This window comes from Ambystoma mexicanum, chromosome 4p (assembly GCF_040938575.1).
Source record: "Ambystoma mexicanum isolate Mex_15411 chromosome 4p, UKY_AmexF1_1, whole genome shotgun sequence".
NCBI lineage: Eukaryota > Metazoa > Chordata > Amphibia > Caudata > Ambystomatidae > Ambystoma > Ambystoma mexicanum.
In genome coordinates, this window is record NC_090927.1 from 1,076,200,957 (window position 1) to 1,076,273,045 (window position 72,089).

The following is a 72,089-nucleotide window of genomic DNA, read 5'->3' on the forward strand; positions in this document are numbered from 1 at the left end:
AGAGCCCCCCCTCAAAGGCCCACGACCCCGTGGGCAGGAAGGATGTTCCCTATGAAACCGGGAGACCAATCGAGGGGCATGGACATCCGAGGCGGGGACCCAGGTGCGTTCCTCCGGACCATAACCCAACCAGTCAACAAGGTACTGCAGGCGACCCCGAAGGAAACGGGACCCCAATATGCCCGAGACCTCGAAAACATCTGGTGCATCCAGGGACACGGGGGCAGGAGAAGGGCGAAGACGCGTCGAGGATGGGCAGGGCTTGAGGAGGGAGGTGTGAAACACAGGATGAACCCGCCAAGAGGAGGGGAGTACCAGGCGATAGGCCACCGGGTTGATGACATGGGAAACAACATAAGGACCCACAAAACGGGGCATGAGTTTGCGGCAGCCCTTCAATTGGAGATGTCGGGAGGACAGCCAAACCCGGGACCCAACGGGATACAACGGGGCCAGGGTACGCCTAGCGTCTGCGGAGGCCTTCATGGATGCCTGGGCCTCCTGCAGATGAACGAGGACCTGGGTATGGAGGGCTGACATGTCTCGAACGCAGGCTACTGCTGCAGGGTTCTCGGTGGGAGAAATGTCGGGGATAGGGAGGACCCTGGGATGCTGGCCATACATGGCGTAAAATGGAGAGAGACCCGTGGAGGAGTGAGTAGCGTTGTTGTAGGCGAACTCAGCGTAATGTATGTTCTGTAACCAGGTTGATTGTTGTTGTAGCATCAAACAACGCAGATATTGTTCCATGGACTGATTTGTCCTCTCGGTCTGGCCATCGGTTTCCGGGTGATAAGCGGAGGAGAACCGGGCATCGATACCCAGAAGAGCGGTCAATGCACGCCAAAAACGGGACGTGAACTGAGAGCCTCGATCGGACACCAGGACAGAGGGAAGGCCGTAGCGGCAGAAAACGTTGTCAAAGAATAACTTGGCCAAGGCAGGGGCAGACGGGATACTATGACAAGGGATGAATTGAGCCATCTTGGTGAAGACATCGACCACTATCCATATGGTGTCGTAACCCTGGATCTTGGGTAAATCGGTTACGAAATCCATGCTCAGGGTGTGCCAGGGTTTTGGTGGCACGGGTAAGGGTCGCAGTAGCCCCAATGGACGACCCCTACGATGTTTGCCCTGAGCACAGACTGAGCATGTGTTGACGTAACAGCCCACGTCGTGCCTCATGGACGGCCACCAACACCATCGTTTCAAGAGATCCAAGGTGCGGGCCTGGCCCGGGTGACCATTGATCGGGGCGTCATGGGACCACTCTAGGGCTAGGTTTCTGGTGTCAGTGGTAGGGAGTACTAGACGATCCTGTACATATGGCAAACCGTTGTGATAGGTGGGATCCCATTCTGACAGCTGATCGGGGTGCCTTTGCACCCAGGAACGAATGTCTTCTAGTAGTGCCAGGGGGGGTGTGCATGTACAGACAACATGTCCCCGGGGTAAGAGTGTGTCGGGAAACACCGGTAACGAAACCCCCCCAGGGGAGCGAGACAAAGCGTCCGCCTTGCTATGTTCTGTACCAGAGCGGTGTTTAATCTGAAAGTCGAAAGCGGCGAAGAACAGATGCCACCTGACCGGTCTACTGTTTACACATTTCAAGGCTGCCAGGTCTTGCAGGTTCCTGTGATCTGTGTATACCGTAACCTTATGTTTGGCCCCCAACAGGTGGTGACGCCAAGTTCGGAAGGCGTCCATTACCGCCAGTAGCTCTTTTTCGGTTACGGTATAGTGGGATTCTGCGGGGCTGAACTTACGCGAATGGAAGGCCACAGGATGCAACCGCCCTGTAGTGGGACAAACCTGTGACAGAATCGCCCCCAACACAAAGGAAGAGGCATCGGCCTCAACGACGTATGGTTGGTCGGGATCGGGGTGTTGGAGCACCGGGGCAGTGGTAAAAGCGTTCTTCAACGCCTCGAAGGCCTGCTGGTGTATCTCCTGCCATTCAAAAGGAACAAGAGGACTGGTAAGGGACGTAAGAGGCGACACGAGAGAAGAGAACCCAGAGATAAAGCGCCGATAGAAATTGGCGAAACCCAGGAAAGATTGCAAAGTCTTTAGGGTCTTTGGTGTTGGCCAATCGAGGATAGCTCGAACCTTGACATGATTCATGGCCAGACCACCAGGCGTGATGTTAAACCCCAGAAACTCCACGTTAGACACATGGAACAGACATTTTTCGGGTTTGATAAACAATGAATGTTCTTGCAGTCGGGACAATACTTCTCGTACGTGTTGTATGTGTTCTTCCAGGGTGTGAGAGAAGACGAGAATATCATCAAGATACACCACCACAAACGTGTCTAATATGTCCGAGAAGATGTCGTTCATGAAATGTTGGAAGGTGGCAGGGGCGTTGCACAGGCCGAAGGGCATGACCGTATACTCAAAAAGGCCATATCGCGTACAGAAGGCGGTCTTCCATTCGTCACCCTTTCGGATGCGGACGAGGTTATATGCCCCCCGCAAATCCAGCTTGGTATAAATGGAGGCGTGGGTTAACCGGTCCAGGAGGGGAGAGATGAGTGGAATCGGATAACGGTTCTTCACCGTGACGGCGTTAAGCCGACGGTAATCCACACAGGGACGAAGGTCGCCTTCTTTTTTGGGCACGAAGAATATGGGACTGGCTGCAGCCGACTTGGAAGGACGTATGTGACCCAAACGCAGCGCCTTATCAATGTACTCCTTAAGAGTCAGGTCTTCCGATAGGGACAAAGAATAGATGCGGCCTGAAGGTACCAAGGCCCCAGGCACAAGGTCGATTGGACAGTCATAGGAGCGGTGAGGAGGGAGTACTTCAGAGGAGCCCTGATCGAATAGCAAAGTGTAATCCTGATAAGCCACAGGGATGGGAGCGGTGACTAAACCCACTATGTGTGAGGCAGGGGGAATGTCGTCGCCCAGTATCGTGAGTTGGGCGACAGCACCGAGTGCTAATGCTGGTGTGTCTGTTTCACTGTCCACGGGGAGGCAGTAGTTCTGACAGAGTTCAGACTCGAAATGGACGTGTCCCGTTCCCCAATCTATATGCGGGTTATGTTCTCGTAACCAGGGTATGCCTACTATGACGCCGAACTGAGGCGTGGATATCAGATCGAAATGGAGGATTTCCCTATGGACTGACAGGATAGTGAGGACGAGGGGGGTGGTCTGTTGCTTAATGGGACCAGAAGCGAGTTCCGTCCCATCAACTGCTTGAACCGGTTCGGGTCGGGGTTTATTGATCAGGGGTAGGTTCAATGTCCGAGCCAGAGCGATATCAATATAGTTCCCGGAGGCCCCGGAATCGATAATGATCCGCACGGGGTGGATAATCCCAGGGGCAGGCTGTATGGTGGCATCTACCTGAATGGGCCTGATCTGACCAAATGATGGAACGATCTTCGGGGAATGGCATGGAGAACTCGATCCTACCCCCGTATCTAGGATCGAGCTGGATGAAAAACCTGCTTCTTGGGTCTGGGTCTCCGGGGACACTCCTTCACAAAATGCCCCCCTAAGCCGCAATAAAAGCAGGCATTCTCAGCCCTTCTGCGCTCCCTCTCTCTCTCGAGGTGATGGGACTCCTAACACCTCCTATTTGCATCGGCTCACCGGTGGCTTCAGAGGACGACGACGGAATAGCAGAGCTGGCCGATTGGGAAAACCCGGCCTCAGCCCTGCGTTCGGAGCGTCGTGCGTCTACATGGAGAGCCAGGTCCACCAGGGCCGGGAACTGGACTGGCAGAGACGGTACCATAGCCAAGGCGTCTTTCATAGGGCTGCTAAGTCCTCTATAGAATACCACCGATCTCTTACTTTCAGGCCAGGAGGTCTCTGCTGCCAGTTGGTTAAATCTTGTGATGTATTCAATAAGAGAGCCCTTCCCCTGGGACAGGTCCAGTAGTTCTAGATCATGGGATTGTGCTTTATACCTGGTGTCGAACACTCGGGACATTTCCAATACTAGCTGATCGAAATCATAGAGGGCAGGATGGTTGGTTTCTAACAGCGGGTTTGCCCAAGCAGCAGCCGTGCCGGCTAGGTGAGAGAGAGTGAATGCCGCCTTGGTGGTAGGATCCGGAAAAACAAGGGGTCGACACAAGAAGTGCAACTTACACTGGTTAAGGAAAGTCCTAAACCTTCTTGGGTCCCCATGGAACTTTTCTGGGGCAGCCAAAGGGAAGGGAGAAGGCAAAACCACCGGAACAGGAGCCGAGGGAGTCGGGATTGGGTGTACAAGGGGTATCGATGCTGGAGGGGCGTCTCCGAGCTCCGGGTCCAAGGGTAAGGGGTGTTGGGTGCTTTGTAACAGGTCAAGACGCTGATGGACCGCGGTATTAGCCGCCACCATATCGGCTCGTAGTAACGTGATTGCTTGGATGACAGCAGCCAGGGGGTCTTCGGCGGCACCCTCCATATCTTGCACGACAAGGCTTCACAGTCTGTCTTGTGTTGAGAGTCGTGAAGATATAGAAGACCTCTGTCCCCAAGTGCCACACAGGGAGAATCACTAAATCACTCCCTGTGCAACCTTTGCGGCCACAGGTGGAGATAATCCGAAGCCGGAACCGAAGTACTAGGAACCCCAAGGCAGCTGTGGAAAAAGGCAATGATTAGATACCAAGCAGTCAGGACACTACATACAATAATCCGAATACAGTCAGTCTTACCGGGGATCTGATGAAAGGGATGGAAAACCTGAACGGGGGGATGGTTCCGGGACTCACGTAGGCAAAAGACCCACCCTGCGGGATAGGTCTAGATGTACCTCGCCAGTCTCCACCTGGAGAGTATATTGAAGAGGGCCCCAGGTAATCAGGTGGAAGCCACCAACTGAAGAGTGGGATTCCCCGTGTAGAGGTGCAATCAGGGAGGCCCAACAGAGATCCGTTGCAGACGAAGGTCTGAAGCCAGGAAGAGCAGTCTACACCAAAGGGATAAACAAGAACGAGATCCAGAGGAAGTCCGTAGTTCAGTCCGGGGTCAGGAGCCGTGATGAGCAGAAAAGCCAATGTAGCCAAATCCAAAACGTGATCCACAAGAAGTCCAGTAAACATAAGCCAAGTCCAAGGAAGCCAGGTAAGCAATACAGGTAAGAAAGTCAAACAGAGTACTCCTGGTAAACCAGTTGTGAAGCGTAGGATACCGGCACTGCACTGCTTAAATATCGTCCACTTCCTGGTCACATGATGTCAACCGGAGTCACGTGACCGCGAAACCGGGGCACGTGACCGTTTCCTCGGGTCACGTGATCGGGCCACAACAGCACGAGCGAGTGTGTTACTGCTCGAGCGGTGGCCTAATCTCCAAGGCAACTGCCAATGGAGGAACGGCCGCAATCGTGACTGCAGGGTGTATGGCGATTGCTTGGCCAGCGCGCGAGCCAAACAGGGTTGCCTACGTGAGCCCCGGGAGACAGGTGAATGGGAGGGGTAGGACACTGGACTGGGTGTCGGGACAAGGTCGTAGGAACTACCCGAGGACATGACAGTTAAATCATATTAAGACCAAGAACACAGCCGAAATATGGTCTATTATAAATGCTCTGGACGCTCCACAGGACGCCCTCCTGTATAACCCTATTGCGGCAAAGATCTGGCAACTACGTACGCTATCAGAAAATGCAAATTGCCAATGACCAGGATATACCTCAATCTCCAGCTTCCGGAACAAAACCGGATATGATAGAGACAGACGACGACTACTCACTGGACATAGCAACCAAAACAATTGAAGCCATTATTAAGAATTTAAAAAGTTCAAGAGCCCCGAGCCCGGACGGACTAACCAACGTCCTGATGAAAAGAAATCCGGAGCTGTGGGGGAACTTTCTCCATCATCTCTTCAAGGCCATAACACAGGTAGCAAAGGTCCCGGAGTCATGGAAATCGGCAGTGGTTGTACCAATCTTCAAAAAAGGGCTTAGATCAGACCCAGACAACTACTGTCTGATCACGCTCCTGGATATACCGAGGCAAAATCTTCGTATCCCTAATTCTAAAGGAGTTAACTAGGTGGAGTGGTGATCATGAACAACGGGATCTCTGGCAATCAGGGTTCGTAAAAGGCATCGGAACTGGCAGTAACATCTTTATAATCAACTTACTGAAAGCTAAAGCAGCGACTAAGGCTTTTATTGACCTCTCGAAAGCTTTCGACTCTATACGTAGGGAGAAACTTTGGGCTAAGTTGCAGAACTGACGCTGCCTGAGCTCCTTACTGGAACACCCCAAAGATTTACACCAGGGAACATCTGTCTGAGTGAAACTAGACCAAGAGGGCATCTTTCAGAGGCCATAAATACTAATGTAGGATTAAAACAAGGATGCCCACTTGTCCCGGGGCTCTTCATTTTATTTCTATCTGACATTGAAGATGCATTCAAGGAGGTTAGCTTCTTTCCACCCAAAATAGTTAACACTGATGTGGGCAGACTCCTATACGCGGATGACATCGTGATAATCGACCAAATACCTATTGGGTTACAACGTCAAATCCTTGCGTTGGAAAAATACCTAACACAAATGACCGAATAATAAACCCAGCAAAATCTAGGGTGATGGTGTTCGGCGAAGATGAAGGACTAAGAAGAGCCAAAAACGTATGGTTCTCAAAGAAAGAACCCATTAAAGTGGTAAAGGAGTTCATATACTTGGGAGTAAACATCAACACTAGTAGAGGTGAACAACCCCGTATAGCTGCACTGCGCAAGAAAGCTTTAAACCTTGCAGCGCAATTGCAACGCAAGGAAAAATCCTACTAAAAATGTTCTGCAACTTTTCGCTACTGCCACCAATTTCTTTTCTTTTCTTTCTACAGAGCCAAGGTGGTTCCCATCTTGACCTATGGAGCTGAAACCTCGCTCATGCTGACCGAAGATATTTGGCCACTTCTGGAGGGTATCTTTTGGAAAGGGGTACTGGGTTTTCCAAAAAGCATTCCAATTCAGATCGTCAGACAGGAACTGGCACTGACATCTTTAAAAGCAATTGCCAGATGGAATTCAATCTGCTTCTACAGGAAATGCCTGGAAGATGAGCCCAAGGGAGGCTTTAAAATCCTAAAAAAGGCTGTGTTAGATCCAAAAGAACTGATCCTCAAGGAATAGAGGCATATCTGGCAGAGAATAATTGAAGACCTAAATGAATCAGAGAGTTCACTGCTTCAAAACCCCGACCATTTCAAGAGGAAGCTCTACCGAAAAGATTGGATTGACACCTTAGAAGACCTACTCAGATATTAAAAATCAAGAGGAATTCTGGGCTACACCAAGAAAACTTAATGATCCACTTAATGATCCACCACGGTATCTCCAAATCTTTCCTAACTGGTTCCCGCGTCAGCAATACTTGCGATTTCACTTAAACATATGTGTCCCAAGATTTGTCAGATCCTCCTCACAGGACGCGGAATCAAACTTCATCTGCAACTGTTCGACATTGGAAACAGAAAGACTGATCACCATGTGAGACATCATCATCGAATATGGGGATGTGTCAGAAAAGCTTTGGTGGATCACTTTGATTGAAGGAAAGAAATCAAGCATCATAATTGCCCTGACGAAATGTTTGTTATTGATCTGTACAAAACTAGCAATGGCAGTTAACACGACCGAAGGCTATGGCTAGTGGGATACGACCTGATTAATTTGTCCCAAGTGTACATGGAAAGTAAATGAGAATAATAATGATAGGAAGTGAAAGTTTTGTAATAAAAGTTTGTAATAAACTATATGTTACAATAAAAAAATAAAAATAAAAAAAGAAACCTATTGGTGCAACATGTACAGTGGACTGGCCAAAGGCCATAGTTATTGGGTCCCAAAGAAACTGTCGCATAACAAAACCCTTGAAATTTCATGAAAAAACATTTGTTACAAGAGAGATAAGGTGATCAGATTTAATGGGAAAAAACATAGCAAGAAATCCTTTGAAATGCAGTAAAAAAAAACTTGTTTGAGAGAGTTATGATTAGATTTAAAGCAACAAAACCCTTGAAATACAGCAATCGCATTTCATGCAAGTCAATGTTAACTTTACACCTCTGTTGTGCAGCATATGACCACAATGATGAAATCACTAATTACATCATACAGAACATCCACTTATGACATCATACACAACATCATTGATGAGATCAATAATTACATCATATATAACATTACTGATTATATATGTTAGAATATTTTTGTTGCCAACTTTTTTTTGTTCAACCAAATCTTTATTAGCAGAGGAGTAAAGAAGTTTCAGCAATATAACATCTGCATAGTTGCCCTCCGGTAAGCTCTCAAATAACCAGTGTTTCCAACAGTAACAGTATCAACCCACCCCCATAACAAGCCCCCTCTGACCAACAACCCCCTGGGCTAGTCTAGGTGTTCCAGTATCTATATACCCGCCTCCCCATAGCTTAGTCTTCTTCCTCCGTTAGTATGCCAAGTATCTTTGATCTCTTCGGGATATACAAGCGAGTATAGTCTTTAAGCGCAAAACTAAGAAAGGATGACCAAACTTTGCCAAACCTCATCGTACCCCGTATTATTGCCGTTATTTTTTCCACACTAATAGTATCCCAAATTGCATAGTACCATTGTATAATGGATGGTGGTTCCTTTTGCTTACATTGCTTCACTATGCAACGTCTAGCACTCATTAACAGATTTGCACACCATGTTCCCGCACACCCCACCAGCTGGCGATCCCCATCTGTTGTAATGTTCAGGAGCGCCAAGGCTCCATCCAGCTCCAAGTCAAATCCCAGCATCTCGACAACCTTCGACTTCACCTCTTGTCAGAAATGCTTGAGCTTCAGGCATCCCCACCCGATATGCTCAGTTGTGCCCCCCCACACTGGCGCCAGCATAGTGAAGAGTGAGAGATGCACATTTTGTAAAGCTTCTCCAGTGTGTAATGCCACCTATGTAGCATCTTCTGTTGCAGCTCTCGATGCTGTGCTGAGGTGTATGGAACAAGTTACCTACCTGTAACTGTTGTTCTCCAGCATGAGTCTGGCATGGATTCACATGCTCATGAATATTCCCCGTCGTCAGACTGGGAATCCTCGGTAAAGAAAAAAATCAGTTTCAGTTTCGTTTCTGGACGGTCTTTTTACTAATAACCAATCACTGGTCTCTGGGTCATACTGCCCCAGCCAATGACTGCCCCTCTACCTAAGCCCCTCCTCTGGCAGCCATCTTCAGATTTGGTAGCACGTAAAGTGGCAGTAGGACCAAGAGAAGGTTGGAGGGAGGGTTTGCATGTGAATCCATGCCAGACCCATGCTGGAGAACAACAGTTACAGGTAAGTAACTTGTTCCTTCTCCAGCATGGGGTCTGGCATGGATTCACATGCTCATGAATACAAGAATACATAGCAGTACACACATGCACAACCACGGGAGGTGGCAAGGCTCAACATTAAGCATTTCAACAACTCAACATTAAGCATCTCTTACCTCCTCACCAGGCTCACCTTCAAGCGAACAGGTAGCGCAGCAGTACCTAGCTGACTCTGGACTCCTCCCTGGAATCCCGATCGACGCAGTAGAATCTCATGAAGATGTGTGTCGACCCCCACGTAGCAGCCCTGCAGATGTCCAGCAGGGGCACACCAGACAGGAACGCCGTAGTAGCAGGGATCGCTCTGGTCGAATGGGCTCTCAGACGGCCGGGCAACTGTTGGTTTGCCAGCGGGTGACAGTACATGATGCAGCCGGAGAGCCATTTGGAAATGGAAGCCTTGGAGAGGGCCTTCCCCTGGTGCACAGGTCCAAAATTAACAAACAGCTGTGATGTCTTCCGAAAACTCTTTGGGTGGTCCAAGTAGAACTTCAGCGCTGTAGCCACATCCAGCGAGTGCAAAGTCCTCTCAGCCAGCAACAAAGGCGACGGGAAGAAAACGGGCAACACCAAAGGCTTGTTGAGATGGAAGTCTGACGGCACCTTGGGCACGAAGGAGGGGTGCGTCCTCAGCACTACCCTCGTCTCGTGGAATGTCAGGTATGGAGGTTTACAGGGCAGGGCCTGGATCTCTCCGACTTGTCGTGCAGAGGTGATGGTCACAAGAAACGCTGTTTTCCACGATAGGAATTTCAACGGTGCCGAATGCAGAGGCTCGAATGGCGGGCCCATGAGTCTGGTCAGCACCACGTTGAGCTCCCACACCGGGGCCTTCCCCACAGGAACGAGCGGAACAGTCCTTTCATGAACTCCTTCACTAGGCGGTGAGACCCCAGCGACGACCGCCCCAGAGTTCTGGTGTAGCGGGAGATAGCCGCCAGATGGATCTTGATGGAGGCATGTGCCAGACCCGCCTTGGCCAGCGATAGCAAGTACGGCAGTACTTGAGGGGCTGTAATCCACAGAGGGTTGATCTTCTGTGCACGGCCGGCAACAGACAGTGAACCTCTTCCATTTATGCCTGTAGCACTTACGAGTCGAGGACGACCTGGCCTTTGCAAGGACCTCCTTGCAGACCGCCGGGATATCGTAGCCTCCAAACTCTAGTGCTGAAGGAGCCAGGCCTGCAGGTTCAGCGATCCGGGTCATGATGTAGGATGGCGCCACCTTCCCTGGCGAGAAGATCTGCATCCGTCGGCAGTTTGACTGGAGGGTGACGCTGACAAGTCCAGAAGGTCCAGGAACCATATCTGCCTCGGCCACGCCGGTGCGACGAGGATCATCCTGCACCGGGATCGTCTGAGTTGACTGATGAGTCGCAGAACCAATGGCAATGGTGGGAACTCATACAGGAACAGGCTGTCCCAGGGGAAGGAGAATGTATCGCCCATGCTCCCCGGCTGGGGAAACCTGCTGGCGAACCTCTGGCACGTGGTGTTCGTTGCCACTGCAAACAGATCTATCTGGGGATTGTCCCATCGTCGGAACAGCAGATCCTCTTGATGCTGCCGGAGTTCCCACTCGTGGCACGAGCGCAGCTGCCTGCTGAGCGAGTCAGCAACGGTGTTCTTTACTCCTGCCAGGTGGAAGGGTACCAGGAACATCCCATGGGCAACGGCCCATTGCCACAGATCCTGCACTTCTTTGGATAGGGCTGGGAATCTGGTGCCCCTTTGCTTCCGGATGTAGAACATTGTGGTGGTGTTTTCGGTGAAGACCCTCACCACCTTGCCCCTTGGGGACGGGAGGAACGACCTGAGGGTCCAGAACACGGCTCGGAGCTCTAGGACGTTGATGTGTAGTGACCTCTCCTCCGGGAGCCAAATGCCTCTTGCGTGGAGATCTCCGGTGTGTGCTCCCCATCCTTCCAGGGAGGCGTCCGTCGTCACCGTCTCCTGATGTGTAGGGGTCTGGAAGTCCATACCCGCCACTAGATGCGCGCGGTTGCCCCACCACCCGATTGCTTGGCGGAAGGTCTCGTTGAGGGAGGTCTCATCTTCGAAACTGCCCGCTGCTTGCATCCAACAGGCGTTGAGGAACTCCTGCAGTGGTCGCATCCACAACCTGCATAGGTGCACGAGGTAGATGCACAATGACATCATGCCAAGTAGGGACTTGATGGACCTCACCCAGGGCATGTCCATGGTCAACAACCGTTATACCTTGCCCAGGATGGCCTTCGTCCTTTCCTTCGACTGGCAAAGCCAATCGCGCCAGAGTGTCGAGTCTGGCTCCCAGGAACAGGGCGTCTTGCAACGGTACCAAGTGGGATTTCGTGAAGTTGATCGAGAATCCCAGATCCGTGAGCAGTTGGACTGTCTCCGCTGTGTGATCGACGGCGAGTTCCCTTGACTTTGCTCGGATGAGCCAATCGTCCAGGTAGGGGTATACGTGGATCCCCTGCAGGCGCAGATGTGCTGCCAGCGGTGCCAGCCACTTGGTGAAGACCCTGGGTGCCGACTTCAATCCGAAGGTCATTGATGGAGAGAACCCAAGGCCCGTGCTGTCTCGGTGTCCGCCTTGATGGCCTGCAGTGACTCGTCCACTGCCTTGCTGAACAGGTTGTTCCCGTCGAAGGGCATGTCTAGTACCCTGGTCTGAACGTCCTGACGGAAGTCGGTGGCCTTGAGCCAGTCACAACGGTGAAGGCAAACGCTGTTGCCCATCTGTCGAAACCCAGTGTCGGCGGTGTCCATGGCCACCGTGATCCAACGCCACGTCGCCTTACTGTAGGATTTCAAGGGCCTCCACCCTCTTGTCGTCTGGCAGGAAATCCAGGAGGGGAGCGATCTTGAACCACAGCTCCCTGTCGTAGCGCGCCACGATCGCGAGGGCGTTGGCCGCTTTGATGGTCGTCGCCGCCGCCGAGATGACTCGTCATCCCATGGCGTCCAGCTTCTTCCTCTCGCCATCCGGTGGGGAAGTGCAAGTTGATCCCGTCGCCCCTGCCGATTTCTTCTTGGCCGCTGGGGAGACCACTGAATCCGTGGACGGCTGATCTCTAAGGCACATCGGTTGGAATCTGGGACCCAGTATTTCTTCTCATACTGGTCCCTCTTCGCAGGAACCGTGGACGGGTTCTTGAGCAGCGACAGTCCTTCGTCCCAGATGTCATCCAGTAACGGTACTGAGAGGACGGTCTTCCTCTTGGCCTCCCGTCGTTGGTAGAGGAAACCCTGCTTCTTCTGCTCTTCCGGACAAAGCTGGAAAAGCTCCGATGCCCGGATAATCATGGTGTGAAAGGAGCCAATTTCGTCGGGAGGGGAGGACCGGGCAGGGGGTGATGGGAGTTCCATCCCGTTGTCACCACCGTCGTCGTCGTCCATCCCCGTCGTCGCCATCTGTTCCCTTCTCATCCCTCGGTGGAGGGGAAGGAGGTGAAGGCTGGAAAGGAGGCGAAGGATGGAATCGCCTCCGCTTGTTCGGTGGGCTTCCCGACAGTCCAGGCGCCGCTGGATCGTCCACTGGGGGTAAGGGGAACCTTGTCCTTATCTCCGTACACAGGGTCTGGATAGCCATCAAGATTGCTCCTGAGGTCTCCTGTGGCAAAGGCATCGGTTGCGACGGGAGCAACGGCTGCAGAGTGGGGTCCTCCGTCTCCCCACGGCCCGCGGCTCCTCATCGGCTCCACCGTTGCTCTATACGTCCGCCTCGTTGGGATCCCTCTGGTAGGACCGGACTTCCTTGAACATCTTGTCCAGGATCTTTGCGACGCCAGCCAGCTCATCTTCGGAGGTGGTTTCTGTGTATGTTATGGCTACCGTGCCCCCACCCTTTCTCCTCCCAGGGTTTCACGGGGGTCTTCTCGATAGGCCGAAAAGATGATTCCCTCCGGGGTGGCAGGGAAACTCTAGGCCCGGCAGTCGTCTTGACTGGGCTAGCCTCCACAGGCTTCGCCAGGGCCACCACGATTCCTTCGATCGAGGCCTTCGCTGGGTGAATCAGGGCCTCTGCGACCTTGGGTGCGCCGGAGGCCTTCACCTTAGGGGGAGGGTCGCTGCCTTGGCTGTCGCCGTCAGGATCGACCGGGGCTTCTCCCGAAGCTTACCCGGGTTCTCCGACTTCCTCTTCACCGAGCCGAGTGCTTTGGCTCATGGATGATGGCGTCGGTGACAACGCGCCCTGCCTGGCAGCCAAGGAGCCCGAACCATCGGCGCTCCCGGTGCCCGCAGACTCACGGTGCTTTGTTTTTTGTTGGGCCCCCGTCGCCGGAGTGCCCTCAAAGGCCTTCGAAGACCGCTCTGACCTTTTTCTCACCTGCTGCTGGGCTCTTCCCCTCCAGCCAGTTGGTGAGTCGAACGCGATGATCCTTCATTGTCCGGGCGGACATGTTCTTACAAAACGCACAGTCCTTCTCCATGTGCGATTTGTCGTTATGAAGGCAATAGAGGCACCTGGAGTACTCATCTTCCTTGAAGACATTCTGTAATCCGCATCCAGGGCAGCTCCTGAACAGCTTGGATTCAACAGGCATCGTGTTTCCTTTGTCCTGGGCCATGACCACGCGGGGTAAGCCTCAAAGATCTTCCGGAAGCCTCCAAGAAGTGAAAACTCGACGATAATTCGCCCTTGAGGGGTGTAGAAAAATTCCGAAACGGGTCCCTGTTAATCGGAAGTAGAATCGGTGGAGCTTGAGACTCGATTGACCGGAAATATAAGAGTAAGCTCTTCGAAAAAACACAAAACGCAGTAAAAGCTCGAGAGCTATAGCACGAGGACTCCCAACACTTGAACGTGCGGTAAAAATCTGAGTGTTTGGCTGCCAGAGGAGGGGCTTAGGTAGAGGGCAGTCATTGGCTGGGGGCAGTATGACCCAGAGACCAGTGATTGGTTATTAGTAGAAAGACAGTTCAGAAACGAAACTGATTTTTTTCTTTACCAAGGATTCCCAGCCTGACGACGGGGAATATTCATGAGCATGTGAATACATGCCAGACCCTATGCTGGAGAAGGGCTGTACCACTCTTTCAGGGCCTGCTCCTGTCCCCCTTGGTCTGAAAGGATACGATAGATGGTCAAGATTATGCCCCGGTTATTCGCACTGAATGATAGCAGCCTTTCCCACACTGTCAAACTTCTCGTGTCCACTTCCATTATCATTGGTGTGCTCAGCCAGTGCTTTATCTGCTGGTAGGAATAGCAGTCCTCCTTTCCTAGATCACATTCCTAGAGAATTTAAGTCGAACAGCTTCGTCGAGATCCCAGATTTCCATTCCGCCTCCCGCAATCCACCTTTTAAACCTATTGTATCACATCCCTGCAGGATTTCTAAAGATGGGGGTCAGTGGCGCCGGTCATGGCGCCAACCGGAGCTTCTTATTCAGCTGATCCCAAATCTCTAGGGCGTTTTTCATGATCAGAGTCTCCCCAAGCCCTCCCGGTCTATCTTCCTTTCTCATCTCTGCCTTTTCCAGAGATAGGCTCCATCCGCAGCCTGCTCCATGGCCAACCAGTGTTTCTTGTTGTCTTCCCTGACACACTGCGCGAGGGCTCTCAGCTGTGCCGCCTGGTAGTATTTTGCCATGTCAGGGCATGCCACCCCCAACCTTTTACTTCTGAATGGGATTTTCCTCCCTATACAGGGTTTCTTACCATTCCAAATGTAGCCCATTACATTCTCCTGCATTCACTTCATTATCTTCCCTGGTATCGGTAGCAGAATCACTTAAAACAGATAACGCAAACGGGGAAGGATGTTCATCTTCACTATAGCTATCCTTCCTAGCCACGATACATATAAGCCCTTCCATCGTGCAAGATCCGCCTTGATTTTCTGTGCCAAAGGCGGATAGTCTGCACAGACTATCTGGCTAATGGTTGACGTCACATCGACTCCCAGATACCTAAATCGGGCGTTCCGCCCATCTAAATGGGGTATTGGTTGCTAATCGCTCACGTTCTTCCTTCCCCACTGACAAATTTAGTATCTCGGACTTTCAATAATTCACCTTGAAACCAGATACCTCGGAGAAGGCCTGCATCTCAAACATTATCGCCGGCAATGATCTTTCCGGCTTGGTAATCATAAGTACCACATTATCAGTAACAGGCCTATTTTATGATGCCCGTTTGCCCACCTGACCCTCTCTACATCTTAATTTTCCCTTATTGGATGCACAAATGGCTCCATCACTAATGCAAAGAGTAGGGGCGAGAGCGGACAGTCTTGTCTTAGTTCCCCAGCTAATTGGGAACAGATTTGCCAACCCCCAGTCACTTTAACCCTTGCCTTAGGAGCCTGGTAGTTCGCCTGGACCATCCTCAAAAAGTTAGTCCCCACTCCCACCTTGCTCAGTGCTTGGTTCATAAAGCACCAGTTGACGCGATGAAACACCTTTTTGGTGTCAAGCATTAACAAAAATGTAGGTGTAGCACTCCCCCCACCCCCTCACGGCTTTATGTTATCAAACATGTTCCAGCCCTGGATAAACCCAGCATGGTCTTGTGCAATTGAGGATGGTAGCACTCCCTCCAGCCTAGCCGCTAGCACCCTTGTGTATAGTTTGGCATCTATATTTTGAAGTGCTATCGGTCTGTACGAGGAACTCAGCTGTGGGTTTTTCCCCGGTTTCGGGATCAGAGTGATAACACGCCATTTCCATACAGGGTGATATCTTTGTTAAATACCTCTGCTAGCCCTTTGGACACATGCTGGCTGAACGTTGTGTAAAACACTGCTGTCAATCTGTCTTCCCCCAGGCTTCTATGCGGTTTTAACGGTGCTATCGCCCTTTGCACCTCCTCTCATGCTATTGGCAGCAGTCAGCCGCTGTCAGGTATGCCAGCTGCCCCTCGGTGTCACAGGATTCTTCCCTATAGAGATTAGCAAATAACTCCTGCATGAACCTTCTTTCACCCCCCGTCCCCATTAGCCTTCCCCCTTTATTATTTTTGTTAGGTGCATCACGCCAGAAGGCCTTAGTGTGCACACAAAGAGAAAAAGAATCATAAAAAAATAATCAGAAGTCAAAACCCAAAGCACATTCAGGACAGAGGACCAGATCATTTAATCTTTGGAATTAAAAAGGAAGGTTTTAATAGCCATCTTATCCCCCAAAATGTGCTAGGAACACTCTGTTTGTTGGCTCTGAGCTGTCTCACTAGCACCATCCCAACCTTATTCCCGTGCTCATAGAATGTCTGTCTACACTTCAGTAGAGTACTCTCTACCAACCTACCGATGAGTTGCTTAAGCTATCCCCTCGCATGGGCCAGCTCCAGAGCCACCCTGTTGAATCCCTTCACCCTCTGTTTTTCCTTTTCTAGGTCCTTTTCTTCCTCCCTCGTAGCCTCCCTTAGTCACTTGGATGCTTCTAATAAGAGGTTCTTGATTCTGTTCTTAAATTCATCCCATTTCTCACCAATGGTCTCTTTCTGCTCATTATCCGCTGCGATGTACCTGCTTATTTTAGCTTCCATCTGTGCCCGTGTTCGGTGTCCCCGAGGAGATACTCTTCAAGCCTCCACCCCTTATGCCCTCTCCACTAGTCTCCTTCTTCCCATTCCAAGGTAACAGGCACATGGTCCGATACGTCATGTTACCTTTATGTACCCTTCTGGTGGCCTGCACTACACCATAATATAATCTATCCAGGAATATGTTTTATGGACATGCGAGTAGAAGGAGTAATACCTGTCCCTTGCATGGCGTATCTGCCAGGTGTCCCTGATACTCGCTTCCTCAATCCTCTCTCGTAGTTGCTTGGACATTGTTTCAATTCCGTCCGCGTCCCCCCTCACCCCGCCTGATCGATCCATACTCTGATCCATAGCCAGGTTGTAATCCCCTGCCATCACCAGTTCACCATCCCCAAACCTGCCCAGTTCGGCCAGGCACCTCTCCAGAAATCTTTTCTGCCCCTGATTAGGTGCGTACACTAATACCCATGTATACATTTGGTCTCCCAACATCGCCTTCAACATCACAAAACTGCCGTCAGGATCCCTCTTCACTGTGACCCCTTCCAGCTTTACTGACTTGTGAACGAGGATGGCAACCCCCACCCTCTCACACCCAGCAACAGCATGATATTGAAGTGGGTACTCCCTATTATTCAAGCGCGCCACATCTCCCTTCATCAGATGGGTTTCCTGCAGGAAGACTATCACTGCTCCCCTTGCTAATGTCCTGCAGCACCGTCATTCTCTTGTTCGGGCTGTTCAGTCCCCTTACATTCCATGACTCTACAATACACATAGCTCTTTGGTTGTGTGTTCTGTAAGGAACTCATGGTGGCAACAGTAAAGACAGACACAAGTGATCACAGTTCAAGGGTGTTTATGAAACTATAAATGCAGGGTGGAAAAACGCCTAACCTAAATCTAAGATGGGAGCAAGTGTCAACCATCAAATGAAAAATAAGGTTGTCCTTGTGGCGTTGTGTCAAAATAAAAGGGCCTATACTACAGAAAAGCCTATTGCCAATTCCTTACAACTAATTACAGAAAGAGTGTGGGATAGCGTTTCGAATAAAGAAAGAAGTGTAAATGTCCTTTTCTGGGCGTAAACCCTTCACACATCGGTTTCAAAAAATCAACTAAACAGTTCTTTTCCAATGAACTTTGGTTAATAACTTTTCCCCCCTGGAATTCCCACTAACGGGCTTGGACTCAAATGACAAGGAGGACAGTTCACTTCCCCTTGTCTTCCAATACTTCTTGCATTTCACAAATCTTAATGTCGTTATGATACGTTATTTATAATGCATTTAATACCCAGAGGTTTCTAAGCGCAGACCAGGGGATCGAACCTGTGTTGCTCCATGTCGTCTTGCTTCCATTGCGAGCACGTTGCCACTGAGCTATCCTCCCGAGAGTAAATGTTTCTTTAGGGTTTGCCCCTTTCTGTCGGCTTCCCTCTGCCGTGTTCACTCTCGCCAACTTTTACATACAGTTCACTGTGAACACCCCTTGCTTGGGTTCACTTCGGTCAAAACATCATTCATAGGGACTTCGGGCCTTATCCTTTTTGTTAGCATCCCTCTGCCGGGTTCACTCTTGCCAACCTACTCTAAGGGTCTTTAGACTTCACCCTTTCTCGTTAACATCCCTCCACCGGTTTCACTCTTGGCAACCTTTATAAAAAAGTTCATGCGTTAATTTCACCAAGCGGGATTCATTCCCTTCGCTTCACATTCATCTGTTGGTCAAAGACTTTCGACTGTACAGAGGATTTTACAGGACCCCCGTTTGACCACTTTGACCCCTCGTCTCGCCTTTCCCAAGGCCTTCTGGTTCTGGTAGCTTCAATGATCGGGCGATTGCCCAGAGTTCCATGCGTGAACACCCACGTGGTGTCAGACTCGTATGTTGCTTGTTTTCACCTTTAACAGCATTAGTTCTTTGAGCTTTTCACAGTTCAATTATCCGTTTGCTACTTTTCGTTCAACACACTTTGGTTTTCTTATCAGGGCTCTTTTTGACTCACCGATTGATGAACTGCTTGTCTTTCTTTCCTTCGAATCAAGGTTGGTACAACAGAGATCTGCGTTTCTCCCCGGCTTGGTCATCAGCGGAGGAAAGTCTTCTGTACCGTAGACATCTACTGCAACACACGCTGACTTTTGTTTGTGGTTTTATGATTCCTTCTGTGGAGGATTGACAGACCTTGGGCAGAGAGGGCAAGGTCGCTTCTGTCCTAGTCACCCCCTCGATATTTGCAGACTTTCTACTCCCCTTGAAATGCCTTGCTGCGTTAGCCCTTACTTCGTGCTGCCTTGCTCGTCATGTACTCTTGTCCTCCACCTTGTATCACTGTGGGGAGGAGAAAGGGCCATCAGGTGTGTGTGATTCTGGTTAAATGCCTGACCTTTGTGTCGGGACATGTCAGGTAAACAGTTTTAACATTAGCCCCTTGTCGGTTACCGTGCACGTAAGTGTTTCTGTTGGAAAAAGAGGGTGGTAGGATTTTTGGACTATCCTACGGGATAGGATGGAAAAAAGAGGTTTTCAGAAGGGTGAGATTGATGGGGTTTGTGAAACAAATGGGAATGGCCAGAGTTCTTATTGTTACCTGAATAGGGGGAATTGTGGGAATGGTAGTGTGTTGTCAAGGCAAACTGGGAGTTCGGAAAAGAATGAATCAGAGGGACGCGCAGAAGAAGGATGGGGAGTATTTGGGTGGAAAACAGGAAAACAAGAATTCTGGGAGTTGTGGTTTTTGAGTGTGTCAGGGTTTGAGCTCCTAGCTGGTTTACCAGAGGTGTAGGGGTGGTTGGATTTTAATAAGGGAGCTTCTTTGGATGGAAGGGAGGTAGATGTGGAATATCCAAAAAAGTCTTAGGGACTTCGTCCCTGGTAGAATACTATGTCTCACCTGGGGCATTCCCCCCCAGGACAATCAGGGCTCCCATACCCAGGTGATAATACGCTCGCTCATCCACCCCGAGGTTTGGGATCTAAGAGCGATGGCCCTTCCCTGGCCACCTGAGTCAGGGATCGCCGGGAATAGCCTGGGAGAAATGCCTTAGGTTTCTCACAATTCTCCCATCTCCCCGTATACACTTCCTTCCCAGACCAAGCCGCTTTTCCCAATCTTCGAAAGCTGCCCCCTAGACTAGCACTGTATACCCGAACTACAACTGTCCCTGGATCCACCGTCCAGGTTCTCGATGTGACCCCCCATTCATGATCATGCAGTACCCGCCCCCTGCTTACCTTTGTTCCTCCCCACCCCATCAATCCCTAGTGGTGAGATTTGTAAGTGGATCCAATCTTGACCTTGCCTGGATCCGTTTGCCCAGAATGATTTCCTCCCTTTCTTTGAGTTCCACCATTTGAGGTTGTTGTGCTCCGACCCAGAAGCCCCACCCTGCTGTCCTTCCGCCCCTCCTTTTGAGATTTGCGGGAGGCTCTTGCCCAGCGCCCTCAGTCCATCCTCCACCTGGGAGACAATCTTTTCTTCATTACCCATTCGGAATTGAAGTCTTGAAAAGCCACAGATATCTCAACTTCCTCCGGTTAAGCTCCTCTGCAAGTGGTTTGAACAGTCTCCTCCTCGCTAGTGTTGCTTAAGGTATGTCATCTTTACAATTTAAAATCACTCCCCCTCAGCTGGAATTTCCCTTTTCCCCTGGCCGCTGTATCTTCACCAGGACATCCCACGGTAGAGCCCCTGGTTCTGCTCTCTGACTTCCCACTCTATGTGCTCTTTCAATTTTCATTTCTCTGCCTTTCCTCCCCTCCACAAGGCCAACAAAAATCTCAGATGCAACCCTCCAGTTCAGAGCCTTCCACCCCTTTTATCAGGTCTTTTATCTGGATATTGTCCCTCTGTGATCTGTTTTACAGATCTTTGCACTTCTCCTCCAGGGCTTCTATGTTCTCATCCGCACCTTGCGCCTATTGCGCCAACTCAGGTATTTTTACAGCCAGCCCTGTGATGGCACCTTCTACTTCCATCACTCGGTCTCCCAGCGTGTCAATGTCTCTTTGATTCGCTGTGATCGCCTGCGAATGTTCTTCCTTAATACTGGCTGCTTCTATTTTGACCATCTCCGTGATCTCCCCTTTAAAATGTGGCCAGGGCCACATGCAAGTCCTCCTTGGTGAACACCATCTCCTCTCTGGCTCATACTTCCTGATTCCCGAAGTGGAGCGCGGTTTGAGTGTACCCTCACTGGTGTTTCTCGGTTACATGTCTTTCCATCAGAACATTTTCGTCGAGGTGATGTTCCATCAAATTCTTTTAATTGAAAGAGGTTTCATCGTATTTCCATACATAAAGTGGAAAGAGTTTACACATCGCAACCCTTGCATCGAATAGAGTTTCGTTAGATAAACACTTCCTTTTATGTATGGAAATTTGATGAAACATGCATAACTTTACAGGGACCTGTGCAGCACTGAAGTACATTTCAACTGTACGGGATCTATTACAGCACTCGACAGCTCCCTCTAACTCGTTTAGTGTCAGCAAGTCAATTGGAGACATATTTAATTTTTAATGGGGGGACCCCTTGTAGCCCCCAATAAAATAAAAGTCTCCAATTCTAAAATTACTCACTAATACTACACAATGCAGTGGGAGCTGTCCAGTGCTGAAATAGATCCCATACAGTTAAAATGTACTTCAGCACTGGACAGCTCCCTGTAACTTGTGTAGTGTAGCGAGTAATTTCCAGAACTGGAGTTCCCCCCCAAATCCACCTGTTCAAAATGTAACCCTTTCCCCCACTCTAAAATAAATTTGAATAATTTCAAGAAAGAAAAACGTTCATTGAAAGATCTGTTCACTAATACTACACAAGTCAGAGGGAGCAGTCCAGTGCTGAAATAGCTTCAATACAGTAACAATGTATTTCAGCACTAGACAGATCCCTCTAACTTGTGTGGTGTTTATTTTTTAAATTAACCCCCGCAAACCCATGTTTTGTTTATTGTTTATTTATTGAAATGCTTTTCCATCAAAATTCAATGAAAATAAATTCAATGAATATTCATTTCGATGGAAAGGTATTTCAATCAATAAATTTCGATGGAATAGGAGCCTATGGATGTTTTTTCATTGGAAACACTGTATACCGTGTTTTTCCTGCCCCCGAGCTTAAGAGGTGGTGACCATCTACCTTGGTCCCATCTACATCTTTCGTGCAGCCTCTGAAAGTAGGTTCCCCTCCTGCCTCTCCCTGCTGAGACCCCCACTCGTTCCTAGGAGCCTGCAGTGCACAGTGCCTTCGGCTTCCTTGACACTTTGCCCTCTCTTCACCCGCCGATGGTCCACTCCTCTTCTGCCTCTCCGGTGGACAAACCGGGGGGGGGGGGACATTGCTCCCCCTGGAACCTCGGGTCATCCATCTCCATATCAGAAGGGACCCTCTATTTCTTCTCCAGTCCTTTTTGCTACTCCTGTACCATCCACCACTGCACCTCACATCCTTCCCAATGGGTGGGTGGGCCTTGCAGATGACCCCCCTCCTCTGGTGCTGAAGACGTGCCCTGTGCCTGTGTTCACATGTTTGCTTCTGGCAGCCAGTTTCTGCGCTATGGATAATTGAAAGTCCCAATTCATATAACCCTAGTGGATGCTCCCTTCTGGTTTTTAGGTGTCACGGCCTTCCCATTGAGGTTCCAGCCAAGGACTCCTTGCTTCTATTCCTTCTCAGCCAGTGCTGTGTCCCTCCTCTCCAGTCTCCCTGCTAGGCTGCGCTGCCTTCAGTGCCTTTTCTTGTCTGAACTCACTGCCTCATTCTCTGCCTTTCAAGCGTCCCTCCCTCTTAGTATGCCTGGGCTGGTCCTATATTCGCTGCACGGTTCTCAGGAGCCGCCCTCCTCCTGACACTGCACCTGGACCGCGCAGCAGGCTTCTGGGACCCTTTGCCAGGCCGTTCTCGTCTGCTCTCTGAGCTTTGATCTTTGCCAGCAATTCGCAACACCAGCCAGGGCCGGGCCCACCACCGCCACACGGCTACAGGAGCCCTCCTTCTCCCCGCTATGTTCCCGCACCACACGGCTGTGCTGCTTCTCTGGTTTCACCCGCTTTAGGCATACTCTTAGCGGGGCAGCCACTGAACCTTAGCGCACACCTATGGTGCTCCCTCCTCACCAGGATCACCGTCCACTCTTCAGTCGGTGCCCGGACGGTCACATCGGCCCGAACCAACAGTCGCAGGGAGTGCCGGCTCTGCTACACACTGCTGTTGCCCTTTTTCTCAAGAGCGCAGTCCTGCTCAGCTTTGGATGTAGCAGCAGCCATCCCGGCCCGCTCCCACTGTGCAACCTGGCATTTTTCTGCCAGCCCCTCTTTGTACTCGCCGTCACTCTCCCCTCACCTAAGACACTACGGGCCTCCCAGGCTGAACCTCTGTTCATTCAGGGTTTGCGTTCAGTCCTGCAGCTTTCCCCACACATTGGGCACTTTCCTTATTGCAGGGGATGGGGAAATACACTATGTAGTTTTACATGTGGGAACAGAGCTCTCACTGCCGTGTCTGCTCAGCCTGCAATCTTGGCCACGCCCCCTTGTTGCCATATTTTGATGTATTACACCTAATAACAAAATAATAACACCACCACCACATGGAACAATACAGTCATTCACAAGTATCAAATGATTACATGTGGAACATTCAATTTGTAGTACTTATCAACTCATACAATTTAAAATAAAAATATGTAACATTATACAAATGGTTTGAATTTCATAGATTATTAAGCGATTACAATACTACATTGCAGGCAAATTACCCGATCTAGCTAAATTGATTTCAGTTATTTCAAAGATAATATAAGTAGATGTAGTAAAAACATGTTTAATAGTAAGTGCCAAAAAGATAGTCGATGTTCACACTTACATTTACAATTCTCCTTACCATAATACTTACATGAATCCAATTTTTTTCTGGATGACAAGTTTAATGAAAAAAATACCATATTAAAGAAAGTATGTGCCTGTGTGTATTGTGATAGCATAGAATCTACGAATTTGAAGTTTGGTTAGTATAAAAAAAAAGATCTGTTACTTATACTACATAATTACATTTAGAGAAAAGAAATGAAGATTAGAAAGTAAATATTTAATTATAGACTTAGCAACTGCATTGCTAATATTCTGTCATTTCTTTTGAAAATAAAGTATGTTTTTTAAATTAAAATACAACACATGTCCTTTCAAAGTACATCAATGCTTAGGAACTATTCTTCTTTGTAATGCCTGTATGTATTTATATTTGTATACCGTATATTACATTTAAAGAAACAAGCACTACAATATACTGTGCTAGTTTCAAATATGTACATGTATGGTATGTAACAAAGCAGAGTTGTCATATTTCAAAGTGTAATGCATCAAACCAGTAATAACTGAAGTCATGTTTGGGCCTATTTTTTTATTGTACAGCCTTAGAGACACCAGGAGATACCTCCACAGGACGTCTTAACATCAGCCCTATGGAGCTGGCGGCTGAGAGAGGGGCAGAGTGTGGCGCAGTCCTGAGGGGCAGCAAGCATAATGGGCTGCTGCTGGCAGCAGGGAGACCTAATCCAGGTGAGCAGGCGACCTCTGAGTTTCAGAAGTTACAAGTGTCCAGACAGAGCAGGCACTGGGAGGTGAGAGGGAAGTGGCCACAACAAGACACTGGGGACAAGGGAGCCTGCTGGGCCAAGGGGATTGCAAAGGATGCAGTGGGGAGGGGGGTGGGTGGGTATCGGACTGCCACCAAGGGCCCGCAAACTAGATGGAGCAGGAGAGATAGTTTCAGTTAAGGGGCCAAACTGAAAAAAGGGCCAGGTGGCCAGGGCTGATGGTGTGGCGAGATAGTGAAAGGGGATCAAAATCAACACACCTTGGCCTTTGATGGGCAGCAGGCGGGGAGGAAAACCAAAGTGGCAGAGGAGCATGCAGTCCCCCCGGGGGCTCAGGAGGGGCATACGGGGCAGCGATGGGTGCCGATTTGGATGTGAAGGAGATCCTTTTGCACCTTAAAGAAGGCATAGGGAAATTGGACACCAAACTGGACGCCCTTGACACAAATGTGGGCCTAATACAATTAAGGCTCGATAAACACAGGGCCAGATTGGATGAGGCTGAGAATAGAATCTCTGGTTTAGAAGATGCGGCAGCAACGGTGCCGTCCAGACTGGCGGCCCTGGAGACGGCGGTCAAGGTAATAACGGCTAAAAATGAGAACCCAGAGGTCAAGTGAGGAGGAACAACATATGCCTGGTGGGGATCCGAGAGCAACAGGGGACATGCTGCATGGAGGACTTTGTGGAAAAACTGTGTGTGTCGCTCTTTGGGAAGGAAGAACTGTCGCCAATGTTTATAGTGGAGCATGCCCACAGGATCCCAGCGTCGCGCCCGGTCCCATAATAGCAAAACATCCACACCACAGGGACCGGGACGCGATCCTTCGGCTCTCAAGAGAGAAGGGGGACCTCTCCTTCGACAGTGGCCATATACAGATCTTCCCAGACTTTTCTCCACGCCGTTTGCGCAGAGGCTGAAACTTTGTGGGGGTGAGGCACAGGCTCAGAGATCTTGACATTCGCTATGCAGTGATGTTCCCGGCCAAGCTTAGGATCCGATATACTGGGAGAGCACACTTTTTTGTAGCCCCAACAGAGGCCAGTAGGTTCCTGGACGGAATTCCAAAGAAGAGGACAGGAGGGGGCCACCGCCTTCAAGTCCAGAACAGAAACTGGCTGAGCCCTCCCAAAACCAAACCCGAGACTACAGAGGGCGTGGGCTACAGATGGCTAAAAGGATGATTTGAAGGATGGTGCTGTGGAGGGATTGATGATTCTGTTATGTGTTGGGGGAGGCATTGCATATGGCAACGAGATTGAGACTGACATTTTTGCCCCCTGCTGTCGACCATAACTGTTGCTTTAGCAAATCGGGGCTGGTCGGAAGCACGAGACGCCCGTGTGTTCTCCACCAAGTTGCAGTGGGCAAGGGAGGGGAGGAAGATGATTCAAACAAGTTGGGGTGGTTGTTTGGCGGGACTGGATGAGTTGGCGGACTTGGGGGGCTGGGAGGGTGGAGGCGGTGTTTATGGATGTTGGAGTGTGCGCTTTTAACACTGCCAATGAGCTAGGTAAGGAAGGTCAGATCATCTTCGACAGATCGGTAGCCCTGGTATATATGGTGCTGGAATTACAGCACCTGGGCAGGCACCAAATGGGAGGGGTGCGGTTAAAGTGTAGAGCTTTAAGCTGCTCACTTGGAATATACGGGGGGGTAACCACCCAAATGAGGGTAGGAAGGTTCTTCTATACATGAGGTACATGGTGTACAGGTGGCATTCCTCCAGGAGACCCACTTGGTGAGTCAGGGCGAGAGCAAATGGGCAAGACAGTGGGGGTACCACAGATACTTTTCATCGTACTCCTCTTATGCGAGGTGGGTGGCCATATTAATCCACAGCTCCCTTAGATTTCGCCTGGTGGAGATGATCAAGGACCAGGAAGGCAGGGCGTTGCTGTTAACTGGATACATTGAAGGGTTGAAGGTCACACTCCTGAACACATACACTCCTGTTAGGGAGAATTCTCAGAAATGTGCTAATTCCTCTCTACCTTAGAGACCCCCAGCTCTTTTGCTGGACTCCAGGACTCTAATTTCTTGCCTGGAGAGAGCGAGACCTTTTTCTTCCCACTCCCTCATGTATTTTAAAGTGATTTTTGAACTCTGTGTTTCTTTTGGTTATGGAGTCTGACAAACTCCATAGGCATCATCTTTTACATTGTGTCACACAGCACCTTCAATGCAGTGATAAAGGGAAGTATTTTTTATACCCCAAGGTTTAAATACCTTCTCTTGGATAAACTACTGTTTCCAAGAGCAGTAAAGTGAAATTGACTTTACTTACCGTTGTAACTTTTTAGACCCAGCACACACTATCTTACAATAGGGTGCTGGAGGGGTTACTTAGTATCCCCTTTGTCTAGCTTCTCAAGAGAAACCTTTTTATGTTACCCTTTCCTCGATGAATGGCTGGTGGCAGTGGTTTAATTTTAACTACCATGGTGTGCTTTTACCACGGGCTGAGTTTGCAGCTGCAGTAAAGCACCCAAGGGTGCCATTTTGTCGATAAGGCTCTGGTCTTCTTTTTTCACCATTTCTTTGTGGAAAGGTCATTTTTGAAATTTACTCTGCACGCCAAACCAGGTTTGATCCCTTTGTTCATTTTGTCTTTGGCGGAATTCACGAGTGAAGCCCACCTCTGGCTCCAGGGTGTCTGGCGGGGCAGGAAGCGAGGGAGGTGCCCGAAACCCCCTGTGCTTAGTTTCCTGGGAGACAGGAATGCACTCTTAGGTGATTGGCCAGCTGACTGTCCGGCAAGGACAGCCACGCTGCTGGGTGACTGACAGCTATGCTCGAATAAATGGGAGAAACCTGCATAAAAGGCGAGGCTTTTTGGCTTGGAAGGCAGAGTCGACCACTGGATGAAGGAATCCAAAGAAAAACTTGAAGAGGACGCCTGCTGCAAATCCTGGACCGTTGGTTTGCCTGGTGAAGCCCTGCTGCTGTGCTGAAACTCCAATTTCGTTTCGACTAGAGAAGCCCTGCAAGGACGACTTCTCCCCTTGAGTTGGTGGGACCAATCAACTCCAACGTAAGCCACCTGGAAATCCTCTCGGAGCTGGTTGAAATTCCACTGCAGTTGCTGCTGGAACCGAATATCCAGGGAGAGGAACACCAGATTGTGTGTGTTGCTTTTAAGCTGCCAAGAGCTCCAGGAAGATCCTCTGGACTCCCAGGAAGCAGGACTGACCGAGTCCGAGCCACCTCAACAGAGTGCTGGACCCCAGATGCAAGGAAAGCCCAACTCGACAGCCAGGAACCCCGGTGTTACTATTTGCGGTAGATGCGAGGAGTGAAACACTGAAGTGTCACTTGTTTGAAGATTGCCGGTTGCGGTCAGTGACCGTCCCATTGCAGTACAGGAGTCCCCAGAAGTCCTCCCTCTTGTCCCCACGACTTAGGCCCAGGAACACCAGGATCTGCAGAGCTGCACAGGACCAGAAGCAATCTACTGCACTTTTCTTCACCCTAAAAGTACTGTACAGTAAGAGAACTTACCTCTTGTTGTAACCTTACTTGTCCTCTGCTGAGACTTGTTTTGGTTGCTCTATAGAGTTGCTAACAGCTTCTTTACTTCACAAGCCTAACCAGCTTGTGGCCCTGCTTTGATTTCTTCATTTCTACAAAGACTTCTAAAACATTGTGCAAGACTTTTACTTACCTGCAAGACGTGCTTCAGCTCACATAGACTTTTGCCCAATTGACTTCGGCCTAGCCTGGCTCCCTGAATGACTCTTCTTCCCTCTGACATTGTGTTTGGTCTTCCTTCCAGGAAGGGGTTAACTAACTTTGCATTGGGGGTTACCAAAAGTACTTACCTGCTTCAGAATATTTGTGTGATTTCTTGTTCTGTTCGAATAACCTTTTTCTTTGACATACTGCTAAGCCTGATTCTAAATAAAAACCGTGGTATATTAATCCACAGTGTCCTAGTTACTAAAGTGAGGGTGTAGGAAGTGTCTGTGTGCCATCCCAAAAGGGTACTTACTGATTTAGAAATATTAAAGAGTGTGTATTTTGAAGTGTATTTGTTTGCCACTATTATATAACCCCCTTCTGAAGAAGGCTTACACGGACTATTAAATAAATTAATAATTGTTTAATCAAGAAACCTTGTGTGTAAGAGTTTATTTGAATACTTGTCACTGTGAATCTCTGTGTAACTCCCCTACAGCTCACATTGACCCCTCTTGAGATAAGCCTGGCTGCTCAACACGCTACCAACCTGTGTAATACAGACCTATACCAAAGGTTGGGTTCCTATTGTCAGGAGGTCAGGGTTGTTGTAGTGCACCCAAAGGGTACTGCATACAATCTTGCCTAACAACCCCGAATGTGGAGGAGCCAAGATTATCTGACTGGGTGGCGGCCTATTTGTCCCACACAGCTGATTCACTGATCCTATGAGGGGCGGGGGGTTTAACACGACGTTGGTTGAAAGTATGGAGAGGTCCACAGGTGGGGCTTGTTGCCAATCCAGCGCAAGCCATAGCGTGCTAGATCTGTGCAGAATATATGGCCTAGCCGGTGTGTGGTGGGAGCAACATCCCACTCAGCGCCAGTATACATTTCAGTCCGGGGTGCACCTGTCTGTTTCCCGGATAGATCTTATACTGGTGGCTAAGCATGTTGGGGTGCACCTGCCTTCTGGCAAGATCTTACAGAGAACACACTCTGATCATTCGCCAGTGACATTGGAATGTTTGCTCCCCGGGTTGTTGGCAAAAGGGGTAAGCGGTTTGATTCTGAGGCGCTAAAGGATGGGGTTTTCCATGAGGGGCTGCATACAGAGATACAAGTCTATTTCACTATCAAGAGTGGTACGGCAGAATCCCCCAGTGTTTTGTGGGAAGCCTTTAAGGGCTGCGTTGGGGGCTTCTGCATAGGGAAGGAGACAGGAATATTGAAAGGGATAAGGGTCGACCTAGAAGCTAATGAAAACAAGTTGAAGGAACTGGAGGGTTTATATTAGGAAATGGGAGATGGTGCGGTTCTGGCAGATATCCGGAAGAAGCTTGATGCGTTACAGGAATCACAGGGGGCATGTTAACCAGAATATTAAACTGCAGGCATAGGTCAAGAATTTAAAGTTCAGAATAAAAGGATCATAGAGCCTTAGTATCCAAATCATTTTTTGGGGCATGACAAATATGCCCACTCAAGCTCTGGGGGAAAAAGAAAAAAAATAAACACATTTGCAGCACTCATAAACATTACCTTCCTTTTTACAGCATTCATTTTAAAGCCAGCAACCTCGGTGAATTCAGCAAACATATCCAATGTCCTTGAGATAGTATCTGTGGAGGCTTCTACATAAAGTGCAATATCATCTCTGTATACTTTAACCCGATCTTGGAAGTTGTTTCAGGTACAAAACTCCTCAACTGGAATATCAAAGAGCAGTTCCATGTATATACTGTGCAGTCTTTTCCCGGCAGTAACTACATCAGAGTACTTCCCCTCACGGTCTGTTCCCACCCCACCTGCTCCTTTAAAGTTAAGTTGCGCCCTTGCGTCCACACTTAATGCCTGAATTATACCTCGAAGGGGGGAGGGGGGTCTATCCTTCCACTCCCATCTCCACATATCCCAAACGACACAACAATACTTACCTCATTCTCTGCAGCCGCTACGCCTCCTCATCCACTCTGCATCTTTGATGCCCCTTCAGTTCCCCGCCACCTAAATGCCCACTTCATATCCCCTCCCTGCCCGTCTCGCATATACACAGACACACACTGTCCCGCACTTTCCCCCTCCGCAGGGGTTTTGTCGCACCCACACTACACTTGGAGCCAGTAAAGACACATCACCTAAATAGCAAGGGATTCGAAAACAATATAGCAATGGAAAGAGGCAAGGGGAGCAGGCTTGCCTGCTACTTCTCTTCTCTCTACTCCCCTTCTCAACAAGCTCTCTTTTGCAATTCTGCGCTGGAACCTCTCACACAATTGAGCGTAGAATCCCATCCTAGCCATTACTTCCCACATAAAGATCAAGTTTACAGGTTGTAACCTGTTTTGGCATCTAGCAGTAATATGGCCGTCTATCTGTAATGACTCCCTTCAATTAAGGGAAATGAAGGAAATAAACACGGATGCACACGCTATCCTCTTATTACTGTCAGTAGAGATAACGAACTGATAAACAATTACATTTATTTCCAAAATATATTTCATGTGTGTAGAAAAATACATCAGAAGTTGGTGCACTGCATAATGTGGCTCCGTGTTCGAAATTATTAGATTATAATTTAGGTAATTTTAATCAAGATTTACTTTATTTCAGCACATAAATGAATTCCAATTCTTTTATGTGTAATATTTATGCAAAGAAGATAAATATTACAATTACAACAAAGACAAAATGGAAAAGTTCATAAATGACTCACTGAATACATGCACAGAGCAGTTAACAAATGAATCCTGGAATTTTCGCTACTTCTGTACCTACAATCTTGAGTTACAGCAATAGCTTACGCAACACCGGCTTCTAATACAGTTGAATTACATTTCAGGTGCATACGATATTTCCCTAGCATAGCTAATGTCTTAAAACCATTGTCAATAGTGCAACTTTCTAATTATGGCATGGTGTTGAAGTGTTTTTCTCTCCTTCTCCAGGAGCTTCCTAAGTAAGCAGAAACTGCAAAAATGACATCTCTTGTGCCTGCCCTCTTGCACATGCCTTCAGCTACAATCGGGGACAGGAGCCCTCCATTTGCTATACATGATTTCAGATTCCTCCGCCTAATATCAGAGGCAAACAAAGTGAACGTGCATAAGTGTCTCTTTTTTCCCCAGCCAGAAGGAGCATATGCCCGAGTATTCATTATTCTATCAGGCTTTAAGTGGTAAATTACCCAGGCGCATTTTTAAATATAAAGCTCTCTGGACTGGATTTTCAACAAGGTGAAAATATTTTTCCAAAGAAAAGCTTTGCTTAAAATATAAATAATCATTTAAACCTATTGATAAACGCACACATTTGATTACATACTCTCCCCACATTCAAACTGTATGGGCATCATTTACAATTTTCAATGGACTCTGGGTTATGCCAGAATTCATCTAGTTCTAACTGATACAAATACATCTTGATATATCCAAACCATCTTAAAGAGGCAGCACTTTGGTAGGAGAAAACATCTTTAACAGCTGCCCTGTATTTCAGAAGAGTATCACAAGACCAGTTATGCACCCAGAACAAAATTGGTTTAAGAGCTATTTGGTCAGTAATGCATAGCTGGACAAGTTCCATATGTAATGGGATGTTTGGTGTACTCTTTTGAACCCAAAGCAGTCTTTACAAAAAGGTTTCTTCAGTTGCCAGGAGAGCTGTACACTTATCATATCTCTGCCCCATAGAGGGCTCCTGCTATCGCCTGTGCTCTATGCATCTCACTTGCCGGATTTGTATAATTTTCTCAAAGCTATTTGCAAAGGATAAAATGCTGCTGCATTTCCTACCTAGGACCAGGTTAACCTTTTTGAGGTGCTCCTTCCATGAGCCATCCGAAGCAATCCTGGCTTCTAGGTAATTGAAGTGACTCACTTCGCTAATTGTCATGCTTTCTATATCAATATCCATTTGTGACCGTCAACGTTGCTGTCTGCCACATCTCATTAGCGTTGTTTTACTAGCGTTCCCTTCCAGGCCTTTCGTCCTGCAAAATTTAACAAAATGATCCGCTGGTAAAATCCGGGGGGGGTCGGGACATTATCACCACATCGTCGGCAAAGAAGAGGATACCAATCTGTTTGCCCCCAATCAATGGTCCTTTTGATGTATTCATTGGAAAAGCCATTAGTAAGCCATCAAAATCCAAGTTAAAAAGTAAAGGAGTAAGAATGCAACCATGTCTCAGACCTTTTTCAACCGAAACGTTCACAGTGGTCTCCCCACCAAGGCCCCGTCTCACTTTACTAATGACCCTTCATAGAGGGCCATTATTGCTTTCAACAGGGGAAGGGATACTTCTTTAGCAAGTAATGCACACCGTAATGCTATTCTAGGTATGGTTTTGAATGCGGCTCTCAGATCAACAAAAAGTAAATGCAAATTACCACCCTTAATGGTCACATACTAGTTAACCATTAATTTAAGTCTGAGGGCATGGTCCATGGTACTCAACCCTTTGGAAAAGCTGGCTTGGAGATGGCTTAATGCGTCAATCTCCACCACCCATTTTTCAGGTTTTATTTGTATTACTTTACCAAAAATGTTATTACTTGCATCTAGTAAGAAGATCGGTTTTAGGTAATTTACTCCACATGACACTTTTCTGTTTATTTCCCATGTATGATTTTCCCCTAGTGTCTGTGGGTTATGGGGACTTCCCACATTATTTCTTTGTCGGAAATGAAGGAAGTCATTGGTTTATTTGTTAGAAAGCTTTCCCTAAAGGTCTAGCAGTACCCTAGTTTGAGGAAGACTTAGTTTCCTTTCCCCAAAATGACCCAAGAATAATGTTATTAGACTAGCTGACAGGTAGCCCACTGTCACATGTGCAACATTCAGCTATTATTGGGTTTTTAACCAACATAGAAATCACACTATACAGTATTTCATCATAACCAAAATCATAAAGGATACCAGTTCATGGTTTAAGATTTGGATTGTTGGTATAAAAAAAAGGTACATAGGATCCTTTACAGTAAATCATTTGAGGGTGATGGGCATGGAAATGTGTAGGGCAATGTATTAGTGGGTGCTTCAAGGATTTAGAAACATAGCACTCCAAATGTTCATATTTTATAGCATATATACCAACTATGCGCATCCATACACTACCAGTCAAGAACATGATTTCCTGCTACCAAAGTGAACAAAGTCGGCAGATAAACACATTCCCCCACATGCTTTGAAAGAAAACACACTAATTTGTTCTTCTCTCCTATACTCTACATATTTTTGTCAAACCTTTTTTTTAATGGGCTGTTTCATTTTACCATATACATATTTAGATTGAGAAAAGAACGTACACATATTCATCCATTTCAGCATAGAAAATTCATATACCACTTTCAAAATGTATAAAATGAACTCACCGATTCGGGAACTGAGTCAAGTCCTTCAGCAATCAATTCTTCATAAGCCCGTTTGGCCGCAAGATTTTTAGCCTCCTTCTTGCTTTTTCCATGAACTTCAGGGCATTTCTTTCCATTAATTTCCACCCAGTATGTAAACCTAAAAATAAAGAGAAATCTGTTCGAAGCAAGACTCTTACCAAAGAGAGGATCATTTTTTCTTAGGCAACAGATAATTTAATTTGGAACCATTTACTTACCTGCAGTAATGTCTTTCTGGCGGATACAATCTTCCTCACACGTATTGCTAATTTTACCATATGAAATGGCTCAATGCACATACCGGACTTGGCAATCTCTACACATTGGGAAAAGAGCATTGGAGCAGCTCCAGCTCAACTGTCACAAGATTGGAGAGCCCAATACACCCGTACCTGTTTCAATTTCCCTGACTCCAGAGGCAAATGTAAGATACAACTGACACGACTGCGAGGGAAATGCTGTATCCATCAAAATGAATTTTACTCAAGGAATTAAATGTATTATTAGGAGTGATGCCATTGCTGAAGTGAGGACTGCATCAAAAGGCCAAGAGTAAGAGCAGAAACGCCAGCATAGTGGCAGTGGACAGGTTGGCAAATGACTGGCCGCCTCCGAACTTAGGGCCCTGGACAGACCCTGATTATTCTGATCTCTGAATCTAGACCCAGCCATAGTGCCTACAGAAAGGTGAGCAAGAAGCAATCCCTTTTGGGGACCTGGTGTGCTTTGGCAAGACTTGTCAAAATCATCCCCTCACAGCGACCCCAAGCTGGAGTGAGTAATGCAGTGGTGTTGGAGGAGGCTTTGCATGGGACCCCATATGGCAGGGGATATGGTTTCAACATCCAAATGAGTGCCTAAGTTCAGACGTGGAAGAGAAAGTAAAGACATAACCATGTGATTGTAAGAGGTTGATGGTCCCAGTTAGTGAGATGAAATCCTCATGAGCGTGCATCCTGTACATCCCTGAAAAAGAAGCAGGACTGCTGCAGAAGTAGCCAAACAAAAAGTCATAGGGAACAGAGGCTTGAACAGAAGGGGAGAAGCAGAACCAGAAGTAAGGCAGGACTTATGCCTGACCGCAAGGTAGATAGAGGATGGGCCTAATGAAGGCGCAGAGGCAGAAATCTGGCAGCAGAAGGAAGAGAGAACGAGAGAAGCCATCAGGCCAGAGAATCAGAGGAGAAGGAAGAAAGGAGAGAAGGAGAGCAACCAGAAGCTAGAAGAGTAAAGACCCAAGACTGAACCTCAGACCCGCATAAAGAAATGTATCGAAGGTCTGAAGTCATCTGGAGAGGCTGACCGTACTGCTTTGGCAAAGAATAGGGAGGACCCCCATTAAATGCTTCCATTTGGTTTACAAAGGGGAGAAAGACTGCTTGCAGGAGGGAAGGCACCATATCCATTAGAGTGAGAAGGGCAGAACACCACTTCTTGCGAGTGTGGAGAACCCTCCAGGAAATTAACCTAATGGGTCCATAAAAGGAAGGAAGACTGTTTGCGAATGGGAAGGGCACCATAATCTTTAGCGAAGGGCACAATACGCCTTCTTCAGAGGGTCACCCTATCCCTTACATGTGAACTGGGGCAATCTCAGATAAGGAAGAAATGGGCCACATACTATCCTGCCGGCCATCTTTTAAATAGTGAGCTGGGCGCTATATCCCTTTGAAAAGAAAATGTATCAAAGAAGCAGCTGTTGCTACATCGCTGAGACTGTAATCCGACCAAATGCTGGGTGCTACTACCCTGAGACAGTTTTTTGTTTAGAGAATCTGAGGGACACCTCTATCCCCTCTAGAGAGAGAACCCTCACAGACCCAAACATTGTCAAAATCTCAAATTGCCCGGAGGAGAGTGCTTAAGTTTGCACTTGCATGCAAACAGGTCACCTCTGAGCAATTTTCAGAGTGCAAATGAGAAGTGTAAAGAGACGTCGGGAGCCTCTTTACATTTATTTTTTGCACTCTGCAGTGCAAACAGAGTAAATGCCACCTGCCACGTACGTCTGACAGGCGGCGTGTACAATGTTCTCCTATGGAATCCATGGATTTCACGCCAGCATAAAAATCTCATGCTGGCATGAAATCAAGTTGTTTTTGAAGGTGGAGGGGAAACAGGTAACTCTCGTTACAGCCCCACCTTAAAAATAATATAAATCCCCCAGAGCGTGAATGGAGGCGTTAAGACAGGCTCTACACTGTTACGCTTGTCTTTAGCTCCTCCGTTTACACTCGGGCCATATTGACACTAGTAGTTTAGACTGTTCCCACAGTGGAATCCCTGGTCATTTTTCAGAATAATCTCTCTTATAGGCGTTTATCTAAAAAAAAAGAAAAACCTGTGTCTAAATAATGAATGTAAGAACCTTCAATTTAAGAGTCACTTGGCCCGTTGTTCTGCAGCACATCCCCTAATCCCACAGATTCTTCTTTTCTAAACACTATGCTTTAAAGGAATATGGGCTGGGATTTAGAGGAACAGAAGCATACTGTATACAAGATACTTCAGAGAAACTGGTGGCTCTCATTGCCTGCCTTCCCTTGCCATGCAATCGAAAGAGTAATGTTTAGTAAAAGGGCGAGGGAAGGACTAGGTAGAAGCCTGGTATATGTTCAACATTTTTTTCGATGCTTTTGGCATTCAATGCTTTGTATTCGATGCAATGACTGGATACCATTGAAATCAGATGCAAACATTTGAGCTGTTCGTATGGCCACCAATTCCTTCAGTGTCCTCCTTGAATGTCAGCTCATAACAGGTCATAATACACATCCCAACCCGTGCAGGGATTGAATATTTGGTAACAGCTATTCCTCTATCAACTCAGCTAAACCAACACACTTTTGGACAAGTGCAAATGACTCCATGCAAGTGACCACTCTACTTCTAATCTATAGTCCCCTTTCCTACACACTAATGGGATCCCTTTATCGCAGAACAAAGGACTTGAGCAGGCTCAGCATTGGTGGCTGGTGATTTTTCTACAATGAAGGGGTGTCTATGTTTCTCAGGAATGCGTGTGAGCAACCAAGAGTAGAGATGAAGCACAAACTAGCCAAGATGGGATTCGGTGGTGAATGTCACTTTTTATGACAACCTGAGTAAAAAGCCACACAATTGTGTGTAATATCTTTTTTATGTTAACGCATTAAAAATTCAAGTGGATGTCAAATAACCAACAGTATGTAGGGACATTTTTCAAAGTATTTTCAAGATACAGGTTTCCACAATATATGCCAGCCTGTTCCCTGGGTTGGGTTGACTTTGCCCAAACACACCATGATGGCTTTGCCCAATGAGCTTAAGGCCATTACTAGCAACCATTGCAAGAACACACATTTCTCGGCTTTGCACAATAATGCTCGGCTCAAAATGCACGTACACTCTAAAGGGGGAGCTGCCCTACCCTCTCACCATTCTTCCTGACTGACCTCGTCACACCCTCTATTTGTGTTTAAAAATGTAATGTTATATATTTATATAGTACACTTTAGTTTGAAGCACTTGACCTCTTAGACTAATGTTACTTTGGTAAGGCCCCAGTTTTTTATTATACATGTTTTTCTGCTCGTTTTGTCCCTGGTATATGTCCCACCTTTTAACAACCTCAAACTGGCTCAACCCTTGTTCTCATCTTTGTGCGATTTTACAGCCCCCCACCAATGCCTCCGCCATCTAAAACTATGTTATTGTAAGTCATTTCTGGTCGAATTTGACATCCCTGTTCTTCAAATAAATACAAATATGGATAATGCCAGTACTGTAACTGCATGATTACACGTGTGAAGTTTTTCTCTCACATAAGGACACACGCATTATGGATTTGCCCATAATGTAGTAATAAAAGCAGTGTAACAAAACATGTCCATTAGGGTCATGCCAACATAGTCCAGTAGTCCCACCTAAGGCACACTGGGTCATGTTGATTTTGCCCACAAAATGAACAAATGCCACCACGGTAAGAGCACATGTCTATGCTGGTTGCCAGGTTTCAGTGCTGATGCCTCTTCCCCTTATTTCTGAGGCCACTCTACCCCCTCAGCAACGGAAGCCCTTCTCTTTACCCCTTCCCAAACTCGCTCCCAGAGGGAGACAGAAAGAGAGAAAGGGAGAAAGAGAAGGAGAGAAAGAGAAAGAGAAAGAGAAAACACAGGTGTTATTGGGGTGTCCAGTGAGGAGAGCATTTCCATAGTCCAGCTTAGAGAGAACCAGTGCTTGAACTGCAGTGCGGAAGTCGTCAGGGGGAAGGATATGTCTGATTTTGCATAGGAGGTGTAGTTGCAGATTGCATGTTTTGGTAACAGCAGCTATGTGAAGGAAAGGTGAGGGTCGATGGTGAGGACAAGCGATTTTACAGGTGTGGAGAGGAATGTGTGTGGGTTGTCCGTGGTGAGTTCTTGGATCCAAAGGGTGAGGTATGGTTTGTGCCTTGCGGGGTGCGGGCAGATGAGGAGATATTCTGTTTTGGAACGGTTGAGTTTGAGGAAGTGGGTGGCCATCCAGTTGGTGATGGTGGAGAGACAAATTTGAGGTTGTGAAGGGGAAGACATTTGGAAGTACATTTGTGTGTCATCTGCATATTGCTGGAAATCTACATTGTGTTTGCTAAGGGTCTGTCCAAGGAATTCCACATATAGCTTTGCGGGACGCCATATTTTACAGGGGTTGGGTCTGATCAATAAGGGGGCATGGAGACAAAGTATGCCCTGTCAGTGAGAAATAAGGTGAACCAGTCGAGTATGGTGCCAAAAAGATTCATGCTGTGGGCTAAGATGTCTAGTAGAATAGTGTGGTCGATGGTGTTCAAGGCTGCAGAGAGATCGAGGAGTATGAGTAGTGCTGTGTGTCCTTTGTTATTCTGTGGAGGTCATCAGGGATATGAAGAGTAGTGGTCACAGTGCTGTGTCCAGGTCGAAAGCCAGATTGGAAGGGGTTTAGTAGGTTGTTTGCGGCGATGTGTTATTGAAGTTGGGTAGTTACAAAGCGTTCGATGATTCTGGCGATGTATGGTAGCATAGTAATTGGGCGGATGTTTTCAGGAAGCGTGGGGTCGAGAGATGGTTTTTCAGGAGGGTGGAGATTTGCCGTTTTGAGTGCAGTGGGGATAGCACAATGTGAGCGAGGCGATCCAGGAGATATGCAGGTTTGTTTTTTGCAGTGAGGGTGATTAGGGTGTTGTGTCGATAGGTTGGGAGGTGCGCCATGTGGAATGTTTGGGAGTGGGGTGTGTGAAACATGCAAGTTTAGATTTAGAATCTAAACTTACACCTCTTCACTTATAATAAGGGCAGTGGATTAGTTCCCCAGCACCAGCTGCCACTAGTGTTCAGCACAGTTGTAACAAATAGACATTGGGCTTTAATAACTGCCTACTCGTGTGAGAGTGTAACAACTGTGGTCCACTAGCATTGAATTGTTATTTTAATTAGTCACTATGCTGAGTGACTTTTACTTACTCCTCTGTCAGATTGCCTTTCTTCTCTACTCATGTGAGATTACTCAAGAATGACTGCATGAAAGAGCAGACTAGGGAAATACAACAAAGAACTAGTAAAAAGGTTTTTATGAAAGGCTTGGTTAAAATTCAGGAAGTAGGGTTTGTATAAGAATGTATACTATGGGGTTTCAATCGCTTGTTGGAGCGCCACTGGTGATATGTATTACAATGCGAGTAAGAGTCTGGCATGACTAGATTCTCTTGGCTGTGTCCTACAAACCCCAAGGACACAAATGAATTAGCTTAAAGTCCTGGATTCCAAAAATCATAAACTCTATTCGTATATTAAATTATTAAGACATTCTTTAATATTTGTATCACTGGGAACCACATGTGTGATTATTTGCTTGGTATTACAGTTTCACATTGATCAGGTATTGCTTGTAAAACTTTACTACAATCAAACCGTTTCACTAATCGTGGCAAATAAGTATTGAATTTGAAAAACACTTGTTTGACAGATCAATCATGGATTAACCTAGTGAATCTTCACATCCATAAGATTGCCAGTAATGTTGCACAATGTTCTCACTATTAACGCCTCATAACATCCTGATGGATTACCAATTAATCTGGCATATGTGATGCCGAACATTGAAATCCCTTAAGTAATCCCTTGTCAACAACAAATGTAAACAACTTGAGACGGATCAATCATACATTCCTCAAGTAAATCATCATGTGAAAATAAAATTATCCTTGAATCAATAAGTGATCATATCTACAAAGTATGAAAAACTGCAAAGAATTTATACATATATAGTATTGACTTACATAATTTATGCAGGTTTCCCCATTTGCAAGGAGCCAGCGGCTTTCATTCAGTAAACCGGCATGAGCCGCGTGTTGCATGTCATTAGTTGTATGGTGCAGTTTTTCATACTTTGTAGCTATGATCACTTACTGACTTAAGGATAACTTTATTTTCACACATGCCGTAAAGGATTTCAATCAGGCGACACACACCTTGGCCTCGGGCTATTATGCAGCGCACGACTGAAATGCCTATCTTTTTATATTGATTCAATATTGAGATGGTACACCACTCATATCACATCCCCTTTTCAAATACCCCGGGTCACAATTGACCATGAACCAGGCTGGTTGGCAAAATATAATATTTATTTATTTAAAAATTCAAAAGAAATCATATCATTAATATGGGGCAGCAATCACCAATTGGGCGATAATTACCATGAGAATGTGAGCAATGCACTGGGTTTAACCTGCTAGTGGAACATAGACACAGCACAGCGGAATAGGAGCACTTTTGATTTAGGAAAGATAGCACCCAAGTTAAGATTTCCCTCTGCAATGTTCCCTCAACCCAGAAATAATCCATGCTGAGTGGATAAACAGAAACAGCAGGTAATCAGGAATAAGAAACAGGAAACGGAATCCTAATCGGATCCCCCCCCCACAAATAAGAGAGAAAAACAGATTTCAAACCCCTTACAATGTTATAAAATGACACTCGGAAATGGACAAATAAATAATGAATGTGTGTTAAAAACCTAGAAGCCAATATAATTCCCCACTAAAGCAACAATGCACAGACACTAACAGTCATAAAGAATGGACTACCAAGAGCATACAATTCGAAAATTAGTGGAAAGCTTAAAAACAGATTGCAGCAAAATGACACGTTGGAAACTTTGCAATTCCCGCCTGAAATTACCCAAACGGTTTTTAATAAAAATGGGTGAAATACACTGATTCGGAGTGCGAATTCATCTAACTCTCGCACTCAACCAACTGAGACTTTGGAACCTTAGAGGGAATATGCCCATGCACATAATCCATAAATCCATAGACACTACACTAAGCACACCAACACAATTCAATCAAACACCTAACAGAAATCCGCGACACTGGACCCCTTATGGATACAACTAACCAGTGCGCACAACCGTGGACCCACCCTAACCTCATACATAAAAGTTTTTTTATTTAATTGAAGCTCATGGGGTGTGGCCAGCAGCATGTTGCTCTTTGTTTCTGAAGTGGGTGGTTTTCTGTTCGCGACAGCCGGTAAGATAGCTCAGTGGGTTGAGCGCTGGCTGCTGCAATGTGTGTGTGATCTGCAGGTTGCAGGTTCGGCTCCCGCCTAGGTCAACTCGGCCGTTTTTCCTGCTGAGGTTGATAAATGAGTACCAACAAAGTTTGGGTCATATTGGATGAATATTTGTTCTATATACAGTAATTTGGTAATATGGGCCAATACGCACTGATATTAATGATACATATGGTGATCCATTCTTGTATGAAATGTATATCACTTTACAGTGATATCGTAAACATATTTTTCATAGTGTACTTAGAAACAATGCTATGTGATGCCACTTCCTGTTTAAAAAAGTGGGCTTCCTGTGATGTCATCAGAGGTCAAGGGACGTATGATGTCACTTCTGCTATCCTTGACATTTTGGTGAAATGACGTCCCTGGCATTAGGACACATCTATATGACATTTAAAGCATACTGGGTCAATAATAATAGGCAAAGTGTTACATTTGTATTTTATGTTGAAGTTAGATTTGCGTAACGCTGTGTAATAGCTCCTCGCTCCCAAGTGGTAGCTCCAGCTCATTGGTTAATGCCTGATAACCAGGAGTTGCGTTTAGCTCCTGTTTGTCCAATATTAATTTCGATCCCTGCAAGTGTGAGGTCCATCGAGCGATTTAAAACCCTATCAGTACAAATGTCAGGTCCAGGTATGCTAAGATGGCCACCTGCTGAAGTGGACACACGTCCCCTGTGCTCAACACTAGCAAGTAGCAAAAGGTGCTCAAAGCAGAAGAAAGCAACTTTACCCCTGACGTTACCCCTTATAGCTGCGGCCCCAAAGGTCTAGTGGAGCGAAGGGAATTCTCCCCAAGATTGAACACAGGACCCCCGGTGGCCAGCGGGGATCGAGATCAGGGAGCGAGCAGGCCAACAGCGAGAGCAGCGAACAGCCCGCAGAGACCATCCCCCACGGTGCACCCCTACACAGCGTAGGCGGGAGACAAGCCGTCAGCGCGAACCATGCAGCAGCCGGGAGGTCTTCTGTACTCCAGCAGGGACAACACGCAGTTCCCCTCCCCGCAGTGAAAGCAGCCCGGTGGTAGGGGGCAGCGGACGAAAGCGGAGCAAGCAGGCAGCTTGCCCATGCGTCCATCTCGGCAGGAAGAAAGCACTGAACACCCAGTGCACAGCCTGAGAAGTAGGGCCAACTGCTCAAAGCAGAGAGCGATTCCAGATCCGACTAAGAGGAGGACCCTGCAATCACCCGCCCGGCACAGCACCCCGAATACATCGGAGTGGGCGAAACAAGCGAAAATATTCCATCTGTAGAGCCCACAGCCCTCCTGGCCACGAGGCAGCAGGACGGTTGCTGAGCCTGGCGATCCACCCGATCGATCGCTCAACGTGGATAGCGGGGGGGGGGCTGTTAAAAAGTGGATGCCAAGCGGTTCATAGGTTAAAGACTCGTTTATTTAAGTCTGCTACAAGCGACAGCAGGCACCACCTGGAGAGGCAGTACCCAACTGAATATTTTCAGAACTAAACACAGAACTCACAAACCATAACACTCTAAGAATACACTTGCCTTAATTGGAACCTTAAGTATAATACATAAACAGAATATTGTGGTTGGTCTGATTCCACGTTGAGAACTATATATGCATATAGATCATTGTTAAGTACAACCTACTTAAATAACACCCAGATCAGTAAACTCAACACACCTTCCCCCTTTCAATAACACCAAGTTACTCTAGTACATAATCTCGCAACCAAGAAGGTTTACCGCTCCTTCTTTCCGTACTGGTACTAGCATCTGTATCTTGCTGAACACTCTTACCCACGCCTCCAGATTCATACACTAACTCGTTGTCCTTTCCCTTGTCATTTCCCTCACTATTTTCTCCATCCTCTACAGCTTGACCATTATTATTACATTTCACCAATTTTGACATGGACCAGCATTCCCCACCTTCCATTATGACCACATTCCCTCTTACTACCGCTATTTTCTTAGGCCCAATAAATTTGCTCTCGATGCATTTAGGGGACAACCTGGGGTTTTTTACATACACGAGTTCACCCTCTCTCCATACCAAACTCTTGGATTTCTTTTCAGTGTCAAACCTTTCTTTGTATGCATCTTGGGCCTCTCTGATAAGTGTCACAATTTTATTCCTGTCAACATTCACACTCCTGGCCAGATCCAGCCACCCTGGACAGAGTTTTGTACCTGGCTGCCTGCCTTTGAGAGACATAAAAGGTGAGACTTTAGTAACAGTGTGGGGCGTCGTGCAGTAGTTCCAAACCATTTCCCTCAACACTTTCTGCCAATCCAACCCTGCCGCCATGGCCAACTGTAAGCCTCCCTTTACAAATCTGTTTGCCCTCTCCACCAGCCCATTAGCCCTGGGTTGATAAAGTGCTGTTCTGTAGTGCCTTATACCAAACTTTTTGAAAAACTCCACCATCTTGTCAGAACAAAATTGGACACCATTATCTGAAATCAATTCCGTGGGAAAGCCTTCCCTGTAAAATGTTTCTTCAAAAATTGATATCATTTGTGCCGTCGTTGCTTCACCAATCGCCTTCCATTCTATCCATTTTGAGTGATAATCTACTTATACTATTAAGTATTTGAGATTCTCCCCCAAATTTTGTAGCGGGCCCATCAAATCCACCGCCACCTTTTTCCAGGGTTCACCCGGAACACTAACAGGTCTAATGGGTGCTTCCCTAACCACCTTACTTTTATCACTCTTCTCGCACTCTCTGCAGTTCTTCACACACCTCTCTACTTCACTGTCCACTGCCGGCCACCAATAAGATTCTCTGATGTATCTTTTGGTTCCTCCCATCCCTAAATGGCCTTGGTGAGCTATACTCACTAGTTTGGGTCTGACATTGCCGGGTGGAATCACTTTGGTACCCTTCCTGAGCTTTATACCATCTTCTGATAAATTAAGCTCATCCTTTATGCAGTAAAAACAGTCAAACTGTTTTTCTACACTGTTTTTGTGAGGCCACCCTGTCTTAGTCCACACCTTAACTTGATTCAATACAAGATCCTCCCCATCAGCAATCTCCCATTCATCTCTACTTATGGCATTGTATTCGACCTCAGAAATACTAACACCCTGCTCTGAGAATGCTTCCTCTGAATCTTTGCCCTCTACCGGTAACCTAGACAAGCAGTCCGCTACCACATTGTCTCTACCTGCTATGTACACTATTTTGAAATCATATGCCAGGAGTTCAACCATCCATCTAGAAATTCTGGGTGATCCTTTGGCCCACTCTACACTGCGTAGTAATTGAACTAACGGCTTGTGGTCAGTTTTTACCGTAAAAGTTTGACCCCATAGATAGAATTTGAAATGTGCTACGGCCCATGAGACTGCCAATGCCTCCCTCTCAATCACTGAGTAATTTACTTCTGCTCCCCTCAGTGGCCTTGAGGCAAACGCGATTATGTGCTCTGTCTTACCAGAGTCTACCTGAGACAGAGCTGCACCTAGACCCATATTGCTTGCATCAACCGACAACACACTTTTTCTTCCCGACACAAACCCTCCCAAGGAGGGTGCTTGTACTAGGCATTCTTTTATTTTCCTAAAAGCTTCATGGCATTCACTCGACCACACAAACTTCATATTCTTTTTCAATAACACTCTTAACGGAGCGGAGATGGTGGCAAAACCATTTACAAATTTGTGGTAGTACTACGCCAGCCCCATGAAGGAACGCAACTGATCCTTGTCACGTGGTTGGGGAGCACCGCTGATGCTATCAATAAGGGACTTTTTCGGAGCAATACCATCACCAGAAATTCTATGGCCTAAATAATCTACCTCTCTAACTGCAATCTTGCATTTTTTTCTTTGCACAGTCAAACCAGATTCTTTGAGTCTGACAAGGACAGCCCTCAAAATCTCATTGTGTTCTTCTTCGTTCTCGGCAAACACTAAAATGTCATCCTGAAACACTGTTACTTTCCTTAGCCCTTTAAGCACTTCCTCCATCACGCTTTGAAAAACAGAGGCAGCGGAAGCTAACCCAAAAGGCATACGATTGTACTTGAACACCCCTTCAGGAGTGATGAATGCTGTGAGATGCTCGCAACTTTTGGACAACGGAACTTGATGATATGCCGCTGACAAGTCAATAATGGAAAATACCTTCGGTTCTCCCAGGGTGGAAAGAGTCTCCAATATGTTAGGCAGAGGATGTCTCTCTACAACAATATTCCTATTGAGGCTCCGTAGATCTACACATAGTCTTAAATTTCCATTTGCCTTGGCTACTAGTACAACCGGCGATAACCATTCTGTTGCTGTCATTGGCTCAATTACTCCTTTATCCACCAAGTCATTTAATTCTTCCCGAAGTTTACTTCTCATCTTTAATGGCACTTGTCTAACTTTGTGTATCTCTGGTTGCGCATTATTTTTTAATTTGATATGGTGTCCAAAATTTCTAAGTTTCCCTAATTTCTCGGAAAACACTTCAGGGAACTCCTTGGTCCAGAGGTCATCTTCCACTTCCTCAATGGAAATTGGCTGGGGGGCATTTGCCTGTATTCTTACACCGAAGCTCTTTTGTTCTTCCCATCCTAATAAAGAAGCTCCCTTGTTTGTTACCAAAATGTTGGCCTGACATTCCTTTCCTTTGTAACTGACAGATGCCGAAAATTCCCCCAAGATTTCTATCGTAGATTCTCCATATCCACATGCTCTAACATTTGTGGGTTTAATTGACCCTTCACCCTTTTTCAATATGTTAAGGAAAGTATCCCTCGAGATTATGGTCCACGGAGAACAAGTGTCTACTTTCATGACTAAATCTCGCCCATCAATCAGAAAAGTGTCTGCTGGACCTTTAGCCTCTCCTGAGATGGCTGAAATTTCAAAAACAAATTTGGCGCTCGGTTCCTGGGTGACTGATACTTCTTGAATATTGTAATTTCTCCTGACCAATTCTTCAATGTTGGACCTGTTCTCTATTCTAGGTTCGAGGAAGCTTATGGGGTTAGCTTTACATACATTTGCAAAGTGTCCTCTATTCTTACACTTAAAGCATTCAGCAAATTTGGCAGGGCACGACGGAAAGTTTGCACCATGTCTGGGGTTGCCACATCTGGTACATGCATTTCTCGCAGTCCAATTCCCTTTCTTTCCACTGGAAATGTTTGACCTTTTCTTCTGGTCTATTGTACAGACTGACATGGTAGTCGGATTTTGTTTGTCACCCTTTAACTCGTTAACATACAATGTCGTCTGTTCGATGCTCCTGGCTAATTCGAGCGCCTCATCCAGTTTCATGTCCTTGGCCAGTAGTTTCTCTTGGATCCTTGCGTTATTGGTGCACCTGAGTAACTGATCCCTGATTAGAGAATCAGTCAGGTGCTCAAATTCACATGAGTAACTTAATGATCTTAAGCAGGCCACATATGATTCAACCGACTCAGATTGTTCTTGCACTCGCTGAAAAAATTTATGTCTTTCAAAGCTGACATTTTTCCTGGGCTCAAAGTGGTCCTGTAGTTTTTTGAGGGCCAATGCATATTCATCAGTATCACCTGCCTCCAACATGTGTTCTCCCGTCAACCCATCAAAGATCCTGCGTCCTTCTGTGCCCAAATTGTGAACCAACAGAGCCTTTTTGCGAGCTGACGAAAATCTGTCACCTCCCATTGCCACTAAGTAATTTTCAAAGGTGTCCTTCCATTTGTCCCACCTGAGTGGGGGACGGCCAGGTTCATTGAGGAACGCAGTAGGTGGAGGAATTGATGCTGCCATGGTGAGTAAAAATTTGCAGCTATGTGTGTGTGTGAAGTGGCAGAGGTGGCTGTGAGACGGTAATTCTTCAACAATTAGATTGGGCAATGAACCCAATAGTCTCTTAGTTTACTTAATGAATATTTACTTTGATGTACAGGCTCCTTTGTTCTTATTGTAAACGTGTTCTTCCTATTTCAATAGCACGTTCTGGAACGAGTACCATGTAAATGTTCTTTCCCTTTTTTTTTTCGTGTCAATTGACGTCACAATGGAGACCGGGGCTCTTGAGGATAGAGTCTAGTGGTTGCTGGGCAACCGATGTCACAATGAAGACCGGGGCTCTGGTAGGCACTCCCCCTTCAGCATATGGTGCAGCGCGTGTCTGTGCGCGCTAGGACCAGCTGAGAGCCGCGTGCGCTGGCACGCGGCGGCAGGGGCGGAGCGAGCGCACTAGCAGCTGTGAGCGGCTCGTTCGTAGCTCGCGAGCCTGCTCTGCTGCCTGTCCTCGCGCGGCTCCCTCGCGGCTCTCCCCCCAATCTTGCCACTTGCCGGATTGGTTTCTTCCGCAAGGTGCTCCCTCCGCGTCACCGCATACACGGGCGGTGAAGGGGTCTGGGCTCTGCCAGCCGTGTACAGCTCCCTAGCAGCTCTCCTTCTTCTTCCGTGCTGTCGCTTGGTGCGGCGGAGACAGTGGAAGTAGAGTACCAGCCCCCGGCCGAACACGGAGGTGGATCAGCTGGGCCGGCGTCAGGGTCCGTAACGCAAATCCTCGTCGCCAATGTTAAAAAGTGGATGCCAAGCGGTTCATAGGTTAAAGACTTGTTTATTTAAGTCTGCTACAAGCGACAGCAGGCACCACCTGGAGAGGCAGTACCCAACTGAATATTTTCAGAACTAAACACAGAACTCACAAACCATAACACTCTAAGAATACACTTGCCTTAATTGGAACCTTAAGCATAATACATAAACAGAATATTGTGGTTGGTCTGATTCCACGTTGAGAACTATATATGCATATAGATCATTGTTAAGTACAACCTACTTAAATAACACCCAGATCAGTAAACTCAACAGGGGCCCTGAAGGAGGCAGGAGGAGCCCAGCGGGGGTTGGGATCTTCTCCCCACCGATACGAGTACCCGCCCAACACCCAACTCCAGGACACTGCGGCCCGCGACAGAAAGTGGATCCGAAACGACATCCACCTGGTGGGGGAAAAGAAGACGAGAGAAGTTGTGAGCGCAATCCCGGACAGAGCAGCGGTAGGTGGCGAGATGAGGTGGGTTAACCCCCCCACCACCCCACAACGAGCTGAGTGGGCCTGGGCAGGGTTCTCCCCTTCCCCTACAAGTCCGCTACCAATATTCGGGGGGCAGACATTGGGGGATCTGGGTAAAGCAGCCCCACAACCAATAACCCCCCCACCCTCAGAAATAGTAGAGAAAAGACATCACCCTTCCACAACCGCTAGTGGGCCAGCTTGGGGGTGGTTTCCTGAGACTCAGAGCCTCACCTAGCTCCAAGCACTGCAAGGCGCTAGCTGAATAATTAAGAACGTGGTGCCCCATTCGGAACAGCATATAAACGGATTGCAGATCACGAAACCCCACGCTACCCATCCTGAGCTTAGTCCAACAAAGGCACCATACTTATTCCCTCATCTGGAGGTTCAAGCACACAGATCTGTTGTGGGTCCCCCGGCAGAGACCAGGAAATAGCTCTCCTCGCTATTGCTAGCCCCGGCAGCAATATGCAGCCGAGAACAAACAACAAGACACCCATAAACGGCCGAAATCCCTCCGATCCAACATTCTGAAAGCACAAATTACAGCAGACTGGTCCACCACGAGTATCCAGGGGGGGGACCGACTAAAGAGGGGAAACAAGCGGCCAGTATAGATGCCGGGCGCCAGAACGAAAAGCGCCCCGCCTAGAGCGAAAAGTACGCCCAGAAAACAGGAGAACCAGCTGGCCAAGTGCTGGGGACAACTGCAGACACAAGAACCGACCCCCCCCCCACTCACAGCAGGGTTAACAGAAGCAACTCCAACCATACCCCGAGGCGCAATGGACCCCGATAAGGAGGAACTGTTGACCTGCCCAAAGGGCATGGAAACTAGAATGACAAAAGCATTTCAAGCCCAAATAGGCGAGTTGAGGGAGGACCTAAAGGCTTCCATGCAAGACATCCGTAAAGAGGTAAACGAGCTGGGAGACAGGGTGGACAAGGTGGAGAGTGGTCTCTCCAAACTAGCGGAGGAAACCAAGCATACCAGCCTCTTACTGGACCAAATAGTTGCGGCCACAAACAACCTCGAACTACAGGCGAAGGACCTTGAAAACAGGTCGAGACGGTCCAACATAAGGGTCAAAGGCCTGCCGGAATCGATCCCGGACGGGGATTTCAGGGATACGCTCAACAAACCTTTAGCAACGTCCTACATGACGTGATTCTTGAAACAATCGGATTCGACAGGATGCACCACGTGGGTCCCAGGAGAAATGAACCAGGTGCTCGCCCTAGAGACGTGTTGGTGGCTCTTACCTCCTATGGCACGAAAGAAAGCATCCTAAGTGCGGCTAGATCCACTACCGACCTGATGATCAACGGTAATCTGATCCAATTATTGCAAGACTTCGCGCTTTCAACCCTCCACAAGAGAAGATTTATGTGTCCGGTGACAAGGGCCCTACGGGAAAAACACATTACCTGCAGCTGGTCGCACCCTTTCGGCCTAATGTTCAGCTGGGAGGGCAAACAGGAAAATCAACACATGTGAGGAGGGCCTATCCTTGTTGGGTTTGGAGGAGGACCAGAATTGAAGCGGAACCGGCTCAGCTCGGAACACCCAACCCACAGGGACTAACCGCTGGGAATGGTCTACAGCACGAAGAAGCAGACCAAGGAGAGAACCAAAACTAACAGGCCCACAAAATAGCCAACCACAGCAAGAAACCTAGTGACGATAGTTTGCGTCTCCTTTCGCACTCCTCAAATGGAAAAGTAAAGTCACAACTCAAAATGAATAAACAAACCTAAAGGCTTGCCTGTGCGGAGACAGGTGTAGCCAACCCTTGGAATCCAATCTGAGTCAGGGAATTTTATGCGTACTCAGAACTTGTGAATTGTCTGGTGACCCAACACCCCAGATTATTAGCGGGGGGATTTGGGGAATCCCGGTCACAGTAGTCACAAGAGGGGTAGGGGGGGGAAGAGGGTAGGGTGGGGGCAGGTGGTGGAAGTGAGTTGAAGGAAACAGGGAAGGGATCTGGAGCTCAACTTATAGACGGTCGAACAAGAATTTGGGACAGTAAAAATGGGGTAGGCAATGGCTGTATGAGGACTCCCCACAATACAGCCAGATTAGCAGGCAGCCATTCTCCATTCATGAATGATTGAGTCAATGGTAGTTTCCTTGAACACGCAGGGACTAAACTCGCCAATAAAAAGTCGGGCCATTCTTGACAGGTTGAGATCCATGCAGGCATCGATAGGGATCCTACAGGAGACACACCTTCTCCCTAAAGATGAGATCAGATTGGCCCACCAAGCCTTTCCACAGCAATACTTTGCATCTAGTGGGGGGAAAAAGAGGGGTGTAGCCATCTTGATAGGGTGGGCTATTGACTTTAAAAAATTACAACTCTGCAAAGACGGGGAGGGGAGATACCTAGGGCTCAAGGGGCTGATAAAGAGCAGAATACATACAACCCTAGCCATATATGCCCCCAACGAACGGCAGGATGTGTTCATAACCAGCTTACTGGGGAAACTGGGCAGCTGGTGTGAGGGCCAACTGATTATAGCGTGGGGGGACTTTAATTGTGTTATGGACCCACTGCTGGATAAAACACTCCCTCCCACAATAGCAGACAAGAAAAACAGGAAAGCACTGGGTCGCCTCTTCAGGGAATTGGGGGTCATTGAAACATGGTGATTCTTTCAAGGGGAAAATAGAGAGAACACCCATTACTCAGCCGTCCACCTCAGCTACTCCAGAATAGACATGATCCTTGTCTCCGCCACCTTAATCCCCCAGATAACGAAGGTGGACATTGGGGTGGAATACTGCTCGGATCATGTGCCGGTGCTGGTGGGAGTGGACTGGGGAGAGGTAGAGCACAAGCAAAAACTGCCATGGAGGTTAAACGAAATACTTCTGAAGGACATAGCATTAAGAGCCCACATGGAGACCTCCATCAATAACTTCTTCAAAGAAAATGACAATGGGGAAACAGGTTGAAGGGTGATATGGGACGCTGGGAAGGCGGTGATCAGGGGGGAATTTATGTCACAGGCGGCGGCATACTACAGGGAAAGGACATTGGTAAAACAGCAACTGGAACAGGAGGTAAAGGAAGCAGAAGCTCAACACAAATCCCACCGCTCAAGAATGTCCCTTCGAGAGCTCTGGAAAATCAGAGCCAAACTTGAGAACCACATGGCAGACCGAATCGCCCAGGCCCTACTAAACACAAAATAGTCCTACTACATCCACGGGTTAAGGCAAATAGATTCCTTACTGCAAAAATTAGTAACCGAAAGGCCCAGAATTACATAGCACATAGAACTCGCGTATATTAGCTCTCTCCACCTACCCCAGACAGAACAAGACAGAATAAATCTAGGGGGTCTGATCTCTGCACAAGAGATCAGTGATGCCATCTCAGCACTGCTGGCAAATAAGGCACTAGGTCCAGACGGCCTCGGTAACTGCTACTAAAAGAAGTTCCGCATGCAGTTATTGGGCCCGGTGACGAGGCTGTTTAACACAATTAGAGAAGAGGGGACGGGTAACGCTTGACACGGGAAGGTCCACAACCATATTGCCCTGGAAACCGGGAAAGAACCCCCACGAATGCTCCAGCTACCGCCCCATTGTGTTGCTGAACAAAGACGCGAAGGTCTACACAAAAATCCTCACCATTCGACTAATGAAGGTCCTCCCGAGCATAAAATATGATGACCAGGCAAGGTTCATCACCGGCCGGCACACACAGGACAACGTAAGGAGAGCAATAGACGTGATAGACGTGGGACGATGAACACAACAAATATTTGCAGTGGCTGCTCTAGATGCCACGCAGGCATTTGACAGGAATGGTGTTACTTGAAACTGATCCTGGAAAGCTTTGGTTGCGGCCCAGAATTCACAAAGATGGTTCTAGCCAACTATCAAACCCTTAAGCCTTACAATCAAGGTTAAAGCACAGAATTCATCAAGCTAAGACGAGGCACGCGACAGGGGTGTGAAGTACGGCCAAGAGGCCCATAAAAATGCACTATACGCAGATGACATCATGCTTTTCATGGGGGATCCGGAAGCCACGATGCCCAGAGCTATGGCACTACTGCAGGACTTCAGACAGGTCTTGGGATTCTCCATTAACTTCTCTAAATCAAAAGCCATGAATATCACACAGAGGAGGGAAGTGATTGAGATGCTGGAGAAGACGTTCCTGGTGATCTGGGATGGGGAATCACTAGAATACCTGGGGATTCAACTGACAAGAGATCTAAGCAAGCTATACCGGACAAATAGAATACCCCTATGGAAACAGCTACAGGAAGACATGGTCTGATGGGTCTCCCAGGAGCCGTCTTGGTTTGCCTGTATAGCAGCCGTCAAAATGACTGTACTCCCCCGCCTCCTTTACATGATCGGATCAATTCCGGTGCCCATCCCTCAAGCCAAGACCAAAGAACTGCAAAACGCAATATTCAAATTCATATGGCAAGGTAAAAAACCTAGGATCCAAAAGTGCATCCTGATGCGCTCCCCATTCCTCGGTGGCCTGGGAGTCCCAGAGATGGACAGATACATATTAGCAGCGCAGTTGGCACCGATGCTGAGATGGGCGAGACCTGAAAATCACTAAGGATGGTGTCGGATAGAACAGACTGCCACATCAATTCCCCTCATAGCCTTGCTGAATCTGACAGCTGAAAGCAGGGAGAAGGGGGGAGCCCTACTGGAATCGACTAAATGGTCACTACAAAGCTGGGACGTGGCCCGAAAAAGGAAAATCATCCCGTGAGGTCTGGGCCCCGGCACACCGCTGATGCATAACCCAGACTTCACCCTGGGTCTTCAGAGAAAGTACTGGGAGGGTTGGACGGGGCAGAGACGCTGACCCTGCGAGACATGTACAGTGACGGCTCCCTGCTATCCTTTATAGACTGCCAGCAAAAATTTGGAATAGGGGAAGGAGAGCGCTATAGATATGCTCAAATAAGGCACTGGATAACCCACCCAACAGTGAAGAAAGCGGGCACGAGGCCACCGTCTGGTCTCGGATTGACCGTGCAGGAAGGCCAGACAACTAAAGGGGTGACCAGACTCTACAGGCATATTTCCAAAGCAACACTGACAGATAGTCTCCCATATAGAGCGAACTGGGAAAGAGATATGCAGGAAACATAACGAAGGAGGAATGGAACAATATATGGACACAAACACATGGAACTTCCAGATGCACCACGATTTAAGAATCAGCCTACAAATTATGCCTTCGATGTTATTTGTCCCCATACTGCATACATAAAATCAAAAAGACCTACTCACCCTATTGCTGGAGGAACTGCGAAGCGAGGGGAGACCTATTACACATGTGGTGGACTTGCCCCAAAGCAGAGGCAGAGTGGAAGGAAATACTAAGCCACATTAAAGACATTACCGGAACTGAGCTACCCATGTCCCCGAAAACTATCCTCTTAGGTGTCCCCATAGAAGGCACATACGCAATGTCGGGAGCGAAAGCCATCCTCATCACTCACATGTTATCGGCGGCGTGACTGACCCTTGCGCAGGATTGGAAAAAAGAATCAGGTCCAACGTCAGCCTGGTGGTGGATCAAGATCTGGGCAGTGATGGCCATCGAGGAGATTTGTGCACCGGGAAATACCTAAGAGTTTTAACAGTGTGGAACCCCTTTAACGAGTTGGTGCAGGACAGAGAAGCCCAATACTTCAAACCTCGCCTACTTAGAAACACACACGTCATTTGAGCTCCACCACGCGAAGAGAAACTGGGCTCAACCTTCCACGAAAGACTTAATTTCGTTTGAACTCTGGATCCCAAAGTTGAGGTTAAAGTTTGGGGAGGGCTCAGGCAGGGAGTGGGATGAGGGGGGTGAAAACAAAAACAGTCGAAGGCAAAAGAAAACTGTTAGAACTGTACGGTCAGAACATAAGGAATGTACAGAACATTATTGACAATTCATTGGAAGTGTCATGACCAGTTGAACCTGTATGCCTTCGAATCATAAATAAAGTTGTTTAAACATTTTTTTTTAAAAAGAAATCAGTCAGTACAATTGTCAGGTCCATCTGGTCCAGATACCAAACCAGTCAATACAATTGTCCGGTCCAGCTAGCACAGATATGAAACGCAGTCAGTACAAGTGTGAGGTGCATCCAGAGATATGAAACCCAGTTAGTAAAATAAGAAGGTCTAGTCAGTATAGCCAACCCGTGGCTGCACTTTTCAATAGGGCAATCACCATATACACCATCTCCCCACAGAGGCAGAGGACAAGCCCAAAACTATAGGAAGTGGAATGCCGTTAAACTTGTTTCTGGAATGTATGAATGAGCACTGGTGACCAAGGCCCGCCACTCCTTCACTGAGCAGTGAAATCACGTGATTTTACACTTTCTATTGGTGCATGTTGCAGCAACATGAAGGCATGCTGGCACTCTACAAACCCAATATCACAGCTAAACTGCTCCTCACTGTTAAAACTATCTGTGCCTTGGGGTGTGGCCTTGTGGCAGTATTTGTATCATTTTTAATCTTCTTTCAAAAAACAACAACAGCAGCCGTAATTGTGAGATCAGGAGGCAAAGAATTCCAACAGTTAGGGGCGTGGCTAACTAGCCATGGAGTAGGACGTCTTTCTGGGTAGCTCCTGGTGATCCGTAATTGATCCTTGCAAAAACATGCATAATGCGGCCTGAACACCCTGTCATCAAAGACGAGAATGTCGGAAGGTGAACTGCAGGGAACCTGAAAACAGCAAGCACGGGATGCCAAGGGATCCAAAGATATTCGTGTCTGGAGGCTCTGGCATTAACAAGAACAAAGGAAACAAAATGGCGGACCCGGACTTCAGAGAGCCCATCCGCAACTTTGTATGAAACGAAAAGCTTTGCCCAAACCAGCTGGGAAGCAACGTGCCCCGGGCACACAGAGGCACAGACATCAAGGTAAACGCTCCGCGCCGACAGCACAGGGAGCAAAGTGTGGACTGTAGCAGCGGCCGCGAAGGAGAGCTGCCGCAGGAGCCCGTCACGGACCAAGGGCCCGGCTGAGGAGGGGGCGCGACGTGGAAACCCCTTGCTATGGGCATCGGAGTACACACGCATGAACAGACCCACAAATATATCAAAGAAGATGGAGGAACACTATAGAGAGGGGTGCTCCGAATATACGGGCAGTGTCTACACCCCTGGTGGGACAATGTCGCACAGATGGAGTATTCAAGCCTGTCAAGAACGATCAGGCACTGCATGAGCCCTAGACAGGGAATGTTTGCTTCAGCTGATGGTGAAACTGACATGGTCACACACACAGCAAGCGCATTTATACTGTACACACGGACCAGCGCTATGGAGCAATAACAAACAAAATAAGAGGAACGAACTACAGTATCCATAGTGGAGATTGGGCACTGAGTGAGCGCAGGTGCGCACGGAGTGCGCAGACATTAAGCTGCAACTCGGGCTGCCTGGCAGGATAACAGCAGTAAATCACAGTACAGTGGGGGCCGGACTGACCACATCACGCGCCCGTGTGCTACCCCATCCAGGGCCTGGACAATAAGTGGACAACGGAGTTGGAGCGGTATGGGGACACTGTGATTAACGAGCAGATCGTGCGCACCACAGTACACAATACACATCAAAGGCGGCCTATAACCCCTCACACATACAGGGACACGTAGCACGGAACGTAAAACCGAAAAGGTCGGTTGTAATGTACGCAACATAACCAAAAGACCACGCTCGGAACTCTTTTTTGCCGTGGTCGTGGTACCAACGATAACTATGTGTGGAAAGTAATACGTGGAAGGCTACAATCCATATGAATAATAGCTGCATGTCCTATAGTGAGCGGAAGAAAGAAGATAGAGACCTAGACGACTGAAAGTACTGGAGGAACCTCAACGATAGCAATATGTCGGTGAAAGGACTAAGAGCTAAGACCAAACAACCCACAATGGAGGTCTTCGCGAAAACACAGAAAACCCCTACAACATTGGTGCAGAGCACGGACGTGACCCCTGCCGGAGAGGCCCCGGAGGGAGACAAGCAGCAAATCCTGGATGCCATAGCAGAGTCGAGTACTAAATGGGGCTCGGAAATGGCGGAACTGCGAACAGCCCTAGAGAATAAGATTGATGTGGTGGGGTCGGAACTTACCTTGTTACGACAGGATGTTAGGGTGCTGGCAGAAAGAACGAGCGGTCTGGAAAGCGCAGTCAAGACTAATACAGATGTCAGCACAAGTAATGCAAAGGAGGTTCATGTCCTGAAACAGCAAGTTGCCAATCTCGAAAACCGGGTGGAAGAAGCGGAAGGAAGGGCGAGAAGAAATAATATACGGGTGGTCGGCCTGCCGGAGGGAGAAGAGGGCCAGGATCCTACAAACTATGTGGAGAACATGATTCTCCAGAAGATTGGAGCAGACAAGCTTTCGCAAGGGTTTACGGTGGAGTGGGCGCATCGCGCCTTAATGAGGAAACCACGACCTGGGGCTCCACCGAGACCGATCATCGCGAGGATCTTGAACTACAGAGACAGGGAGAAGATCCTGGAATATTTTCGCAAAGGCGGAACGATAGAAAGAGCATCCAGCAACATCACGGCATACCCGGATTACACGATGCTGGGGCAGAGGCAGAGATACAGCTACATGGCTGTTAAGAGGAGGCTGCGTGCAGCAGGCATCAAGTACATGCTTCTGTACCCAGCAAAGTTGAAGGTATTACACAAGAGCAGAGTGCTCTTTTTCGACACTCCGGAGGATGTGGTGACATAGCTGGACCTACAGGGTTGCCCAGAACAAGAAGCGGATTGTGACCGACGGGAGCATGATAACTGAAGATCTTGTGCCATGGACATTGAGGGGGTAAGTGGGAGGGTGATCCGGGTTATCTGGGAGAGTGCAATCGGCTGAACATTGGATAGTATTCGGGCCTGGTGCTGGACATGGACTGGAATATAGTGGGTAAAATGTAATTGGTAGCTATATGGTATTAGCGTAAGAGCAGTAAATCAGCAATAGGAGCGACAGGATGGAGGCAACCTACCCCGGGAACTAATAGTCAAGCGGCCATTAAGGCGGCTTCACCCTACTGAGCCCTGGGCATAGGTTTGTGCTAGACAGGGCTAGATGTGGGGGTGCCTGAGATCCAGGAATGGAGCTGGGCAACAGTTAGGTAGGGTAGTGTTGGGGCAGGGACGGGTGGGGGGAGGGGAGCGAGGTGGGGAGTTTGGTGTGTATTTAGATATGTTTGTGGTGTATTTAGTTTTGGGGAGTTTTAGTTTATGTATGAGCCTACATGGAAATGTCGAACAAATCAATGGCATCGGGTAACCTCAGACTTGTGACCTGGAATGTGCGGGGCCTTAATCGCTATCTCAAACGTAATAAGGTGATGATGTACCTTAAGAGGATGCGGATTGACATAGCTCTGCTACAGGAAACCCATCTCACCAAGGAGAAGTTGGAGGTGGTCAAGAGAAAATGGAGGGGTAATGTCATAGGGGCCACATACTCGGCATATGCAAAAGGGGTGATTACATGGGTGGCACCGCATGTGCCATTTCAACTGCTTAGCTCAACGATAGACCCAGAAGGCAGAATGGTGGTGGTAGCAGGACTTCTGAAGAACAGAGAAGTGAATATTATAAACTTGTATGCCCCTAACCATGACACAACGGCATATATTAGGTCTTTATATAGTAAAATCAGCCCCCTGGTGGGTGGCGCAATGGTGTGGGGAGGGGACTTTAATTGCACTCTGAACCCCAGGTTAGATAGGTCAGATGATAAATTAGAAAAGCCGGCGTCAGCAGCTAAAGCACTGAGGACACTGTTGATGGACCTCGGCCTAGAAGATGTGTGGAGAAGACTACACCAAGGGGTTAGGCAATACTCGCATTATACGGCGCCGCATGACCTGCATACAAGGCTGGATTATGTGTTTGCATCTGCCGGGATAGTGGGAGAAATGGTGGGGCAGCATACAAGGCCTGGGTACTCTCTGACCATTCACCTTTGGTCATAGAGTGGCGACATCAACCCCTTAGAGCGCGGATCCCGACGTGGAGGCTCAGAACTGAGGCTCTACAGGATGCAGGCTTCTGAGAGGATTTGAGGGAGGCCATCGAGGAATACTTTGAAATTAACACGGGTAGTGTGCGTTCTGTGGGGACAGTTTGGGAGGCATTTAAGGTAGTGGTGCGTGGAGTAGCTATATCCAAATCCAAAGTGCTTCTAGAGGGTGTCGAGCGGGAACTGCAAGAAACGAAAATAGAGCTAGAGGGCTTGATACAAAATGTGGGGACCAGCCGGGCGAACAGCGATAAAATAAAAGGCTTACAGCTAGCTTGTAGCGAACTTTGGGACAGACTATGCAAACTAAACTATAAGAAATATACTGAGAGGCTGCATGCAGGGGGGGATAAGCCGGGGAGGCTATTGGCCTGGTCATACAAGAACGAGACCCCCCGCTCGGTGATCAGAGAGGTCAGGGACGAAGTAGGTCAAATCCATAATACCCAGGAAGGGGTAAATGAGGAGTTCCTCAAGTTTTACAGACGACTATATGAGGACACAGGGGGGGATATGAGCCAAGAAATTGTGGATACGATAGATGATATAGGACTGCCCACCTTAGATGATCTAGAACAAGCAGACCTAGATGCCCCCATCACCGTGGAATAACTGGAGGCGGTGATCCAACACCTGCCTACATGTAAAGCGCCCGGTCAGACGGGTTACCCAGCGAGTTTTATAAAACGTATAAGCAGGAGCTACTCCAGCCGCTGCTGGCCATGTTTAATGAGGCCTATGAACGGGGGGAACTGCCGGCGTCCCTTCGCGAGGCAGTGATCATCCCGCTCCTAAAACCAGGCAAACCGGAGGCGGAATGCGGATCTTATAGGCCCTTGTCTATGCTCAATCAGGACAGCAAGATACTCATGGCTGTGCTGGCCAATAGGTTAAAGAGGGTAATTGGTAAGTTGATACACCCAGATCAAACGGGTTATGTCCCCGGTAGAAATATCACAGATAACCACAGGAGGCTACACCACATCATTGACCAAACTGAGGGAGACTCCGGCGAGCTGGCTATAGTGTCGCTGGACGCGGTCAAAGCTTTTGATTCAGTGCGGTGGCCGTGGTTGAAAGCGACTCTGAAAGGATACGGGATGGGACCAGGATATATTAGATGGGTCCAGATGCTATATAGTACCCCGATGGCGAGAGTTAAAACAGGAACGACAATATCAGATAAATGGCAACTTAGTAGGGGGACCAGACAGGGATGCCCCTGGTCACCCATGTTATACATCTTGGCATTAGAGCCGCTGGCAATATTCCTGCGGCAACAATACGGGGAGGTGGGGATCCGCACAACAGGAGGCACACACCTGATATCATTGTATGCAGATGTGCTCCTCTACTTGCGCTACCCGGAGGAGAACCTGCAATATGGCGGAAGCTAGGCTTTTGCAAGGTGAATTGGCCACTTACTTTTTGAGGGAGACAGTATGGCTGCAGAAAACTAGAATAGCAAGGATGGGGAGATTATTGAGGCTGGGCTGGGAAGTCTGGTGCAGGACATGGAAAACGGTGGGTGACCCAGATCCGCTTTCTCTGCAGGCCCCGCTGGCGGTGCTGTGCGGGGACGACTCAATTGTTTGAAGCAATCCGCAGATACTGGGAACCAGTGGGATTGGCCACCCTTGGAGACATGGCAGGAGGGGGAGGCGCTGGGATTTCAGAGGCTGCAGGAGGAGACAGGGGTGCAGAGAGGTCAATTCATTACTGATGCCTCCCTAGAAACGATGTAGGATGTCTCGGAGGGTGGGCACGAAATATCTAGAATATATGAGCTCCTGAAGGCAAAGGAGGGGAAGGAGCTGTTTCATTTGAGGCAAGACTGGGAGGAAGAGGTGGGGGAACCTATGACAGAAGGACAATGGGATAGAGCCCAGAGGTACCATAAATAAGTGTCCCGGAATGCGAGACTCCAACAGATTCAGTTATATGTCACCCATAGAGCTTATCTGACTCCCAGTAGAATAGCTAGGTTTGGAGGCCCGGCTGTACAAAAATGCCCCAGGTGTGGAGAAAAGGAGGCAGGGCTATTACACATGTTCTGGGCTTGCCCTGAGGTGCATAGATTCTGGGAGGAAATAAAGATGAAAATGGCAGGTGTGGGAGTGGCACTGGACATAGGGTCTGCCTGGGCTTGCATGCTTGGGAACTTCCCCAGGCCGCGTCATTCAAAGCATATCAGTAAGATGAAGGACCAGGCCTATATTTTGGCCAAATGCAGAATTGCAATGTGTTGGAAAGCGGCCCACAGGCCCAGGGTGGAGATATGGTGGGCGGATCTCTTGAGATGGGCGGAAGTAGAAACCGCGGTATGGTTTGAAGCTGTCACCAAAGGGGGAGAGGAGGAAGTGGGTCCCCCGATAGCCTGGAGGCAGCTGGTGACCTCGATGGCTGACCCCCACCAGGTCAATCATGATATAGAAGACTTAGATGGGGCAACAAGCACTGAGACTCCCGGAAATGCTCATGTAGATGATGTAGCTGAGATGGCTCGAGTTCGGGGGGAGGGAGAGGGAAGGACGGAGGGCGACACTATATAATGTGATACTTGGTCATTGATTATGTACGTCCTAAAAAGTTATAATGTTTGGTGTGTTTGTGGTTTAAAAATAAAAATTGCTTAAAAAAAAAAGAATTCTAACAGTTGATGGCATGTATAGAACAATCTTCTTCCAACCCCAAAACCATTTATACCAAGAGATATGAAACATTGAGGATCCTGATATGAGACGGCGTGATGTAATCTATTTTGGCATACGCTTTTTTATATAACCGGGGCAGGCTGCCATTTTACTTTTACTTTTATTCATTTGTGTAAGCGCTGCCAAAAAAAGGCCCGTAGGCATAAAGGCGCCCAGGACTAGAGCCCCAAAAAAGAGGTTATGGACAATACTAATTGAAGGGGGCTACAAATAATTATCCAAACTGATAGAGGGGGCTTATCTAAACAGGCGCGTTTTTCATTTTTTTAAAAAATAACTTTCCAATGATTCACAACTTCTGAGAACAACAGACATTGCATTCCAGGTCAGAGGTGCTGCCACCCAGAATGTGCTTCTTTTGACCAAGGTCAAGTTAGCTCTTGGAACCTCTAGTAATTGGAGGTCATTAGATCTGAGTGTCCTGGTTGCTCTCCTCTTATTATGTCTATCCACCACATATGCTGGCTATTGTCCTGCTAAACATTTATAAGTAATAATTAATAGACGCAACTCGATCCTAGCCTCTATGGGTAGCTAGTGGAGATTGCTCCTGACATGGGAGACATGTTCACATTTTTAGTCCCATAATGGCTCTCACTGTACTATTTTGTACCACTTCCAATCTATTCACCTCACCCTTCGCAATCCCCACCAGTAGGCTGCCACAGTAGTCAATCTTCGAGCAAATTATTGCTCTGGCCACTGTCTCACAGCTTTTTTGGGACAGGTAAGGGCGAATATGACGAAGGAGTCGAATGTAATAAGCAGCTGAGGAGACACGACTACTCACCTGAGCCTTCATGGACACACTGTGGTCAAAAATGAGTACCAGTGTCTTTATGTTATCCTTGGTCACTATTTTACAGTCTGCAATAGGAATATTCTGCATTGAGATTTTTCAGTCTAGGACTGGATCCTATAACCATGAGTTCGGTTTTATCGTGGTTCAATGCCAGCCCATGCATGAGCACATCCAATCCTGGATGAGTTTATAGGTCTTGTGTCAGGATTGAGGCTGGTGGGGGCTCTAGCAGTGTGGCAGGTGCCCTAATGGTGCGTAGGATTCATCCTACATTATTCCCCAGGCGTGTCCTTCATCCCTTTTTCAGGAAACAGCTTCCGGGACGAAGGACAGCCCAGGAACTACGTTTCCCAGCAGGCCGAGCGTGGCACAGGCCTGCTGGGATGGAGTCAGCCACGCCCGCGCGAATGCGCATGCGCGAACCGTGCCCGAAGCCCCACGCTTGCGATTCCGGCCAGCAGAGAGGAAGGACGTGTAGAGCCAGAGCTCCTGACGGCAAGCCTACGCGGGGCACCCCGCCGCCTGTTAGCCACCTCAGGCCCCGCGTGACAGAAAAGATAAGTGCAGAGCCAAGCGCGCACGTTCCGGCAGCATTCTTGAGACAGTTTATTTAGAGGAAGTCGCACTTGGATTTCCGAACTGGAACCGCACCCGAAGCGGTTTAGGAATGCATGGCGCTCCGTCCAATAACCCAGCATGAGACACCATTAACACGCGATTGTGTTACTAGACAAAGCATGCTTCCTATATGTGTTTAGACTGAAAAGACTGCAGAGCAGAATTGCTCATTCAGAACTATTAATCCCTAAACAGCGAATCCGCTTATATGTACGCTATCATTCTGACTTTATTCTTGCCTCTTGCAGTGCATGTGAGGTACAGAACGCCATAGGGGTCTAGCAGCACGAAGAGACCAGAAGACTACACAGCAGTGCCGAAGCTAAGTGCAACTTCCATTGTTTATTTAGGGCACGTTTAGAAACTGGGTATTGAATGTTCCATTCTGTATGATGTAAATGCAGACGGCGCTTTCATTCTGTATGATTATAATGCAGACACTGCTTTCCTCCATGAAGTAATGTGAGGATAGAGGTAGAACAATAAGTCCAGTAACTGGTTGAGGGCTCCAGTACAAAGGCCTAACTTCATCTGGCATACGTGTGCATTGTTGAATGTGAATTGAACACAGTAACTGGTCTGGGGCTCCAGTACAAAGGCCCTTTTCATCTGGCATTAGTAAGATTGCTAGGGAATGCAAAAGCGCCAGGGCGGAGAACTCCAGATACAGGAGCCGGAGCTGAGGAGCATGTTACCCTGTTCTTCCCCATCCCCATCCATAACCTCTCCCTTTCCCTCTTTCCGGTGTTCCTAAACAACCTCTATAATAAACGTAAAGTGTGTCAGCGGAAAAAAAACAACAAGTTATGGAGGAACCCGTCTATGGAACTAGGAGGGGGGCACCCAAATTCAGAACCACAGATCAGACCATACCAAGAGCAAAGAAATTTAGAAACCATAAATGTTTTATTTGTATTTCATTATATGTTTAAAATATACATATTGAATCATGTTTCGAGCTCATTATCTGAATAATACCCTTTAATTAGAAAATTGAAAAACACAGTACTTTTCTAAAAACACGACTGATAATTCAGTCAACGCTAACTTGATGTAGCCAAGCAGTCTGAACGTAGTAAATAAAATAACGCACGGCACCCCTTCTTCTTTTTTCTGTTGGTCTTAACTTCAGAAGTAACCAACATTATTTTGTCTAGCAAGCTATGGCGGTTCTTATATTGTTAAATGTGGCCGTAGCCTCTGACCGCCAGCTGGATGATCCCCTTCAACCGACATGACGTTCAGACTGCTTGGCTACATCAAGTTAGCGTTGACTGAATTATCAGTCGTGTTTTTAGAAAAGTACTGTGTTTTTCAATTTTCTAATTAAATGGTATTATTCAGATAATGAGCTCGAAACATGATTCAATATGTATATTTTAAACATATAATGAAATACAAATAAAACATTTATGGTTTCTAAATTTCTTTGCTCTTGGTATGGTCTGATCTGTGGTTCTGAATTTGGGTGCCCCCCTCCTAGTTCCATAGACGGGTTCCTCCATAACTTGTTGTTTTTTTTCCGCTGACACACTTTACGTTTATTATTGTTGTTACTTCCTCTTTGTCAGCGAAGTAGAGGTTCTCCCATCTCCTGTTTCACTTGCCTAAACAACCTCTACCCATCCAACCATCGGACCCTAACCCTCTTTCCCCCAAGGGTCAAGGCGGCCTGTGTTACTTGCTCCCAGGTACCAAGACCCGACGGGGAGGGAGGCGTTCTAGCCACGTTTGTGCTGCCTCTGCGTTGAGAAGAAGGAAGTCTGACATCTTGTTCACCACTCTTATATCTTTCTGATACTCCCCTGTCAATGAGATAAGACACTGGGTATCGTCTGCATAATTTGAGAAGCATATCTTGTTCTACTCCAGCAACTGGAATAGTGGGATTGTAACGATATAATATATAATTGGTGACAGACAAGCACCCTGTGGCACTCCATTACTCAAGAGGGACTGGCTTGGCTTCTGCTGAGTTGCTACAGACTCTCATGGTTCTATTTCCCAAGAAGGATTGCATCCAAGCCAGCGCCTGGTCACTTAAGTTGGCAACGTCTTGCAATCTTTTTAAGAGTAATGAGTGATCCACTAAATCAAAAGCCACTGACAAATCTAGGGCCATCAGCAGCATAATCTGTCCTTCATTTATCTTTTTCATCATATTGGACTTTAAATCCAAGAGGGTTGATTCGGTAGTAAAACCTGGCCGAAAACCTGATTGCCAATTATTCAGAATGGTGTGATTCTTCAGATGTTCCAGAACTTGTTCAAAGGCCACCCTGTCCAATATTTTAAGAAAGAAAGGGGAGTTCGTTATGTGTCTATTAATGGTTGGAATTGTAGGATTTAGACTGTTTTATTAAAAGAGGGGTGATCCAAGCACCCTTCAAACGGGTAGGGACAAGACCTTCCTTCAAGGAGGCATTTATTTATTTTATTTACTTATTCCATTTGTTACACGCCCAGACCGAGTTATCAGTTCTCGTAATTGAGCTGATCAGTAGTTCGGAGCATGCCCTAATTGCCGTGGCTGGAAGGATGACAATGCGTTACTTACCGTAAAAGCATTTCTGATGGTTGTATCTGCTTAGATTCACATGCTGTGCATAGGTCCTACATCCAGTGGTCACTGCGGAGTATTGCATTTTGTTTTTCGTAGTCGAAAAGGGGACGTCGACAAGGCGTGTCTGAAACACTATCCCTATAGTGACGTGCGTTGTACCCACAATCCCTCACGCGTCGAGGTCCCTCTGTTTGTATTTTTCTCTGCCCTGAGGGAGCCTTCTAGACGTGACGTGAGTGAGTACAGAAAAGAGATATAAAAGGAAGTCTATGTTCCTTCCATCCGAGCGGGGAGGAAGGGTGGGCGCATGTCAATCTAAGCAGATACAACCATCAGAAATGCTTTTACGGTAAGTAATGCATGGTCTTCTGATGTTTGTTAATCTGCTTAGAATCACATGCTGTGCATAGACTAGCGAGCAGTACCCGGAGTTGGCGTGTGCATCTAGACAGTAGTGTTTTGTAAAGGTGTGCACAGAACTCCAGGTAGCCGCTTTGCAGATGGACTCAAGGGGAACATTTGCAATGAATGCTATGGATGCCCCCGTGCCTCGAGTAGAGTGTGCTCTTGGCTTAAAGGGCAGTTCTCTCTAGCAAGAGTATAGCAGAGAGTGATGCATTGAACAATCCATCAAGAAATAGTGGACTTTGAAACTGCATCCCCTTCTCTTCCTGCTGCCACCGAGACGAAGAACTGATTAGTCTTCCTCAGTGGTCTGGTTCTTTCCATGTAGAACATGACCGCTCTTCGCACATCCAGTGTGTGCAGACTTTTTTCTCCCAAGTTGGAAGGATTTTGAAAGAACGTTGGTAGTTCTATAGACTGGTTTACGTGGAATTTCGAGATGAATTTCGGTGCAAACCTTGGGTGCGTGCGTAGAACCACCTTATCTCTGTGAACTGTAACGAAGGGGTCTAGAACAGAGAGCCTGTAGTTCACTTACTCTCCTGATGGAGGTGATAGCTATTAGAAAAGCAGTCTTAAGAGTGAGGTCCTTAAGAGATGCTTTGTGCATGGGTTGAAATGGTGAGCCCATGATTCTGGTAAGTTCCACATTAAGGTCCCATCCGGGAGCTGGGTCAGCTATCGGGGGGTGTATTCTCTTTACTCCTTCCATGAAGGCCTTTATAACAGGGATCTTCCACCACGACACCTTGAGTTGGAAAGTGGTGTATGCAGAAAGTGCCGCTAGGTGGACTTTAATGGAATTGAACACTAGACCTGAATCCAATAAATGGGTCAGGTATAGAACAATATGTGTGGGAGAGCAGTCAATCAGGTTGATGCTCTTTCCTCTGCACCAGATGACAAATCTCTTCCACTTGTTAGAATAGCAGTGGCGAGTGTTAGGTTTTCTGGCTTCCCTGAGGATGTCCATGCATCTCTGCGGGAGCTGTAGATGTCCAAATTCTATGATCTCAGGAGCCAGGCTGCTAAATTCATGTCCTGGGGGCATGGATGCAGAGTCCTGCCCTTGTCTTGTGACAACATGTTGTACGGGCAGGGGAGTTTCACTGGGGGAGATAGAGACATCTCCATCAAGTGAGTGAACCATGGCTGTCGGGCCCACATTGGGGCCACCAGTATCATGGTCACTTGTTCCTGGTGCATCTTGTGCACTACCTTGTTGAGAAGGGGAGTCGGGGGAAAAGCGTAAACAAATTTCCCTGACCATTGAATCAACAGACCGTTCCCCTTGGATTGGTTCTGGGGGTACCTGGAGGCGTAACCTTGGCATTGTGAGTTCTCCAGGGTTGCGAACAGGTCTATTTCTGGGAATCCCCATTGCGTGAAGACGTCGAAGACGATGTCTTCGTGCAGTCGCCATTCGTACTCTTCGGGCAGGGGGAAATCTCTGCTGAGTTTGTCTGCCAGCAGATTGAGTTCCCCTGGTACATGTTGTGACAGTAGGAACATGTTTTGTTTGAGAGCCCACTTCCATATATTTTGGGCCAGTTTGGACAGTCCTGGAGAGGGGGTGCCCCCCTGCTTGTTGATGTATTACATGGCCGTGTTGCTGTCTGTAAGGACCATCACTGTCTTGCCTTGTAGGTGTTCCTGGAAGGCTTTTAGCGCCTTGAACACAGCTAGTAGCTCCAGTAGATTTATGTGTTTGGATGCTACGTTCGGAGTCCACACTCCGTGAGCAGTCTGATGGGATAGGTGAGCCCCCCATCCTGTGAGGGATGCGTCTGTGGTTAGAGTGGCTTCCGCCGCGGGTGTGGCAAAGGGTTTCCCTCTTACCAGGTTTTCCCTTGTCCACCACCGTAGCGAGAGAACCAAGGCCTGCGAGACCACCACTAGATCGTCCCATAGTCCGCTGGCCTGACACCACTGGCTGTTGAGCCACTCTTGCATTGGGCGCATGCGCAGGCACGCGTGAGGTACCAAATAAATACATAACGCCATCATTCCTAGCAAGCGCATTGCTTTGCGTACCGTCACCTCTCGACCGGCCACATATTGAGGGATCTGAAACAGCATGTTTTGCCGTCCTTTGTTTGAATTAGAGCCCTTAGGAATTGTTTGATCTGGCTGGGATCTAGGCTGGACTTCTTTTCGTTGATGGAGAAGCCCAGCTGGAACAAAAGGTCTACAGTCTTTTGGGTATTGGAGAAGCATGTTTCGTAAGAATCCCCTGTTATGAGCCAGTCGTCGAGGTAAGGGTAAACTGGGATGGACAACCTGCGCAGGTGGGCCGCTGCCACTGCCAGTACCTTCGTGAATACCCTTGGTGCAGATGCTATGCCGAAGGGTAGCACTCTGAACTGGTAGTGTTTGCCCTCTATCATGAACCTGAGGTATTTTCTGTGCGCTGGCAACATTAAAATATGAAAGTATGCATCTTTCATGTCTAGTGTTGTCATGTAATCTCCTTGTGATAACAGGTTGATCACTTCCTGTAAGGTCACCATACGAAACTTCTGGGGTTTGACAAACTTGTTCGCTGGGCGCAGATCTAATACAGGGCGCATGGTTAGATCCTTTTTGGGTACAAGGAAGTACACTGAATAAATACCTTCCGTTACCTGAGATAGAGGTACGACTTCTATGGCTCCTTTTTCCAGCAGTTGGTCTACTTCTTGGAGAAGGATGGCAAGGTGTTCTGGTGTCATGCGTCGTCCCCTCGGGGGTCTGTATGTCGGGGAACCGTTGAATTCGATGCAGTATCCGTGGGCTACGGTGGAAAGTACCCAGCGGTCTGACGTTATTCCCTCCCATGCAGGAAGAAAGGATGTTAGCCGGCCCCCGACCGGTGTTGCATGGGAGGAGACGCGAATCTTCGCATCACTTGGTGTTGTTGGGGGCTTGGGAGCCTCTGGGGGTGGAACCCCGACCTCTCCCTTTGCCACGGCGCTGGCCTCTCTGGCTGTACTGCCCACTATTGGTCTGGTAATTGGTGGCAGGGTACTGTTGCTGCCGATTCTGTTGTTGGCATTGGCCACGAAAAAAGCGTTTGTTGCCATAGCCGCGTCTGGTAGTGGGCTTAGAGATCTGGTCAAGAGTTTTGATAGTATCGAACTCTTTTTTAGCCATCTCCAGAGCCTCATCCACCGCTTTCCCGAAGAGGTTTGAGTCTTCAATAGGTTTATTTATTAAAGACGCCTGTGTCTCCGGTTTGAAACCTGAATTACGCAGCCATACATGGCGTTTTAGGAGTATTCCCTGAACCAGGGAACGTCCCGCTGTCTCTGCAGCATCCACAGAGTTCTTCACAATGCTCTGGTTGACCTGGGTTCCCTCGCCAATAGTTGATAGCAGGCGTGTCCGTAGCGGTTCCGGCGCTTCTTCGGCGTCCTTGCGCAGTTTGGCCCACTGCGCGTCCGTGTAGCTAGCTAGCAAGGAATTGTTGTTCGCAATTCTTGCAGAAAAGGCAGCCGAGGATGTGACTCTCTTTCCAAGGGCATATAATCTCTTGCCCTCCTTGTCAGGTGGTGCCTCGCTGGTGGACAGCGGCACCCCTGCCCTCTTCCTTGTATTAGTTACTACAAGGGAGTCAGGAATAGAATGTCCCCTGATGTACAGCGGGTCGGAGGGTGAAGGAGTGAAAAGTTTTTCAATTCTTGGATTAATTCCTCTGATTAGTGCGGGCGTGGATAGCGAAGGGATGATTCTTCTCTTCACTGAAGCGAGGAGGGGAATGGTCTGGCTGACCGGGGGTTTCTCCTTAATTACTCTTTCCACAAAGTCTATTTCAGGAGAGACCTCCCCAGTGTCCAGTTCGAAATGTGCTGCTGCTCTGCGCAACAGGGCATTGAATGTGGGCTGATCGTCTATGGGAGACGTGTTCCTAACAGGTGAATTGTCAGGAGGATTTAGGTTCAGGACATCAGTGTCCGAATATACTGATGGGGACTGCCAGGGATGTGAAGGCCCTTCTTCTGGATCTTCTCCGAAGCCTTCTCCTACCATGTCTGGGTTGTCTTCCAGACCTTCCTCCTGGTCCTGTCCCTCTTCATCGTCCACAAATTCATCCTCCTCCGGGTATTGCTCCTCACCAGTGAGGTCATACACATTATGGAAATCTGAGGCTGTGTCCTGCTGGGAGGGGTTGAATAGTATCGGATATTTAGCCCTGGGGTCCTCCTGAGGCCCTTCTCTCGTTCTCTTGGGAGTGGGAGGGTTCTGCATAAACCTCTCCATCCTCTCCATGCAGAGATGGAGCCTTTCCATGGTCTCATGGGGTACCCCTGAGCGGTCTAGCGGGGGAAAATTAGTGTCTTCCGCCTGAAAACGGCTCGACCTCTCCCATAACGTCGAGGAAAGTTTCCCGACGCCGTCAGAAATGCCTTCCGGTGTGCTGGGAGTCCCCCCGATGGAAGGGGGTAGTCCCTGTCTTCCTTCGGGCTTTTTCGGCGTGTCTTTCGACCTTTGCGTAGCGCTCGACGTGTCTTTCGGCGTACGCTTCTGGGCGTCGGCTACGACGATCCTCGCCAAGCTCTCTACGACTAGTTTGTCAGAGGAGGGCTGTGGTTTCGACGTTACGGGTGTCGATCGTTCTACGGCGGCGTGCGCTCTCTGCTGGTGCGCGCCGGCCGATGGTTTGGGGGCGGCGCCCTTATTTGCCGAAAGCCCAGTCGCTGGTCGCGGCTGCGAGAGGGGCTTCGAACCTGAACGGTCCGAGGAGGCCGCCGGTGGAACCTGCGTCTCCTTGGGCGCTGGTGCTTTCTTCGTCTTCGACGAAGAAGAGCCGTGGGTTGTGTGCTTATGGGTGGTATCGTGTGCGTCAGTGTCGCCGGGGTGTTCATCCCCATAAGCAGGGCGTGAGACGAGCCCGTCGGGGCCGGGGACAGACGACGAAGAGCGCGAGCGCTCTTTAGAGGGGTCTACGACTTCCACAGCGGAGGTCGTGTTATCACGTTCCTCGTCACGGTCGGTGGTAGCAGCGGCGGGTGAGGAATCAGCCTTCGACATAGCGTAGGCCGCCCACCTTTTGACCCTACAGTCTTTTAGAGTCTTTGGCTTAAGAAGCCTACAAGCCGTGCAACCCTCCTCCTTGTGATCGAGGGGCAAGCAGCGGTTACACCGTGAGTGCTTGTCCTTCTAGGTGAACTTGCCCTTGCAACGCGGGCAAAACCTAAAAAGTCTCCTCTCCATAGCTGAGGCAGTATATCGTGATAACGACCCCAAGGGAAAGAAAGGGGAAAGGGAAAGGCATTCTCGGAAAGGAAACGAGAGATGTCCCACGACCCCACTCTCCCTACTGTATTTGGCCTGCGAGGCCAGGCCACGTGTTCGGCAGCGCCGAAGGATCTCCTCCGCTCGTCCCCTCCGTCGAAGATTTTGCTCGGCGGAGAAACAGCTTCACAACTGCGTCGAGGGAGGGATCTATGTGTTATATATTAATAGGAAAACGACCAAAGGTCGAGGAGATGAAATCTGCAATGTCTCTCGAGGAGCTCCGCGTAAAGGCGACCAGTAGCTGGGCGGAAAAAAACAATCTGAGGGACCTTGACGCGTGAGGGATTGTGGGTACAACGCACGTCACTATAGGGATAGTGTTTCAGACACGCCTTGTTGACGTCCCCTTTTCGACTATGAAAAACAAAATGCAATACTCCGCAGTGACCACTGGATGTCGGACCTATGCACAGCATGTGATTCTAAGCAGATTAACAAACATCAGAAATCTCCTTTACACGGTGAAGGTTTAAGTTTATTCAAAATAGCTCTGTGCTCAACTTCTGAAATACATCTGAAGTTAAAATGTGGGATCACCAAGTGGTCCCAGGACTTATCTTCTAGCCTTGTTCCCGGCCACATGGTAATAATGGTCGGCTCTTTAAGCGCTTTTACTCTATTAATGGTGGTTTAGATTTTTGCCAACTTATCCACTATAGCATCCTGGATGCATGAACACCATTCAAGATCTTTGGAACTAGTTTCTTGCAATGTGTTATTCAGTTTCTCCAATTCTTTAAGAATTTTAAAAATGTCCTTGGACTCATATTGCACCACATCAATCCTTAAGTCATACGTGGCTTTCTTCGCCTTGCTAACAGTTTCTTTATATTTCTTTGCAGATGTTAGATACCCGAGTTTATCTTGCTCAGCCTGGGATGCTTTCCAATGATAGAATTCTTTCCTTTTACATACCTTAGAATTTGTAATTCTTCAGAAAACCAGGCATTCTGAATATTACTGGTCACTTTCCTAGATTTTAACAGAGCAAGAGTGTTTGTTGCTTCTTCCAAAGTATCCAGGAGCATACTAGTCATCTGTTCTGTCTTCTGCAAGAGTGACAAATAAGCTGTGAGTGGGACTATCCACTCTTGGATAATCTCAGGTTTTAGCCTCCTCAAATTTCTGGATATGCTCAAGTTTTGTTTAGCTACAGCATTTCTGATTTGATGATCTAAAGTAAAACTAAACTCAATAAAAAAGTGGTCCGACCAGGGACAGGGAGAAATATTATGTTTACTCACAGTCACATTACAAGAGGCCAACCAGTCAAGCATATTGCCCTTAATATGAGTGGGTTCCTCAATGTACTGTGTTAAGCCCAAATTGGACATAAATCTTTCTAATTTAAGTGCTCCGGAGTCACTTTTATCTGCTTTCTAAAGGTTAAGATCTCCCATTATAATCCATTTGAAGGTGTATTTCAGCTGTGATAGGATCTGACTATTCAGATAAGGAACAAAGTCTGGCATTATAGTGGGAGGGCAATAGGTGAGCATCATATTTAGAGTAGTGGAGGCATCAGTCCTAACTTTAAGACAAAGTGTTTCACATCCTTTCAGACCTTTCACCTCAGACTCCCAAA